At 33.1% G+C, this 72089-nt stretch overlaps 2 long non-coding RNA genes across 2 annotated transcripts; one reads left to right on the forward strand and one right to left on the reverse strand.

Annotated features, from left to right (window-relative positions):
• Positions 1 to 16055: 16055 nt before the first annotated feature.
• On the reverse strand, positions 16056 to 19512 carry LOC127858774 (uncharacterized). The gene is made up of 2 exons (XR_008039048.1): positions 19413 to 19512; positions 16056 to 17120 (listed from the first exon to the last, which is right to left on the reverse strand). It is a non-coding gene; the product is annotated as an uncharacterized LOC127858774 (long non-coding RNA).
• A 7489-nt stretch (positions 19513 to 27001) lies between these two features.
• Positions 27002 to 40448, forward strand: LOC127858909 (uncharacterized). The gene is made up of 3 exons (XR_008039190.1): positions 27002 to 27311; positions 33757 to 34386; positions 35047 to 40448. It is a non-coding gene; the product is annotated as an uncharacterized LOC127858909 (long non-coding RNA).
• Positions 40449 to 72089: the final 31641 nt, after the last annotated feature.

The raw sequence follows: 72089 nt of genomic DNA on the forward strand, positions 1-72089 counted from the left end.
TGTCATAGCCAGACTAATCGCGTCGTCGTGTCTTTTCGCCGTCCGCGTCCGCCATGCTAAAACCCTTAACATTGACCCATTGTACCCACAATTTTCGTACCCCCATTTTTTTCGTAAAACCAAATTTTCGTACCCACATTTGTTTAGTACCCAAAAATTTGTGTTCCCACATTTTCTTACCAAAATTTTTGAATCCAATTATGTTTTTAGTTCCCACTCATTCCCATCCCGCGAAACCCTTAACCCCTAAGGTGTCGCAACTCTAGTATTTTGAAATATGATATGAGCTGATGTATTGGACGTCATCATTGATGACGTCATTCGGAACGAATGATAAAGGGGGCTAAGTTTCGTTAAGTTGAGGCATATAGCCGCGATTTGAGCGCCTTGAAAACTGGCCGAACACGTTTGCTGAAATTTGACATGTATATGGACAAGAATGCGATCTACCTGTTGGCATAGGCGTTATACCTGGCAAAAATCAAGTTTTCGAGTATTTTGCGTTTAAATATTTTTATGGGAAAGAGCACGCGCGCATGACGTCATGAAAAGCGCTTAGGCTAGCTTCCATCTTGCTACGAAACAAAGAAACTGACGTTACGCGTTATTAATTTAATATAAAGTTAGGCGTTTAATCGATAAACAAAGACGTAATAATTGTGTTTGAATATCAATCGGAAGTACACAAGTGTGTTTTTTTAATAAACATCACATAAATCAATGTGTTATTCAACGTATTGTGAATTTGTGTGCTACGAGTTGAAGAAAGGTTTACACGGCTAGGCTTTCCGAGATAAATGTAAGTACACACTGGTATTAGAATGGTATTCTATTTATCCGATAATATCTATTACATTATTAGGGTTTAATATTTTATTATTAAATCAATAAATAAACGTGAGCAGCAAATCAATTAATTTCGTTTGCAGTAGAAACCGAAAGTAAACAAACCAACCGTCAAAATGGCTGACGACATAGCAACGTAGGAATGAACGCTCACACAATATTTACAAAATAAGATCATCATCAATGATGTAAAGTGAACGCTAGTTAGCTATTTTGTAGATAAGTATACGATCCAACGAAAAAACAATAAAATTGACATACAAAAAACACCAGTGGATATGGAAATCATCGGCGTTTGAAATAGCAGACGGCGTCGACCAATGGCTGCCAATACAGGTTCAATAAGAACGCTCGAAAGTATAAACAAATAACATAGATGATGTAAAGTGAACGCTAATTCGCTGTTTTGTAGATAAGTATACGATCTATTGAAAAACCATAACATTTGACACAAAAACTCCCGTGGATATGGAAATCTTCAGCGTAACGAAATAGCAGACATCAGACGGCGTCTCATCTGGGTCTACGCTGTTTGCCAAGGCCGATAATATAATGAATGGAAATGCACAAACTCAGTAACTGGCAAGCATATATGCATTAGTAGGTTGTTTCGTGATTATTCAGAACGACTACATAATTCTTTTGGTTCTGCCAGTGCAACCTTAACAGAAATAAGTATAAAAAGTTTCTACACCTGACAACAATGTGCCAACTTAATACAAGGTAAGTTGTTTACATTATTTAAAATATTGCAAGCTTACAGTACTCAACAATAAACAGCTGGTACAATGAAATGTCATCGTTTTAATTTTAATAAGCCCTTGGTTAATTACCCTTTTTAATGTTATGGATCAATGCATCTCTAACACCTTCAATTGACTTGTTCATGAAAAATATACACCCTCAGTGCATGCTATCCCATACACCATTACTCACTTACTAAGGCTCGATTGGTCATTCTCAGCTCGGGTACTACTTACCGGTACATGTACCCCGGGTACTCTTAACTTTACTTACATGTTCCCCGGGTACGGTAAATAAACTTAAACATACCCGCAAATATTAGATTGTATTCGAGTTGTATATCCGCCAAAAATCCAATGTCGTTAAACATGCTACCGATAACGTAAAACAATATTGTTTACCTTAAACAACCTTCTGTTTTAAAAAATCTGCATCAACATGCTTTTAGTTTGAGTGTTGAGAGGACGCCGTAGGAATAAGCAAGTAATCAAGAATACGTCTCTGTTGCTGCTTTTATTTCCTTCATGAATAATGACGATAAGGATTGACGACTATCATTGACGACAATGATCACGAGCATTTACGACTAACACTGACAACAAGCATTGGCGACTAGATGTAACATTGACGATTCTTTACAATAAATGAAATTAACAATAAAAAATGAATAATAAGATTATAGTACAACAGATATGCTTTTCAAAGTATAATATAATAGCATACACTCATTAGAATAAGAGGTTTCATAAATAACAATTTGAAACATTTTCAATCAATATCGAAATATCTTATACAATATTTATTACACAGCATGAATTAATTGTTAAAACATAAAATAAATACCGAATATGGTGTTCCCCATTTCACGGACCTTGCAAACCAAATAATGTTTTTTTTTAAAAATCTATGACGGTAAAAAGTGAACGTGCGATGTCGTGGAAAATAATATACTTGACGACGTCATACAATGACGTGACTTTAAACAATTTAAGATTTAAAATTAAATCACATTATTGATTTTAACAATGAGTTTTGATTATATAAATGCCATTGAACAGAAAATTGACATAAATGTAAACATAATTAATTTTTTACAAAATACCCGACAACAACCGATTTAGTGTTAAAATTCCCGGGTACGTTTTAGTATATTTACCGTACCCAGGGTACGAGCCTTACTAACTGTATTATTATTATATCTCACTGACTACAAGTTACCTTTTCCTTGTTGTGTTTATCAACCTGGAATTTATGTAAAATCCGGCTTTCTTTACTTTTATTTTTCATTCATTTGATTATGCAATTGTTGACGTACCTCGTGGAAAATTATTTGAATCTTTGGATTTTAATTGCGACAAGCTGGAAGTGTCAATTTATTTTAAAAACGAATCTAAGATTTTAAGTATTGTGTGTTTGTCATGCATAATTCAGTGTTTTCCAGAAAAAATTGAGAAGCCAGTTATACATTTTATGGCCGGCAACTATGCAGTAAAACAAAAGCATTTATTACATTTACTTGATATATTTGGGAAAAGTAGCCGTCATGTAAATGTAAGAGTAAATGTAACCGGCAGAATCGCTGGCTGCCGGTATTTAAAGAGAACACTGATAAAAGTAAACTAAATCTTTACGACACGATTACAGCATTGTAAAATTGTGTTTTGGGTGATAATGGTTAGTAATTCATACAAATGTTATTAAAAAATATTGTGCTTTATAATTAATTTTGAGAATGGGATGGAAGAACAGAAAATGAAGAGCATACAGGGATGGAAATAAGTGGTTTCCCATTAGCCCGGGGCAAGTAGATTTTGGCCTGGGCAACTCAATTTCAAAAGTTGGTAAACTTGTTGTTTTTTTTTAATCTTAAAACAATTCAGTGCAATAAAAATTGAAAACAATTGATCACCATGGATCAATACTAGTTAAATAATATTCATTATTTAGGAATAGGACATGATTCAATTCAGGCTCATAATAATACATCATGCATTGAACATGTGTTTTGTCAGCAAATGTATATAATTATCTATTATTTTATTAAAAAATGTATAATAATATTCACATGTTCATATTTCTGGGCTCATTATTCTTTATCTGGGCAACCAAAATAATAAAGATGGTTGCCCACAATAGTAAAAAGTTAGTTTCAATCCCTGGCATATCATTGTAACTTTATTGTTTAACTGCATTGCATTAAAATTGTGATTGAGGTAAGCTATTTGTTTATAGTATATTTACTTTTTAGCTCGACTATTATATATAAAATATATATAGTGGACCTATCCTACTCACCCCGGCGTAGGTGCGCGCATTGGAATGTTTGCGTACCACCTCGAATATATTTCCTATGTCCCTTGACATATTGCTTTCATACATGTATTTTGCTTCTTAACCAACATGACCCCAATGTATAAACAAAAGCAGATAACTGTATCAAGCATTTTGTAACAATTATGGCCTTTTTTTTCACTAAGAATAAGCATATAATTGATAAATCTATTTTAAAGTTTGCGTACCACCTTTAAATTGCCACAACTTCTTTATTATGCTCTCCCCAAATTTTTTAAGGGGGGAGCATATAGTCGCCGCTTCGTCTGTCCGTCCGTGCACAATTTTTGTCTGGGCTATTTTTCAGCAACTAATGACTGGAATTCAATTAAACTTAATGGGAAGCTTCACTACCAAGAGGAGACATGCATATTATCAGCCGGTTCTGGTCAGATGATTTTTCACAGAGTTACAATGTATGGCCCTATGAAATTTTCCATTAACTGTACATATAACGCGATCTACCTGTTGGCGTATTCGTTATAACTGGGAAAAATCTAGTTTTTGATTAAATCACGAAAAAGTGGTGTTTTTTATTGCGCAATCGCTATAAACACGTGGCTTGGCCGGAAGTACATGTAGCTTTAATAGCAACACCAAGACAATTCACCCTCAGGAGACAATTAACGGGCTAGACAATTCAAATTAGATTTTTCATACCCCAATTTTTCGATTTTCGTAATCATTTTTGTCGTACCCAAATGTTTTTCGTACCCAAATTTGTTCGTACCTAAAAAAAAATGTGTACACATTATTTTCGTACCCAAATGTTTTTCGTACCCAAATTTTTCGTATCCAATTTTTTTGGTACCCAATTTTTTTGGTATCCCTTTTTTTTCGTGCCCATTTTTTTTTGTACCCATTTTTTTCGTACCTAAATTTTTTTTTCGTACCAAATTTTTTTCGTAACAATTTTTTTTTCGTACCCATTTTTTTCGTACCCAAATGTTTTTTGTTCCCAATTGTTTTCGTACCCAATTTTTTTTCGTACCCATTTTTTTCGTACTCATATGTTTTTCAAACCCAAATTTGTTTGTACCCATTTTTTTTTTTCGTACCAATCTTTTTCGTACCCAAATTTGTTCGTACCCATTTTTTTTCATACCCATTTTTTTCGTACCAAAATAAAAAAATTCGTACCCATTTTTTTAGTACCCAAATTTGTTTCGTACCCAGATTTTTTTGTACCCAAATTTTTATTTGTACCCATTTTTTTCGTACCCAAATAGTTTTCGTACCCTAAGTTTTTTGGGTTCCTTTATTTTTTCGTACTCTAATTTGTTTTCGTAACCAAAATAGTTTTTTTTCCTGCCCATATTATGTTCGTAACCATTATTTTTTCGTACACAAATTTGTACGTACCCAAATTTTTTCGTACCCATTTGTTCGTACTCAAATTTTTTTCGTACACAAATTTGTTCGTACCTAATTTTTTATTCGTACCCAAATAGTTTTTTGTACCTTTATTTTGTTTGTACCCTTTTTTTTTCGTACTCAAATTTGTTTTTGTACCCATTTTTTTTTTTTTCGTACCCACTGCCCACATATTTTTTCGTACCAATTTTTTATTTTGAAATAATCGATTTTCAATTTGATATGAACTCTCCACTCATTCCATCCCGCGAAACCCTTAAGGTGTCGCAACTCTAGTATGGAATGAGTGATGTATTGGACGTCATCATTGATGACGTTCATTCGAACGAATGATTAAGGGGGCTAAGTTTCGTTAAGCTGGCGCATATAGCCGCGATTTGGGAGTCTTGAAAACTGGCCGAACACGTTTGCTGAAATTTGACATGTATATGGACCAGAATGCGATCTACCTGTTGGCGTAGGCGTTATACCTGGCAAAAATCAAGTTTTCGAGTATTTTGTGTTTAAACTTTTTTTGTGGGAACGGGCACGCGCTCAAATAAACATTGTGACGTCACTTCACAAACAGCGCTAGAGATCCGCCATCTTGTAACGCAACAAAGAAACTCAGTGTCATTAATTCAATAAACACAGAAAAATATGATTGTGTTTAATAATCATTAATACAAATGTCTATATTTTGTGCAGCGGATGTTTATTCAGACAGATACGGCAGAATTATGTAAGTATCTTTGTGTACTTTACAGTAGATTTGATAGTGGTAAACAACTCCGTACCGGTAAAGTTCAATCTAGCCGATTTTACTACGCAAGTAATTTAAGTATCTCACTGGCAAAATGAGCTTGACACATAAACAACAACCGGATCCGATTACATCCACATAATATTGTGGGAATCCGATGCAATGCAAATTACTCATGTTTGATAACGTTTGATGAATTCGTTATATCAATATGCATTAACTTTCAAGGGGAATAATTTTAAATTGAAATGTGCGATTCAATGACAGTGTTATATTGGGATAATAAGTCGTTTAGCCGTTATCATGATAAGTATATTGTTTGTTGTGTTTCATTTTCATTAAAAACATACTTTTACTGTTTTTTCCTTAAAGTAAAACAGTTCAGTAGTCATTATATCTTGAATTTTAAATATTGTAATAGATGTCGGATATTTCATATTTTCGGACGTTGCTACGTAAGCTAGTTGTCAACATAATTATTAATATACTGATTTACCTTTTACGCATACAGTTGTGCAACTGTTGTCTACGTAATGATACGCTGTTTAATGTCTATAATGTCTTCCTGCCCCTGATGATAATAAGTATTTATCTCAACAAACCCCAGCAATGTCAATGGTCTGTCAACATAAGAAAAATATTAGCTAAAGAAACTTCAGCGTACAATTTATATAGCAGTGTCCGACAAATCCATTGCCCGGAGCCCGGGGGCTACAGAATTTTTTTATCGGGCTACTGAAATGTTCCAGCTGACGCCCGCCGGGCTACTATAAATCTATAAGAGCGGTAGCCCGTTTTATTGACAGACATACGTAGAATAAACACGCTGACCATGTGTTTCTACACCGTGTCTTGTTTATAATCCGATAACAAAGTGCAATCAATTATCTTATCAGTCACCGATCACTTGCGGTAATGTCGTAAACAGTAAGAGTGAATTTTAATCATTCAATCAGAATCAACATTTGTCGTCTGCTAATAATATAATGAGAGCCGGTTGAATAGTTGGCGCACATGATGCAACATCATTTCGCAGTTTGGAATTCTTTGTTAACCGCAACTATGAGTAAGAGCGACTACGTTTTTGATGTCGTTAAATATCCAAGGATGCCGAACATTAAATAAATCAAAACAATAGCGGATTCTTCAAAACGGTAACGAAACCGAAAATGAATATTAATAACAACGCGGTTAACACCTGCTAATTAGTTTGCATTGTCAATTAATAATTGGATTGATCGACTGTTAATCAATAATTCCATATATGCCCAATTTAATTTTTTTTAAACCAAATTATGGGAGGGTAATATAGACATTGAGAGTCATAAACACAAACGTTTGAAATTTTCTAAAGTGTCAATTGAATTTCGGCATATGATTCTATTTAAAGATATGATGAAATAAGCTCCCAATCAGGACCGTTCAATTGCAACTTGCGTAAATCACCTGCGACGGTTTGCACACGTTGTGTACAGTTATTTTAGGTTACAAAATTCTACATTTAATAAATGAATTTCTTTGTCCAGACAGGGACCTATACAAACGTATAGGCCCCTGGTCCAGATAAAAAGCGCGCACAAATTGGCATGGGTGTATTTATTTGTAAATAAAAATTTCGTAGCGGGTACATCATTGAGATCATTTAATTTCCATTAAAAGTTTCGTTGTGAATTTCAACTAAAGTACCGGGGTATCTCGCGAATTATTTGGCATTGACATTTCCTCTTAATAAAATATAATGTAAACACGCTGTATCGTTACCGTTACACTGTATCAGTTCCTTCATTATTGAAACAATTATTGTATTGTATACTGACTGCACACTAGTGTCGTAACATACGGATGCAATACGTAAATTCGGACAGAACTTAAAGTCGGACACAAGTAAATAAATGATTTAATACTCTTGATTTCTTGAAACTCGGTATTTGTTGTTAAAAAGAGCTATTGCATTGATTAACACCATACGAGTCAGTCGTATTGATCATCTAAACGCTTTATTTACGTTTCCAACTTAACGTGCTGTCCGAATTTAAGTACACATACATGTAATATCTACATGTAGTATATGATTTTCTTTGGTACATTTACATTTAAGTACAAGGTGCCTGTACTGTAACATTAATTAACAATATTGACTGTGTACATCAGACTACTTGCTGTATTATGTATATGTATGTATACATATTATGTATATATGTAAATGAAGAAATAAAATAAAGATGAAAACCTGCATCTTATCATTTTGTAGGAAAATTATATGGGCTACCAAATATTTTTATTGGTAGCCCAGTGGGCTCCCTGAAAAATAAGAAATTTGTCGGACACTGATATAGTATTGACATACCTGTATGATGAAGCCAACCCCGTATCGAAATTCAACCAGAGTCGTAACATATTTAATTTATGTCACGCTATAAATCAAAGAATACTCATTTTCTTGGATACATTTCTACATATATTGGTGAATGAATATAAATTACTGCACCGAGGAATATTTTAAGGTTCAAATGTTTCAACTGCATCTTACAATAGATGAAAATAACTCTCATCAGTCTGAAATTCACAATTTTGACGCCATTGTCGCTTTGTCCAAGACTAGTTTTAATTTGGATACTTTCGAACGACCTTGACATTTTTTGCTGAAATTGTAAACATTACTTTCGTTTTCTGAAATCTATTATTTGTGATTAACAACAAGTTTGGTGGATTATAAAAATGATTTCAGTGTGAATCGGGTAGTTTTAAATATTTACTTTGAGTTTGTATTTACACTACAATTTGTTCACAAAACAAGCCAGAATATTCTTAAATACCGGGAAATGTCATTCTGAATTTGAAAACACTTGAGCACATGGTATGTTACTAAAAGTAGAAATACCATCATATGACCGTGAAATCTCGGGAGATTCGCATTTCAAGAAAGTCTGTCACATCGCTGTTTTTCTCGATATGTAAGAGCAGAATAGATAAATTTTAAATGTTTAAGATAGTATTTTGTGAAAGAATGTATCAGTTAAATGTGAAAAATGTCAATCTTTCCAATCAAGTGATTGATATGGGCCAATAACTGCATTTAAAAGCTGTTTTGGACCGGTATTTGTTAACTGTCGACTTTCGGCATTTTCTGGTTGACTTTCCTAATGGGGTTGGTCCATAACTATAAAGTCGCGCCAGTCAAAAATCATAAAAAGCGACATTTAAAGTTATGGTAGCCAGAATTAGAAAAATATGTACAACTGAGCAATCAATCATGACACTCTGATGCCTCAGGTTACATGTAGTGCAGTGATTTTTCCACCAGATTCTCACCAAGGTGATCCCGGTTGATTTCACCACAATTGAATATATGTCAGTACACAAATAAATTATACAGCAGGTAATGACAATCGATAAATGTCTTAGTTTTAATTTAATTGTTTGCACAAATTGGGACACTCTTTGTGTCTGAGATATGTTGGGTTAAATGACCTTTACAACAAAACATACATCTCTGAATCTGCGATACATTACAGTTTAAGTTTAACACATGTAAAATACCAGTATTCAGATCTTAAAATATCCTAAAAAACTCGTATGGTATGAAGTACATATATCTTGTGACGTATTTTCATTTTAAATCTTGAATTTAATGACGACTTGAATTTAATGACGACAAGTCGGACATGCAGTTAAATATTTTTATATGTATATCGTGTGACATAATTTCATTTAAACTCTAGATTTTAACGACATTAGTCTGACGCGTGCGGCGTTATTTTATTTAACAGTAAAACAAAAATTAAGTAGACTATCAAAAAAATACAAAAAGTGTACTTGTAAATAAAAACTCCTTCATTCCGTATAAAGATTGTACGTTACAGCAGAGCTCCAGATAACTTTTCTGAGTAATTGGGTTAATACTCACTACTTTTGAGTTCAATTGGGTATTTTCATATTCAATTGGGTACAAAAAAGTCGGTACCCACTACCGGGTACTTTAATTGACAATTGGGTACCTTTGTTTTAAAATTGGGTATGTTCATTGTCTTAAATTCTCACCTGCTTACCTGAATAAGCTGGTTGTAGTTCCACTCTTAATTGATTAGTTTCAGAGATTTTGTGTCATTATGTAGATGTATCCATAATATACAGTCTTGATTTTAAAAAAAAGTTCAACGATTTTTTCCACCAGTTTTCTTACAATGTAAGCACTGACAGCGATTGCCTCCGACATAATATTGTCAAGAATTAGTTTCACTATATTTTCCGCTTCTGATTTTGTGTTGCCTGCGGTTAAATATCTTAAAATTGAGTTTCTTTGTGCCTAGGATACGATGTTTCCATTTTTAAGGCCTCACGATTTCGACATTTTCACAACAATAACACGTAGTCACAAAGACACTTTTTTCCGTACATATTATTGTGCTGAAGGTTATACTGAAAGCGCTTGGACAAAGCGGAAAGAATCCGGGTATTTCGGACCAGGGTATTTCCGGGACAAATTTACTCGTTATGCAAAGGAAAAATATGATATGCGTAATCGGCAATTTCAATGGGGTTTCGGAACGCATGGTTTTATTTTTCTATGCGTAATCGGCAATTTTACATTGGATATTTGCACAAATGCCCACCTTATCTGTAGCTCTGTTACAGTAATCTGTGAAACAACGTCATTAATAAAACAAAAAAATATGTTTGACCACAACGGTGGCTAATAATGTTTACGAAAAAATACAAACAATATAGATTTATCTATTACATAACATGTTAGAATTTTATCATGCATTTATAATCACTCATAAAGAGATTTCAATATACAGTTACATGCATAGACATTTTTTTTTAAGCCAGTGCCTTTTGAATTCAGAAAATAATCAAGATAAACCATAAAATTGGGAAAAATAGATAGTAAACCATAAACTTGAGAAAAATGAGGCATTATTAATATGATTATAAATAACAGAATTACAATAATATTGTTTGGAAGTGCATGATTGAGTGCATTTTAAAATTTATATTATAAAATGCTGCTTGAATTTCTTTTTACCTTTCATATGTAAAAAAAGAAATATCATCTGCTAGTGCAAAATATGACTTGGAAAGCTGGTTTATGGTCATTTCGTAGCAAAAGAGAAGAAAATAAGTGCATTAAATAAATGAATTCATATTTTTGTATCTGGAATAGTTGTATTTTAAATAGTTCCTCCACCCTATTATGGCCGAATAAGGGCTAAATTGCTTTCCGACTTGAAATGAAAAGGCATATTGGTTGATCGTGTAGCGTTTATGTGCAAAATTTGAGGGCCTATTGATAAAGCTTGTTGATGCCAAAACAGGTAATAATAATAATTTATTATCAGGTACATGTACACAAGCAAATAAGTATATTTAACCCTTTCAGTGCGGGAACCGAATTTTAAAGGCCTTTGAAAACAGTTTGGATCCAGATGAGACGCCACAGAACATGGCGTCTCATCAGGATCCAAACTGTTTGCTATTCTGATAGTATTCTTTGAAATTTTTTTGAAGAAAATGCTTATTTTAGAAATTCAGCAGACAACATTTTAGCAGACGACAAATTTCCCAGCATGCAAAGGGTTATTAAGATGCTTAAGGTGTGGAAGACTCATAATCAGGTTTGGTGTCCCTCAAACCCTAAGCGTCTTGTAATTCCTTATGCAGTTTGTATAGATAGTGCCGCATCCTGACACGTAAAGCTTGTGCTTTGTTGGCAGCGTTAGTTGGCTGTTAACAGGTTCATTGTGGTTATCTCCACCATCAGTCTGTCCGTCTGTCCTAGCCACTATCTCCTACACCATAAGCACTAGAACCTTGAAACTTAAACACATGGTAGCTATGAGCATTATGTGCGACCCTGCACTATTTGGAATTTTGATCTGACCCCTGGGTCAAAAGTTAAAGGGGATGGGGTGGAGACGGGTCAGAGATTTTCACTCATTTTTAGCTTGACTAATATATATGAAATATATATAATGGAGCTATCCTGATCACGTCGGCGTTACTGTTAGCGTGCACATGTTAAAGTTTGTGTACTACCCCATATATTTTCTTTGTCCTTTAACAAATTACTTTTATACTTTGCATACATGTACTTCTTTACCAACATGACCCTTATCTATAAACAAGAGCAGACAACTGTATCAAGCATTTTGACAGAATTATTGCCCCTTTTATACTTAGAATATGCCTATTATTGATGAATCTATGTTAAAGTTTGCATACCACCTCAAATATTTTCTATGTCCTTTGCCATATTGCTTTGACTTATTGTTTTCATATTTTGCATACTTCATTACCAACATGATCCCAATCTATAAACAAGAGCAGACAACTGTATCAAGCATTTTGACAGAATTATTAACCTTTTATACTAAGAATATGCATATTATTGATAAATCTATGTTAAAGTTTGCATACCACCTCAAATATTTTCTATGTCCTTTGCCATATTGCTTTCATATTTTGCATACTTCTTTACCAACATGATCCCAATCTATAAACAAGAGAAGAAAACTGTATCAAGCATTTGACAGAATTATTGCCCCTTTTATACTTAGATAATTGAACATTTTGCTTAAATTGCCATAACTTCTTTATTTATGATCACATTTGATTCATACTTTGACAATACAACACTAACCTGACATACCACAATGCACTGCACCCAAACTATCCCCCATGCCCCACCACAGAATCCCCCCCCCCCCCAAATTTTATTTTTATAATTATTTTTGAAACTTCATCTTTTAAATTACCACCAGCCCACATAAACCACCTGTCTCCATGATGGCTTACATTAACCTGTCAAGCACTCGAAATCTCTTAAGACAATAGTTACGGTCAATCTCAACCATGCATGGCCGCATTACCAACCCTGGGGCGCCCCCTGGGTCAAACATGCGGCATGGGAATACGCGTCGGCCTCTGCCGCACCATTTTTCACCAATTGACTTCAAATTAACACTAAAGATTTCTTATGACAACACAGTGTCTCGACCATCCATGTTCACATTACCCACCCCAGGGCCCCGCCCACTTTGGTGGTAAAGATCCCAAGCTATTTCAGCATAATTAAAATCCAAGCCATTTTTGTGGTCAAGACCCGAGCTTTCTCACCATAATTAAAATCCAAGCCAGTTTGGTGGCAGAGACCCTGAGCTATTTCATCATAATTAAAATCCAAGTCAGGTTAGTGGTCAAGATCCTGAACTATTTCGGTATAATTAAAATTCAAGCCAGTTTGGTGGTCAATTTTTGTGGTAAAGACCCCGAGCTTTCTAACCATAATTAAAATCCAAGCCAGTTTGGTGGCGGAGACCCCGAGCTATTTCAGCATAATAAAAATCCAAGTCAGTTTAGTGGTCAAGATCCTGAACTAATTCGGTATAATTAAAATCCAGGCCAGTTTGGTGATCAAGACCCCGAGCTTTTTCAGCATAATTAAAATCCTAGCCAGTTTCATGGCCGAGACCTCGAGCTGTTTCAGCATATTTAAAATCCAAGTCAGTTTAGTGGTCAAGATCCTGAACTATTTCGGTATTATTAAAATCAAGGCCAGTTTGATGGTCAAGATCCTGAGCTATTTCAGCATAATTAAAATGCAAGCCAGTTTGGTGGTCAAGAACCCGAACTATGAGCATAATTCAAATCCAAGCCAGTTTGGTGGTAAAGATCCCGAGCTTTTTCAGCATAATAAAAATCCAAGCCAGGTTGGTGGTCAAGATCCTGAGCTATTTCAGCATAATTTAATTCTAAGCCAGTTTGGTGGTCATGACCCCGAGTTATTTCAGCATAATTAAAATCCAAGCTGTTTTGGTGGTCAAGACCCCAAGCTATTTTAGCATATATTTATGGCATAATTTTTTCTTACCCAATTGTTTTCGTACACACATTTTTTTCGTACCCATTTTGTTCTGTTTTTTGACAGAATAATGCCCCCTTTTATAGTTAGAAAATTGAAAATTTGGGTAAATTTTGTGTTCAGGTCTACTCTTATCCTATTTGTGTTAAGGTCTACTCGTATCCTAAAGTATCAAAGCTATATCGTCTACTTAATGTTATAAGTCATGTAACTGACATTTTTAAACATTTTATTTCTTTCCCATTTTTGTTTTTTTTATTAAGGTGACATACATCAACTGTTAAATAATATTAAGTCTACCTTTTTGGTAAAATTAATGTTTTTACCAAATTTTCAAAATTGACATTACGGACACATGTAATTTGCTGAATGAAAAAGTAGCATAACTGACATTTAGTTAAATTTTCAGGAGAAGGAAAAACTTCTTTATTGAAATAAAATAGGGATACTTACAGAGTGAAACAAACACATGGGATATTTTCAGATTTGAATACTGGTATTTTACGCATCTTTAGGCAGTTCTGTGTACCAAGGATAAATACAATATTTAAACATTCATGTACAATGCACAATACTAAAAACCTGAATTGTAACTGTAATGTATTTCAGATTCAGAGATGTCTGTGTTGTTTCTAAGGTCATGTGAAAAATTAAGTTTATATGTTTATAGGTTTAAAATTGCAAATTGTCCTCTTACTTGCCCTTGTATTTCAAGATAGAATACTTTCCTTCCCAGAGGAAAGAGATCTGGGTTTGAATCCCAGTGGGGGCTTCAGAGGATGATTCATTTTAAGAAAAATGAATATATTTGCTTTACTTTGTCTCTAACTTAACCAAATAACTCTGACAATGCCTTTACAAGTATGCAGTTTTTGATAATTCAATTATGCAAGAAACATGTATAATTTTAGGGTAGACTTAGACAGCAAACTAAGAATTGGCATCCATTTTAGTTTTTTAAGTCAATACAACAATAAATGCATATAGGAACACATATTTAAATTAAAAATGCAACAATCAGAGGACATAATCAATTAAATAGTAAATGACTACTTTAAATATTTTTTAGCACTGTTTGTTTTTCAGAGATTTGTGAATATGACGTTTTATGTTCTTCCCATTGAACTAATGCAATATGTGCTTTGGAACTGTAATCATTTAGTGCTGGAAAGCTGATGTTTCACGTCCAGAGGGTCCTTGCTTCCGGAAAGCTGAAAATTGTATATGATCTCCCCACTCATTCCATCCCGCGAAACCCTTAAGGTGTCGCAAGTCTAGTATGGAATGAGTGATGTATTGGACGTCATCATTGATGACGTTCATTCGAACGAATGATAAAGGGGGCTAAGTTTCGTTAAGCTGAGGCAAATCACTGCGATTTGGGAGTCTTGAAAACTGGTCGTTAAATTTTGCTGAAATTTGACATGTATATGGAGAAGAATGCGATCTACCTGTTGGCGTAGGCGTTATACCTGGGGAAAATCTAGTTTTTTTATTAAATCACGTAAAGATTTCGCAAGTTCTACATAACCGGATTTACAAAATGCGGTATGTGAATATACCGAAGCCCTACCGAAATCTCCGAAATCAAACTTTGATAAAAACAATGTTTCATTAGTGATTTCAGTGTATTTCGCAACAATCTATATTAAAATACGCAGTTTTTCGATAAATAATAAACATTAATGGGGATTTCGTGGGATCTCGGGGATTCCTGGGGAAATTTTGGTAATTACGGGAAATTCGGTATTTCTTCACACCCGTCAACATGGCCGACTTCGTCAGAATGAACGCTTAGAAAGTATTTACAAAAAAAACATCATCACAAACGATGTTAAGTGAACCTGTTTTGTAGATAAGTATACGATCCATTGGAAAACACTAACATTTGACATAAAAAAACGCCAGTGGATATGGAAATCTTCATCGTTCGAAATAGCAGACGGCGTCAAGACTCAATGGCTGCTAATACATGTTCGAAAAGGATTTCCAGTCGTTACACCCCCTGGACGTTACACCCCTGGTCATTACACCCACCAAGCCTGGTCATTACACCCACTAAGCCTGGACATTACACCCACCAAGATATTGATTAGATTAGAAAGGTGTTATCAACTTATGAACCACTAATTGGATTTGTCATGTAAGATGACACTGATGAGATTAATGGTTGCTCAAATTATTTAATGACTGTAACAATATGCATCTAAATAATAAATACTTTTTTTCAAGAATATACAGACAGAAAAAACTTCAAGAAATAAAAATAAAGATAAATAAAATAAATATTTAGAATAAACAAAACACAATCTTAATTCATATACATTTATTTTTATTTCACCATAATGTAATAATATGCATCTACATCATAAATAATTTTTTCAAGAATATACAGACAGAAAAAACTTTGAAAACAAAATAAAATAATGATAAATACAATAATTATTTAGAATAAACAAAACACAATCTTAATTCATATACATTTATTTTTATTTTACCATAATGTTATAATATGCATCTAAATCATGATATTTTTTTCAAGAATAATCAGACAGAAAAAACTTTGAAAATAAATTTCAAAAAATGATAAATAAAAAAAATATTAAGAATAAACAAAACACAATCTTAAATTTATACATTTCTTTTTATTTCACCAAAATGTAATAATATGCATCTAAATCATTAATACTTTTTTTCAGGAATATACAGACAGAAATAACAAAACTAAAATAATATTGCCAAGAAATCCCATTTCACTTTAAACAGTATATACACTTCCTACTAGTGAGATTTCACAATTCTAGACAATTTCTATACTTTATATTCAGCCGCACCGTACAACCTACTCACTAATCTCAAGAGTCTTTGGCCTCATACTTTCTCCAGGCATAAAAAATCTTCCTGTCACATTCCCTATACTGGTTTCTTTGCCGTCTGCCAACACTATTATCAACCAGCTGGTCAATGTCCAACTCAGCCTCCAGTGCTTTTGGGGGACGCTCCGTGGATTGGCATCATCAAGAGACTCATTCAGATCAACAAGTGAAGGCTCAGGTTCAAGGTCATCATGTAGTTGGACGTCCATGGGCTCCATTTCCTGAGTGTCGTCTCGTGATGCATCATTAATAACATTTTGTTCTTGCAGAAGACAGGGGAGACACTTGAAAGGAATGTCAAGCCCTTGTTCTACAGCCTGCTTATACTCTTTCCTGCTGATTCCTGTACAGAACAAATTTAAAACACCTATGTATTGTGCAACAAGTATTTATGATATATTCAAATTTTTTAATTTTGCATACTGTTATATCAGGGTTGGCATATTGATCGGTCAATTGAGTATTAACCGGGCTGGCGGTAAATACCCGGTTAAATACAAAGTAAGTACTGGTCATTACTGGGTATTACTGATCAATACTGGTCGTTTGAAAATTATAGCATGTAAACATCACAAAAGAAGATTTTAATCAAATACGATATTAAATCAATCATTATTCTGAAATTGATACGTTTTTTTTGTAAGTAATTTATTGTAAAAAAAATCTTTAAAGCTATAAAAAATAATTCTTTATTATTTTTGGAAACGGCCTCAAATATATAAGGACTAAGGCAATATCTTTATCTCAGTGTATCACATCTGTTTTAGATAGAACATCAATAGTTTTATTACTATTGTAGTAACCATAGTATTTCACTTATCTTTTGATATATCTATTTGATTAGCAGTGCATAAAATGCATGCAGTGTTATGTCTCTGATATTGACAATGAAGCAAATATGCCCTTAGGCTATTTCATATCACTCAAACAAAAGGAGGTAACTTGCTATTAATTTAAAGCAAGTATTAATAAAGTAAAAATATCCTATATCTGTTGGTTTCAGTTAGTTTGTTAGATATTGAAATAGAAGTAACATATTGTCACAGTATGATATATAAAATTTTACTGCATACTTTAAAGTGACAGTTGTTTTATTAATTATAATATCATTAAACTTTAAAGTCAGAATTGATAATGAGGGATCATTGAAGAAATCCTTTTTTATATTGAAACACAATTAACAGGAATCTGTCACTTACTGTAGCAATCAAAGCATGTTTTTACAGTTTATGGGAGGGCCCTAATTGGCAATAGTCTGTGTATCTTTTATGGCCCCTAATAAACAGTTAGAGGGTCTTTGTCTGGCCCTAATGTGGCCCAAATAGGTACAATGTTTATCTAAGTGGCCCAGTGTTTGGCCCAGTATTACTGTTAGTTTTACAAACTGTGTTTCATAAATGATGACACAAAACTGTGTCAATGATTTAAAACACTAAATTGGGGCATGAGTCTTAATGCAACATAAGATAAACTTAATTATTTGTATGACAACAAAAATATATATTACATGTATAATCCCTCATGTCTCTACCCATTTCCTTTTTCCTGCATAAATACCATTCTGTTACATATCATATCATATTTTTAGAAAAATTATATTTTTGTTAATAAAATGTAAATCATAAGACAATTAAATTGAATTTTATTTATGTAAAAATAAGAAAGTATTAAATTAGGATTCCAAACTTTCCACATGATGTAGTTGATTAAAATGTAACAAATAGTTATCTAATTATTAAAAATTAATGGATATGTTTTTATAGAGACTAATAATTATATAAGTTATATAATTGTGTAGGTTAAAGTTTATAAATGAGTATTTACAAAAATAAATTGGTCAAGAATGGGGCAGCTAATAAGCTTAAACCAAGTTGGTGTTTTAAATTATTTATCAGTTACAAGACCATTTGATAAAAACGGAAAATGCCCTAAGGTCCAAAATCGCATGATGTCATGGAGCTCAAATGATCTAGAATGTTTATAATAGGAAGAAGAAAATGACTTACCAGTATCACCACATCTAATATGCTGCCATAATCCACAATTATCACATGAAACAGCAAAATCAGAACTATTAACACGCTTTTTTTTACAATTTGAATCAATACACCAAAATATTTGTTTTGGGGGCATTTTGACAGAGTAACAATATATACCTATAGTATGATATTCTCTAAAATTGTTCTGGTATATATGGGGACAATGAGTAAAAACAATTTGCATTGAGTATTTGTCTTATTAACTTTGTTACGTTTGATGTTTTGATATTCTTTTGCCACGACATAAAGATGCAATATTCTTTAGTATTCATAAAATCAAACAACAACATCTTCAAATGAATTTTAATAATAATGGTGTGAACAAACTCCTTTAATTTTAGGTGTTATTATTACACTTTGATTATTAACAAATTATTTGAAAAGATTAAAGAAAAATGTTTTTCACACCAAAAAATTGTTATTTCCCAATTAACACTGCACATCAATAAGACAGACATTCAGACAAACAAACAATAAAAAAACACTTGGACAGACCCCCATTGGACACACACTAAAGCAGAAACATCATTAATCAAGTGAAGTGTGCCCCATGGTAGGTGTGATCACACCTTAGGAACCTAATCAATTATGTTTACATCTTGGTGGGTGTAATGTCCAGGCTTGGTGGGTGTAATGACCAGGCTTGGTGGGTGTAATGACCAGGGGTGTAACGTCCAGGGGGTGTAATGACTGGACACCTTCGAAAAGAACTCGAGAAAGTATTAACAAAATAACATTATTAAAAATGATGTAAAGTGAACGCTAATTCTCTGTTTTGTAGATAAGTATACGATCTATTGAAAAACCATAACATTTGACACAAAAACACCCATGGATATGGAAATCTTCAGCGTAACGAAATAGCAGACAACACACGGCGTCTCATCTGGGTCTACGCTGTTTGCCAAGGCCGATAATATAATGAATGGAAATGCACAAACTCAGTAACTGGCAAGCATATATGCATTAGTAGGTTGTTTCGTGATTATTCAGAAACGACTACATAATTCTTTTGGTTCAGCCAGTGCAACTTAACAGAAATAAGTATAAAAAGTTTCTTCACCTGACAACAATGTGCCAACTTAATACAAGGTAAGTTGTTTACATTATTTAAAATATTGCAAGCTTACAGTACTGAACAATAAACAGCTGGTACAATGAAATGTCATCGTTTTAATTTTAATAAGCCCGTGGTAAATTACCCTTTTTAATGTTATGGATCAATGCATCTCTAACACCTTCAATAGACTTGTTCATGAAAAATATACACCCTCAGTGCATGTTATCCCATACACCATCAACCACTTACTAAGGCTCGATTGGTCATTCTCGGCTCGGGTACTACTTACCGGTACATGTACCCCGGGTACTCTTAACTTTACTTACATGTTCCCAGGGTACGGTAAATAAACTTAAACATACCCGCAAATATTAGATTATATCCGAGTTGTATATCCGCCCAAAATCCGATGTCGTTAAACATGCTACAGATAACGTAAAACAATATTGTTTACCTTAAACAACCTTCTCTTTTAAAAAATCTACATCAACATGCTTTTTAGTTTGAGTGTTGAGAGGACGCCGTAGGAATAAGCAAGTAATCAAGAATACGTCTCTGTTTCTGCTTTTATTTCCTTCATGTATAACGACGATAAGGATTGACGACTAACATTGACGACAATCATCACAAGCATTTACGACTAACACTGACGACAAGCATTGGCGACTAGATGTAACATTGACGATTCTCTACAATAAATGAAATTAACAATAAAAAATGAATAATAAGATTATAGTACAACAGATATGCTTTTCAAAGTATAATATAATGGCATACACTAATTAGAATAAGAGGTTTCATAAATAACAATTTGAAACATTTTCAATCAATATCGAAATATCTTATACAATATTTATTACACAGCATGAATTAATTGTTAAAACATAATATAAATTCCAAATATGGTGTTCCCCATTTAACGGACCTTGCAAACCAAATAATGTTTCTTTTAAATAATCTATGACGGTAAAAAGTGAACGTGCGATGTCACGGAAAATATTATTCTTAACGACGTCATACAATGACGCGACTTTAAACAATTTAAGATTTAAAATTAAATCACATTATTGATTTTAACAATGAGTTTTGATAATATAAATGCCATTGAACAGAAAATTGACATAAATGTAAACATAATTAATTTTTACAAAATACCCGACAACAACCGATTTAGTGTTAAAATTCCCGGGTACGTTTTAGTATATTTACCGTACCCAGGGTACGAGCCTTACTTACTGTATTATTATTATATCTCACCGACTACAAGGTACCTTTACCTTGTTGTGTTTATCAACCTGGAATTTATGTAAAATCCGGCTTTCTTTACTTTTATTTTTCATTCATTTGATTACGCAATTGTTGACGTACCTCGTGGGAAATTATTTGAATCTTTGGATTTTAATGTTGACAAGCTGGAAGTGTCAATTTATTTTAAAAACGAATCTAAGATTTTAAGTATTGTGTGTTTGTCATGCATAATTCAGTGTTTTCCAAAAAAAAAATGGAGTAGCCAGTTATATGGCCGGCAACTATGCAGTAAAACAAAAGTATTTATGACATTTACTTGATATATATTGGGAAAAGTAGCCGTCATGTAAATGTAAGAGTAAATGTAACCGGCAGAATCGCTGGCTGCCGGTATTTAAAGAGAACACTGATAATAGTAAACTAAATCTCTACGACACGATTACAGCGTTGTAAAATTGTGTTTTGGGTGATAATGGTTAGTAATTCATACAAATGTTATTAAAAAATATTGTGCTTTAAAATTAATTTTGAGAATGGGATGGAAGAACAGAAAATGAAGAGCATACAGGGATGGAAATAAGTGGTTTCCCATGAGCCCGGGGCAAGTAGATTTTGGCCTGGGCAACTCGATTTCAAAAGTTGGTAAACTTGTTTTTTTTAAATCTTAAAACAATTCAGTGCAATAAAAATTGAAAAACAATTGTTCACCATGGATCAATACTAGTTAAATAACATTTATTATTTAGGAATAGGACATGATTCAATTCAGGCTCATAATAATACATCATGCATTGAACATGTGTATTGTCAGCAAATGTATATAATTATTTATTATTTTATTAAAAAAATGTATAATAATATTCACATGTTCATATTTCTGGGCTCGTTATTCTTTATCTGGGCAACCAAAATACTAAAGATGGTTGCCCACAATAGTAAAAAGTTAGTTTCAATCCCTGGCATATCATTGTAAATTTATTGTTTAACTGCATTGCATTAAAATTGTGATTGAGGTAAGCTTGTTGTTTATAGTATATTTACTTTTTAGCTCGACTATTATATATGAAATATATATAGTGGACCTATCCTACTCACCCGGCGTAGGTGCGCGCATTGGAATGTTTGCGTACCACCTCGAATATATTTCCTATGTCCATTGACATATTGCTTTCATACATGTATTTTGCTTCTTAACCAACATGACCCCAATGTATAAACAAAAGCAGATAACTGTATCAAGCATTTTGTAACAATTATGGCCTTTTTTTCACTAAGAATAAGCATATAATTGATAAATCTATTTTAAAGTTTGCGTACCACCTTTAAATTCATTTTTTATTGCCACAACTTCTTTATTATGTTCTCCCCAAATTTTTTAAGGGGGGAGCATATAGTCGCCGCTTCGTCTGTCCGTCCGTGCACAATTTTTGTCCGGGCTATTTCTCAGCAACTAATGACTGGAATTCAATTAAACTTAATGGGAAGCTTCACTACCAAGAGGAGACATGCATATTATCAGCCGGTTCTGGTCAAATGATTTTTCACAGAGTTACAATGTATGGCCCTATGAAATTTTCCATTAACAGTACATATAACGCGATCTACCTGTTGGCTGTTCGTTATAACTGGGAAAAATCTAGTTTTTGATTAAATCACGAAAAAGTGGTGTTTTTTATTGCGCAATCGCTATAAACACGTGGCTTGGCCGAAAGTACATGTAGCTTTAATAGCAACCCCAAGACAATTCACCCCCAGGAGACAATTCACGGGCTAGACTATTCAAATTAGATTTTTCATACCCCAATTTTTCGATTTTCGTAATCATTTTTGTCGTACCCAAATGTTTTTCATACCCAAATTTGTTCGTACCTAAAAAAAAATTCGTACCCATTATTTTCGTACCCAAATGTTTTTCGTACCCAAATTTTTCGTACCCAATTTTTTTGGTACCCTTTTTTTTTCGTACCCATTTTTTTCGTACCTAAATTTTTTTCGTACCAAATTTTTTTCGTAACAATTTTTTTTTTCGTACCCATTTTTTCCGTACCCAAATGTTTTTTGTTCCCAATTGTTTTCGTACCCAATTTTTTTTTCGTACCCATTTTTTTCGTACCCAAATGTTTTTCATACCCAAATTTGTTCGTACCCAATTTTTTTTTCGTACCAATCTTTTTTGTACCCAAATTTGTTCGTACCCAATTTTTTTTTCATACCCATTTTTTTCGTACCCAAATAAAAAAATTCGTACCCATTTTTTTAGTACCCATATTTATTTCGTACCCAGATTTTTTTGTACCCAAATTTTTATTTGTACCCATTTTTTTCGTACCCAAATAGTTTTCGTATCCTAATTTTTTTCGTTTCCTTTATTTTTTCGTACTCTAATTTGTTTTCGTAACCAAATTAGTTTTTTTTCCTGCCCATATTATGTTCGTACCCATTATTTCTTCGTACACAAATTTGTTCGTACCCAAATTTTTTCGTACCCATTTGTTCGTACTAAATTTTTTTTCGTACACAAATTTGTTCGTACCTAATTTTTTATTCATACCCATTTTTTTCGTACCCAAATAGTTTTTCGTACCTTTATTTTGTTCGTACCCTTTTTTTTTCGTACTCAAATTTGTTTTCGTACCCAAATTTTTTATTTTTTTAGTACCCACTGCCCACATATTTTTTCGTACCAATTTTTTATTTTGAAATAATCGATTTTCAATTTGATATGAACTCTCCACTCATTCCATCACGCGAAACCCTTAAGGTGTCGCAACTCTAGTAATAGAATATAAATCATTAAAATGATATTTCACTTATAAACGACATAGTTAACGGTGTATAATAACATGGAAAATTATTGATAATTAAACTATTTTACTAGATAATGATTTAGTGACTTTACGTCATAGCGAAAGCAATCAGGCGTTATTCTAGGTGGGAACGGAGTTCAATAAAAAGAAGAATTTTTTTTCCGTCGAATGTCGCGTTGCATTTACTCATGCGGAAAGAAAATTAATGTTTTCACGGTTTCTCTGCCACACGTGAAAATATAAATGTCTGTATTGAATTGGGATTTCATATATTAAATATATATAGAACAAGTATCGTCTATACATATATGTATATCTATATTTTTGTATTAGTCATCAGTGTTATTTTGCTTGTTTTAATACAACGCATTCATTCTGTTTTAATGCAGAATGCTCCGCATTCCATCCCAATCCGCTGTACTGAACAACATATCCATAACCAAAACACATATTTAAAGATGTAAAACCACGTCGGACATCTATAATTTCCTTTATTGTGAACGGAATCGCCATATTTTGTTAAAACCGATTCAAAAGAAAAACAATGAAATCATAGAGATTAATTAAGAGAAATAAATATCCGACACAATTGACGATCTCTGTAAACAATGTTAAAAATGTACGAAAAATGTGTTTGGGGTTTTTAAATTTCAAGAGCATTTATTTCAACGTTTAGCATATGAGCGTTTCTTTAAATATATTAAAGTTATACCTGAATTGTTATTTAATTTGAATTTTAAATATCAAATCTTCCAGGGTTTTGCTTATTTGATAACACACGAACAACGTCGACGTGTTTTGTATCTGTTTGTGTTAATCTTAAAGTCAATGTAACATTCAATTTAATTTGAAATAATATTCACAGTTTTCTCGTAATTTTGAGCTGGTTCCTGTTACTTGATAAAGCTTCATTTTATGTGTTCGCGCGCTAAAGAATACAACGTAAGAAAGCGAAACACACTTGTAGCAAAGAAAAATAATTTTCTGCATTTATATCGCGATAAAATAACTGTTTGCAGTTCTTTCTAGTAATCTAATGATTTATATCGCACTATAATAAGTTGAAGTTTTTAATTGTTGTCTTTATTAATTAAAATTTAATGCTTATAGTGCATTATTTAGTAACTTTTCTCAGTGATTAAACATGACAATACATTTTGTATAAAGCACAATAACTATTATTGTTTATATTTTATTCATACACTAATAAAAATATGTGCAAGGATAACACACATAATCCATTAATATGCACGGGCATAATATCCTTTTCCATCGTGTGTTTTGACTCATGTGTTTATAGTGACGAGTATATTTGGATTGTATATAATAATAAAATGAATTACAATAAATTAGGCGTAAAATATAAACACAATTCAGTTCAGTAATATATAGATTTACTTTCAAATTGTTAGTTTTCCTAAATGTGTCCTTCATTAAGCATTATTTGAGGTCTGTCGTAAATATAAGTCTCGTTCTCTGAAAACTGTGAAATGTGCACAGGCTAACCAGGGACGACGCCGTCAGCTTATTTGGTATTTAATGTTAATATTACGTATGTGTCAAACGAAAATCCACAGCCGTTGGCAGTTGTGGACCCTATGTTATATTAGAGGACTGCATATAAGTCTTGTTATGAGAAAACTTTGCATAATGCATGTGCTAAAGTGTCGTCCCAGATTAGCCTGCGCAGTTCGCACAGGCTAATCAGGGGCGACACTTTCCGCCTTAATTGGATTTTTGCTAAGAAGAGACTATATTTAAACGAAAAATATTATAAGAGCGGAATGTGTTGTCCCTGATTAGCCTGTGCGGACTGCACAGGTCTGAACTTAGTGAACCTATATTGGACATCAGGATATAATTATTACGTTTTCGACAAAGAATATGTATACTAAATAGTTGTTATTATTGCATATATGTCCTGTTGATAAATGACATAGCCCTGTGTGCAGTGGCAAATAAGATGTTCGGTAGCGTCTTCAGTTGGTGCTTCATTCAAGCGATTGTTTGAATGTTGACCAACATAGCCGCCGGCATTATCATATGTGTTTGCCGCAGCTTCAGCATTTTGTCTGCCGACGACGTTCAGCCGTGAAACATGCACTTTTGTGATAAATAAATTACCGAATGTACCTATGCTCTTGAATGGGGCAAGTTTGACTTTGCTTAGCATTGTGCTACGAAAAGCAATAAGACGTGTTAATCCATAGTTTATAATCTGAGGACAAACATATACAAACTGACAATATTATCGATAACTGAGACTACTTCATTCACGCCCATCAAAACTGAAACTTTACAATATAATCATCATACATGTTGGCCATTTGACTTACTTTGAAAACGTCTGTTTTCTATTAAAACATTACGCTCTACACATATCGATGTAAATGTCCCATCACTATGGCTTAGCGAACAAAGACACGGAGAAGTGTTGAATTATCGGATCTTATCATCAACGACTAGAAGTGGGCTAAAACATAAAACAAATATTGGCATTCTATAAACCAAGTGTTATCATATCCCTGCCCTTAATATGTTCTCCTCGGGTTTACATAAATCAAAGACATATGTGGATCCGTGGAAGATTAACAGTCCCACGCACATAATTTAAATGATTTGCTTGTGGGTTCGATATCGCTCAGAACTTGAAAGTAAGTAAATGAAATGAGTGCGAGTGCAAGGGTTTGTTTGACGAAAGTGATGAAGACAAGTGAGACAAGTGAGATGCAATGAGTGAAACGATTAATGGAAATTCGACGCAAGCCTTTACCAATTACAATATAATAATGAAATCGCACAAGTGAGATGACTAGAGTGTTTGATGGTGAAGTGTGAGTGCGAGGCAGATATATGAAAAAGGAAACTAAACGAGTGCATGAATGATAGTGACAAGACAATAAAGCGACATGCGGTACGTGAGGAGTCAGAGTTAGTAACTGAGATTATTTGAACGACATTAGTGGGAAGTGACCAGTTACACGAGTGATGTCAGTGAGACTTGATTAGTGATATCAATGCGACCCGACAAGTGACACGACAGGCCGAGACACAAGCCCAGTAAGACGATATGAAAGATGGATAACACGACTTGCAAGAGTGTTTGAGGCAAGTAAATGAAAGACGATGATATTAAGTGATGCGACTTAAACGAGTGAATAAGTACGCTTAATGGCATATTTTAATTATTTGGCTGAGTGAAACGAGTAAGGGATACTAGCGAGTGAAACAAGAACAAAAAAGTTAGTGACTTAAGTCACTGATACGCTTTAGTAACACACATATGTTGAGAGATTCGTGATTGCGACGCGACTAGATAAAAGAAACATGTGGGCAAGGATTGCAGACATAACATCAGACATGTGAATACTTCAAACAAAGTAAGTATGTATTTTTATATTTAGACAAGCATATGTGATCTGTGTTCCCGAATTCCTTAAATGCGAAATGTACCAAAAGCGTTTCGGCACTTACTGTACTTGCATTTCTTATGACAGTTGACAATGATGACTTCGTGTGTGAGCAAATTGCACTATTTTATTACAATCTGCAGTACTTGAAATACATAACGCTTTATAACGAACCTAACAAATCTAAAGCTGTGATGAAACTATTGATATCCAATGAAATCTTCAAAAAACAAAGATTTATCTCATATAAGGGCGATGTATGCTATCAAATGACCATGGTTTAACCATTTGAACATGCTAGGGTAATGCTTGGAACTGTAGCAAAAAATGGAATTGGCGTTGACAACTTACACAACGTCTTTACATATGAAGGCTCAATGAAACATGTCTCTCCTGCATATAATACAACTTCTGAGGTAAGTTGTTCAAGGTCTTAAGATTAAGGTACATTTAAACTACAATCTCAACGTGTCAAAACGAAAATGGCTTATCTTGTTTCTTCCCATCCTTTTGTGACAAAAACAAGAGTTATAACTGAGCGTAAATTTGATGATAAGTGTTGTTATTTTTCACTTTCGTTTTCAGCATGTGATAAAACATGGTGGAACTTGTATTATTATGTTTAAACTTTATTTAAAGAAGTGTTAGTGAAATCCACAATTAAACATGAACAGAGATTCGTTTCATTCTTAGTATTATTGGTATTACTAATAATATTATTTGGAATTTTTTTCTATGAGAACACATTGACTAACAATTACGTTTGATGTAAACAAACCACCTATGCACTTGTGTTTTGCGCTTTCAAAGTTTAGCATGACAGTTGCCTTTATGATAAACACAATACAGTGTATGGCCTTAAGGTTGATACCTCATTTATTTATCTAAGCATCAAGTGCGCATTGAATGCATGTCCTTTTTTGTTTAATTTGCATAAATCAACTAACAAATCCTGCAAATATATGAATAGCAATACCGTATACCGTTTACCTTCATGTTGAAAGCAATTCAGTTGATGTTAAAATCCTAAGTGACACAAACACACCGACTTTCTTTCGAAAGTTCACACTGCTTTCGTATCAAACCCCATTACATGTTAATGTTTATTGAAAGCTATTTATAACTGTAAATGTATGACACACATGTCAATAACTGAACAAAATAAATAGCCGATAGTAAACATACAAATGACAAGAGGAAGTCGATGTTTAGATACGCCGATCTTCCATAAATGTTAATTCATATATTGATAATACACGTTACTGTCTGTCCCTGTACTAAGCACGTCGTTTTAACTATAAAAAAGTATAGATACAAAGAGGTTATTACGAATCACTTAAACAAAGTTACGTTTTACGATCATACTTGCCGAATTTTAATCATAATAACAACTTTATGTTTGCTACACAATGTAAGATCTTTTGTTGTTTATGGTTAAACAAAATAGTGTTCTAAAGAGCAAAGCTTTTCTTTAATTGGTTAAAAAATCACGTATTAAAACGATAACGAAATATTGATTGGAATGTATATAACACAAAATGGCGATATATTTGATTCTAACGTAATCTTACAAATATGCGAATTATATGTTTTAGCTCAATACGAAGGATTGTGGTTTCGTCAAGTGCGGTTTATTATTTATCAATTTTAGAACAATAAGAACATGTTCTACATAGAATATGTTTAAGATTAAGAATGTACGGGTTATTTTTCATTTGTCGGCTGTTTTTCAGTTGATCTTCAAGTTTTTATGACGTAAGTCCTTGGTGTTTTGAATGCACGAATCCGAACGAACATTCGTTGTTAATTTATAGATAAAGAACGATACTGTAAACGTTAATTCTTATCGGGTTTTGCATAACAATAATCCGATTAAAGACCGTTTTGTAGTAATACACGTTTTCTTTAAAAGTAAAAAGCTACTCAATTAAAGCCTAAAGATAATATACACGTTTTTTTTATTAGGAATAATATAAAACAAATCGAACATTATTTCGTCTTCGATTTTGTATTTATTGTTAATTCATGATTGATATAATATAACAATCGTTCTCGTATAGTATTACAAGAAACATGTTTTGTTTTAGTGTTAAGCAAAATATTAATCAATTCCAATCATTAGACAAAAGAAAAACATAAACAAACAAATCTCTCAAACAGCGATGAACTGTCAGTAATTTATCATTCTCTTGAGTATCCACAATTCGTTCGCTTGACTGGAAAGTTTTAATTACAGCAGCTCGATGATTATTTTTATGTAATGTTGGGTTTTAACGAACACCATGATATTGTTTATAGATAAGAGTATGTATAAAACTTATCAGTAGCAACAACACCTACAACTAAATACTTGTCATTAAACTATATAAATGTGTAATGCCGATCTGTCTGGTTGCCTCATAGAAACAGAACAGAACATTTTTTTTATTATGGTTCAAAGGTCACATAATATAGTGAACAAACGTGTATCGTGACAACAGGTGAGCATATATGAATTATATATTTACACAGTTTCATGAAACATTGGGAAATCCGTTAGAGAAAAACTATAAGGAATTGGTGAGGGGGTTGGATGAAGGGTACACCACTAACACGTAAACGCCGAACATAACAAATATACGATTTAACAATAATTATTCACAATACTATATAATATTCTTGGTCGTTATCGTATCTTACTTATCGTAACCTATATCCTTTTCTGTACCCATTCTTATCCATTGAGTGTCCTAGGTCAACTGATAACCCACTGACGTCATTATAACATCTAAATGACTTATTGGTCGCTGATCGTTGTCGGCTCATATTATTTAAATTTACCCCGGCTACGGAAGCATTAAAGTGCGGCCATACTCCGGTGTACTTTTTAGTATACCTTCAGAGTACCTGGAGTATTTTTAAGTTGTACCCCAACATATAATGTGTGATTGTGGTTATCTCAATAGATCATCGTGAATCAGGTACTACTTAAAAGAAACCCGGGTACTTTTAAGTATAATACAAAGTATCCCTTGCGCTTAAAGGCACACGGTTGTACGGCAAGGAACATTTTACTATATGTGCCGTACCCCGGGTACTTTGCAGAATACCTAAGAGTACTCGTGGTACTTTTAATTAGTACCGGAGCCGACGATGAAAAATCCAGGCTAAAAATTACGGACGTTATAAATGATAAAGATATCCGAAATGGAGAAAAAAGTAAAGAACCGCAACATTTATGAGGATTTATATTTGTTCTATTAAAGTTAATTATTATAACATGTTACATTTATAAAATATAAGCTTAAAAGCTTAAAATTATATTACAAGTAATGATTATCATAACCTGGCATTTAAATAACAAAATAATGAACACCGGTGTATATTCTACATATATTGATGTGTACTAAATAAACATTATGGCAAAACAATTATATTGATAAATAGAAAAAAAACAGGTAATGCCATAGCATTGCTTCCTTCTTTACTTTGACGTTATAATTTTTTGGTAGTGTGTAACCGAACTTTTTCTTAAGACATTTATATTTCCGCGCATTTAAACGTCATTTCAATTTGTAGTTTCGTTTTCAAATTCCATTTAATGGCGAGAGCTTTGTCAGATGTCAACTATTTGAATGGGAATATGATCATCTAAAAATTAAAATTGTCAACATATAGTTCGATTTAAAAAGGTAAGTGTCTATTGTTGATACAATTTGCATGAACACACAATCTTACTAGTTCCTCATCGGTCTAGAACTTGCAATCGGTCCGTGAATTTAATGAGTCGGCTTTAAATAACCATCGATAAGTTGTGGACAGTTACTGTTTTGCGTTTTTAAAGTGTTTATTTATTTGCTGTTTACTACCGATTTATAAAACGCGCATTTTCAAAAAAAGTTATAAAATTATTTGAATAATAATATGCACACATGTGTCTAATATCTATTCAAAAACTATTTATTGAACAATCACTTGAGTAACAATTTTACACATAATAATACTATTCGTTTGGCACACAGGTGGTTAACGTGTTGGTATGATATTAATTAGTGAAAACATCATTTTGAATCATAAATAATCATATTATAACGAAAAATTATCTTTTCTGAAAAATAAATTCACTATCAAATATATATATATAACACGGTATGCAACTCAAAATCACCCCAAAACGGGGTGCATCGCTTTGAACAGCCATATCTTCATCAATTGTGCAGCGATTTTCACGATCTCGGTCTTTTTCAACGCAGAAATGAATTTCCTTTCTGGAAATGTACATGTCTTGCAATATTTTTACAAATGCTGTGTCAACTTTTAAGAAAAAACACGATACACAACTCGCATGGCTCAGTTGACAATGATCATGCAGTCTTTATGAATGAAATCTCCAGTTGTAAAGACACACCTCCGCATTGGACCAATGAAATCACTTGTTTGTTTAAAATGTCAGTTAGTTGAAATGTATGTAAACAAAGGTTTCAAACGGCGCTGGACAGTTAGTCTTGATGCATAATGTAACGACAAGAACGGTAATAATATTTTTTCATACGTTTTATTGAATTATGGTATCGAGGTACATGAACTTTGTAGGGAAGATGCCCTTTACTCCGTGAAGATTTCAGTCTTAAAGACTGCATGATCATTGTCAACTGGGTCATGCGAGTTGTGTATCGTGTTATTTCTTAAAAGTTGACCCAGCATTTGTAAGACATATACATTTCCAGATAGTGAATTATTTTCTTTTAATAAAATTAAATTTTTCGTTATAATATGATTATTTATCATTCAAAATGATGTTTTCACTAAGTAATATCATAGCCACACGCTAACCACCTGTGGTTTGGCATACATCATACAATACAGAAATGAAACATTGCACTATACATTATTTGTACCGCAAAGTTTTCAGGTTAAAATTAATGATATACAACGTATGTATTCACTTGAATTCATGTACTCAGATTCATTCTTTATATTTCAAGTTAAAACATAATAAGAACTAATTCGTATTAAGCGTACACAAAGGTAAAAATGTTAACACTCACTCTACATGTACGATTGTAATTTAATTGGAACGACGTGAAAGTTAACTGTACGTAGTTACCCACTGACGATTCAACTCTAATTTAATGTATGGCGAATTGTACCAAGGTTTATCGATCGTAACTTATTAACAGGTAAAAAACAAATATAATAGACTTGCCGAAACAGAGAAGACTTAAACAGTTCAATTTTAGGGCGGTGGGGTGCTGTAGACTTTATCTTCGAGATGACGAAACTTATTTGCATTCTTTGGGATTACGGCATTTTTTGCGTTGCCGTTAAAAGTTATTAAAATACGAATAATGCAACAACATTTTTGCTAATGGTATCGTGTTTTTTATTTATTCATCACAGTATAAATAAATATGTAACTTTGTGAATTCTGTAAATAGACACAATTCTTGACACAATACTATTTTTCATGTATAAACAATATTGGGCAATGTCAAATCACATACAACATTCTATAAATACAAATGCAATATTTACAAAATGATAATAATGGTCTATGCTGTATCACTCTCAACGGAAAACATTAGAAATGACGGGGTAAAGCGCACACATACAGCACTAAAACACATCCAAACAAAATTAAGATCGATTAGCTCGCCTAGATTAAGCACTCGCGACACCAGACAATGCCATGAAATTAGTATCTGAAAGGTGCACACATACTAAGATTTGTATGAACGTTGTTCTGGAAATCTCTTTCCGAAACGAAAGTTGAAAGAAGTTCAACCTATAACTGGTTACATGCTTATTAAACGACAATTGCATATATGGTCATCAATAGTGTGCTTGTTTCTTTTTTTTATTGTGCAGTAGCGTAATATTTAGGTTATGGCTAATATATGTCTAATCAAAAGCTTGCTTTTAAAGTGTATTGTTAAATTGGCATCACATAGTGCATTATTGATATTATTTATATGAGCAACAACTTTACCACCCTTTAAGCAATCGTATTACTTTATACATTAAATATAGTTAAATAAAAACGCGAACGCGCTAATAGGCGTCGGTAAGTGTTATCACATACATTATTTATGAGAGGTTTCGACCGCATAGCCGACGCCCTTGCAAACTAATTGTAATCATTGTGCGACAAAGAAAAGGCATTCAGGCGTTGATTTACAGTTTATCGATCCAAAATTTCCGCTTTAAAACGGTTTTATGTTTGTTACTGAATTTTTTGTTAATCAACGACATTGGATTTACAGTTCGTTACACATTCATTTTAAATAAGGTGAAATGAATTTGGGTTACACTTTTAAAAAGGGGTATGGAGTATAAATGAATTGGAGTTTTTATTTTCTAAAATATGAAGAGTTCAAGTTAGGTAGTATATCATGCTTCTTGTATGACAAATAAAATTACTTTGTTCTCGTTTAAGATGACTCGAACCAAGCGAAACAAGAAGAAACATACAACAAGGAGAGAGAGCAAACAGGCGCAAATTGCTAAAGATGCAGTATACAAGATAACAAATGATGAAGAAATTTTCACTAACGCTCTCAATTGTTCTCGATAAATATGCCATCAGTGAACATTTAATAAACTTTCGAAGAAAGCAATATAAATATGCTGAACTGGAACAATCTTATATACACCAAATGCTTGGATACAAAAGACGCATTTATTACAGGGCTTAACACTAACTTTTTTTTCAACTAGCCCATTTTTGGCTAATAAATGCAGAACCTACTAGCCCTGACCAATCTTTCATGTGCCCTGACCCAAGTATAACAAAACCTTTATATTTATCATTCAACTTGTATTTCCTTGTGCGTGGAGATGCGCAATTATAATTCAATCATTAAGACATCTATTTGTATCTTCACGCCATTTCGGGAGAAATTTCCTTGTTGTTTTTTTCCTCATACTTTCTCTTACTTTCCTCCTTCCCTTTTCTTTTCATTCGCGGAACCCCCATCCCCACCCGTAAAGTCAAACTTAAACAACGACATGAAACGTTAAAACATTTTTTACATAGATTGCCGCGGTTGCCGTCTGACAACAAATGGTAAGTGAATCTTAGGTGTCGCAAAATAACGTGTTACGGTAGTAGTAACAATTGTAAACGGTTAACTATCTACTATAAGCGGGGATCGACCATTAATATTAGTTTTGCTAATTGAATTGCGTAACAAGAATGTAAAAACCCTTCTTATCGGTCAAACAAATTAAAACTATTAATTTTATAGTAACTTTGTGTTAATGTCGAGTTTTATACCTTCATCGATCCTGGACGATCCCGGCTTTTAGTTTAAAACGTATTTTTATCGAGAAAACTTGTCACTACAAAACACGTATCTAGCGGAATTCCTTTTAAAAATAGGTACTGACGTGTTTTACCAGGAAAACCGCCGGGGATTTTCTGAATTGTCGGCCTCTTTTTGATTGCAATCAGGGGGTTCCAAATCTATTTCGAGTTACGATCCGTTTGTTGTCTCCGACTTCACTCTGGGATTTAATTGTCATCTGATCATAGTGTACTAAGATTTTTGCATCTTTAAAAAGCTTATTTAAAACGCAGTTTATTGATATAATACACATAATCCTGCCCAAAATACACACGACCGGTCGGGCATGTTCCTGGAACATTGGCTAGCCCGGACCTAGGTACAGGCAGTGAATGTCGTTCGGACGTGCCTTAGTGTTAAGCCCTGTATTATTTTGGTAGTCAAATCGAGGGAACAACCACCAAAGGAATGAATTCCGACACTGATGAATTATGGTGCTTTAAAATGTTTGTTTTAGTACTGGATTCCGAAGCGCCGACAGTGTCGCTTAACAACAGTGAGAGTGTTGTGATCGTTGTGAGCACCCTGAATTGTGCTCCTCAGTACTGTCAACTAACTTTGACTGAACCAGTCAAACAAGAGAAGAATTTTTGCAATTACAGTTTTCAATGTTGGCAAAGTGAACATTTTCAACGTAATGCTCTTGTATCAGATTTTTTTGATCACCTCAAAAACGAAAATGAAACACTAACTGGTAATATTAACAACAACATATTACACAAGGTTCTACGACAGAAGGAGGATGTTATAAAACAAAGTAAATGGCATGGACCGGCGCAACTTTGTGGAAATAAAGATAATGTTTACGCATTTTATTGTAAAAGTCTACCGCCAGAGTGTAATTTTATTTTTGAATGGCCTCGCCCCGATCACTGGCCTTCCGAAAAGACGTCGAAAAAAGCCAGGAAATATGGAGCCTTTATTGTTCCACAAGGACCACACATAAGTACAAACATTTCCAAGTACGATGATTCTTATTATTATTGGCGAATTTCCACCAATTTAACAGAACGGGAACTTATGTTCAGTTTGGGAACAGTAATCTAAAAGCATGTTCTTGCAAAAATGATCAGAAATGAGAAGTTCGTGCAGAATGACGTCGAGAAGATAAGCACATTTCATGTCAAGACAGCCGTGTTTTTTTGCGGTCGAAAACACACCACCCGATGTGTGGAGAGAGGACAATCTTGCCAATTGTGTTAAGTACATACTTTTTATGTTGAGACGTTTCTTTAATTGTCGTTTTTTTCCCACATTTTACAACAGACAAGGTGAACCTTTTTGATGGGAAAATTTAAAGACACGAGTTCCCGCAAATGCTTAATAAACTCTCAACAATGTTGAAGTCAATTCCTGGAACAATCGAGGAAATAAAAATGGATAATGTCGGGTCAAAACTTAAAGATTATAGGAAGAAATCGATACATGAAACGAGCTTTCATCCTCTAAAAATGTACGCATTGTCCGACTATATGGCTTCACAGTTTTGTTGTTTTCTTCCTCTGTTTGATGGATTTAAACTTAATGACAGGAATGTAATTCTTAAACAAATTCTTTTTGAAAAACAGTATATGGCACTGCAACACCACTTTTGACGCACACTGGAAAAATCTCGTAAACGTAAAGAAAAATTTAGCAACGCTTTGCACAGTGTTATCTCAGTTTTGGCAAGCTTAGGTGCTTCAGCGTATTTAGATCGGGACGCAGTTAACGTTAAACTGCCTGAAAAATTAGCTCCACTCGATAATTTCATAGTTTTCCGGGCAGGCAAGGCAGGCATTGATGGAGCAAGAGAATTGTTTCGTGAGTCATTACAATCAAATATGGTTTCATGCTATATGTGATATGCTTCATTCCTTTACTGCGATAATGAGCTTGATGCAGCGTGTGAACTATTAGAGCAGGTGGAAGATAAAATAAAGGAACTGACCAACAATGTTTCGAACTATTTCGATTCACCATTGGATTCTTTGATATTAGAAAGGGCAGCCGAGCAACCGTACGCAGAGTCTTTCAAACAAATACACTCTATATTTATGACATTTAGAGCTGCAGGGACAATGTGTGTTCCAATATTCCTGCGATATGAATTTAACCGACGGTACATCGGCACAACAACTTCATCGGCCCTTCCACGGCCATTTTACACACACTTTGACTGCTTCTCTACAAACATCGAGCCGTGCCTCTACTATCTTCAATACCTTACATACAGGAAAATGTACCAAAACACTAGAACAAACATATTCGCTCTAAAGGTTAAGAAAGCGTTTAATGCGATCAATTCCTACATAGAAATGGCACAAGGAAAACAAAGCAACATGCGATTTCAAAAGCATTTTGATACATCTTTGAATATGCTTGGACATTGCTTGGAAATGGAGGGGACATCGGTTTTGACCTGGACGACTTATGAAACCTCTTTACATTGGAAACCTAAACAAAATGCGGCCATCCTGCATATGATACGACTTCTTTGTTCAAAGTCTGCGGACGATGAGACATTTTTTTACTCAACATTCAACGTGAATCGAAATCTTCTCCCTTTAAGCTGTTATGAGGCATCTATTAGGATTAACACTTTTTTGTTAAGGTAATTCAAGGTAATAAATATTCCTCATACCTCGCACATACGACATATATACCTGCCATATTGTTTTCGATGTGGGTGGAAATAATGACTTTTATTTTGGCATCAAACTTGTTAACGTTGCATTTTTACTATGCGTTGAATCAGTACAAATTATTTGCCGTGTTTTTACTTTTTAACTAAGACTTGTGATTTGTTAGTGAAGGATAAACATTTGACAAAGTCGTTAAACACATGCAAGTAGAACATTCTAGATATAATGCATTTTATAATCGACAGTTGACTATAACAGCATTCCTAGCTATAAGGATGATGTCTTCGTGTCATTAACAATGAATCACTCTGTTAGTAAGTGCTTTCTGTTTAACAGAAATGGTATTTCATTTTTTATTAAAATACCAAGCCATTCAATGTGTGTGTACTGGCTGTACATTTGATGTACACAATGATGTAAACACATTTAACAGAACTACTTATGAACAATTAAATAGTTTCTTTAAATTAATATGAAAATCATATGAAAGATGGATTGAATCGTCCTTAACTCATTAATTTATGACTTAAATCGCTATATCGATAATCTAAAATCAAAAATAATTTATAAGGACCTTTTTTGTTTTCATAATCATTCTACATTGATCATTTCACGAACTGAATACATGACCTCGACTGTCGATATCTCGCAAATTCAATGACCTACCGAAAACGATGAATTTTGTTACATGAATAAAGGGCTGAATATATGCCATTGAAATTCCATACTATTTCTATACAATCGTTTCAATTTAACGTGATTGTCTATGCGATCAAATATTAAACATATCAACAGCAATAATTCGACCTTTAAGCTCATGCTCGTTAAAGAGTGTTAGTATGATTTGGAATGGAATACAAACGTTAAAATGAAGCTTAGTATACTTTAACTATTGATTTTAATGCTTTATTAATATTGTGGAAATCATGCAAATCACTACCCTACATTTAGACATGTATGCTGAGTGTATGTCATATTGTATTGTGATTAATGTATTTTATATGAGCAATGCTGTTGAGAGTTTGTCATGTTCATACAATAACATTTATCTCTGACAAACAAATGTGTATACGACTCTACAGTTGACTTACGATTTTGATGTGATATTTTAGCAACATTAATGGTTAATTGTATGCACGTTCTTCATTATTGAAATCGAAACAGCATCTGAATGCATGTAACTAACTTGATTTTTACATATATTTAAAACATGTGTTATTTATAGTCTAATGTTATAATGTTTCAAGATTTAAAAATACATTCTGGATATTTTTCTTAAATTCTGAATACAGGAGAAACGTGTGCATGTATTCTAATCATAAACCTATTCATGATAATGTTCATGTTTGTCATGTTCGTTTCAAAGTATACCTTGACATCAATTTTGTATTATTTTTTCAATGAAAATTAATACTCTGATTAGTACCAGTCGTAGACATCAAGTTCGTTCAAGTCTTATATCATTTGTTTGGGTGCTTAAATTATAAATTGTATGTTTGCTTGATCATTGTACTTGTTTTATAACTGATATTGCAGGTAATAATGTTGTGTTTAATTTCCATGTAATTGTGATTTGTCCATATGTGTCAAATATATCATTGTTTTTTTAATATTTTTATTTTTGCATTAAAACGTCTTTGTAAAGAGTCTTTCATATCGTTATTTGACATCAATTAGAATAACAAATAACGAATCATCCCAAACACATAGGCAGTTATAATAGCTTACACCCTGTTTATAAATTGTTTTATTAATTATTTCAAATGATGACAGTTGTAACCTTTTTAATGAACTAACTGTGCATCCTACCTGTCGAATACATTTTTTTTTCCTGTTGTGATTTGGTGTTAGTTAGTGTTATTGAATACAATGAAATGTGTGATCGCCTGGTAAATATTCAACACTTTGTTCCTTGCATATGTTTAACTACGCATAACAATGTCGTTTATGGAATATTGATGTGGTTAATTAATGACATTTGATTATACGGTTAATATTTGCAAATTCACTTACATAAAGAAGTACCTTGAAATCACAATCATAAAAACCTTTTTACAATATAAACATTAGTTGTATTTATATTCTCTGGCAATATATTTGATGTCAGGGGCAAATACAACATACTACAATATTGTAGTGCAAGGCCAAAGTCGTTCACACAATAAGCTCAGTATTCTCATACTGATTTCGCAACACATATTCAATGTTTCCATCGAGTATAGTTTAAAGTGGATTTTTACCCGGCATGACCCAATTTAGATTTTAAAGGTATCATTTACCATTAACCATTATTGTTCTGGGCAAGTGCCCTGGGTTTGAGTAGGTATGTTAATTGTATTTCGTTCAGAAGCCTTTTCTGCATTCGGAGCTAAAGATTAAAAACACCCAGCTGGAAATACAAATAAGTAAATCACACTGATAAATATTATTGCTCCTTCCCACGAAGCATTTGTTGAACACGACTATATGTAAGTCATATATATATATATATATATATATATATATATATATATATGTATATCAACTGTATATCCATGGACAATGCTCTTTTCAACATAAACCCCGAGTAACTTGTAACCAGTAGCTTTATGACTCTTGTTCAGTGTCAAAGTATCTGATGATCTTTTAATATTTGATTTGAATACCTGCAGAATATAAATGCGTTCATGCACTATATTTGAACAAACTGATTATACTTTCTTAAAACGGTTTGTAACACTATATCTTTTATTTATTTTTCTTAGGGTCTATGGAATTTGCTCATTTATAAAATAAGCAGATAAGCACACAATTTCTCCCCCCCCTCCCCTCAAAGCAAGATTAAAGTACTTAATTGGTTGAGATCGAACATGCGTTGGATAGACTTAATTAGTTATGACGCCAACAACATAAAGCAATTGTAGGTGAAATACTTTGGAGGCCATCTGCCGAGAAAGAGGCAACTTTCGCAAACGTACACCTAAATAAAAAGGAAATACATAAGTGGCAAACATACATATATTAATGGTCGTATGCACTGTGAAAAGCTCGAACGCTAATGTACAGGTACTCAAACGGCAACCATTATTCACCAGTACGTCCTTGGGGAGTGTTATCATACAACACCCTTGAATTTGCAATCATTTAATTATCGTATCTTCGGGGATCGAGGTTCTTTACATTACTACCATTGTGTGCGTGGATTGTCTTGATTCAGAATATTGCTTTTAGTGACATATGACAAATGTTTGGTTTCTCTGTATAATATAGAAGCACCATATTAAAACATTTTGTAAGTTATATTATTGTAACTTGCTTTTGCTACTTGTTGTTTTCTACATATGAATACCTCTTTAAAGGTGATTGACCTCAATATATAAATTATATAGACATCAAAAATTCTGCGTTTTGATCGCCCTCTGTTGTAGGTAGTGCTTGCCAAAATAAGTCCACCAAATGATAACGCTCGATTAGGATCTGCTAATTTTTATGTTCTGTGAATATTACTATTGTTTTTCATTCGGTCTTCATTTATGTTAGACGATTATTTGTCCATTCAGGTAAACAATCGGAACGAACGACTATGAGTATGCAAACCATAAATGTATCAACTAAACAAATAAACCAAAATTAGTAACTCGAAGGAGTTTACTGGCGGTGATAAAAACAATTGTTTTGTAAATCTGACTATTGTGTCCTGTATACATGAAATCAAGCACCCTTACATAATATAAGTATCTACCACATGGCTCATCCGCAAAGACAAGTAGATTCTCTTAGTGTTCACTGTAAAAACACGTTCATATTTTCTCGTAAAAGATACATAGACTAATTCATTATTTAATATTTTACAATTTAGCAATGTCCAATGTAAGAACCGATATTTCATTAAATTACGTTGTTACATTCGGACCTGATATTCCCCAAGTATGTTATTAGAGTTCACATACAATCCAATTGTGGAGCGATAACCTTTATAAGTGTAGCCTCTCAAGAACAAATTAATGCCATTATCCTAAAATCACGAAAGCGTATTTTTCCCGATAACAGTTAAAGGAATGATATTTTTAAATTACGTTGCTTCTGCCGCTAAATGTAGGCGAAATGTTGGGAAATATGGTCTTGTTTAGCAAAGCCTTTTTTTCTGTGAAGTAACTAAGTTTGAAAAAACAACGTTAACATATTACTCTTAATGTAACAGAAATGCATTATGAGTATTTATCATATCATTAATTTGACTAGATGTGGATGGTTTGAATGTGATTGTAAATGTATGTTTGGATTTTGTGGAAATGAATATCAGTGAGTGAATATACTTACACATCGGTACGGTTTAAAACTGTTAATACAAATGAAAAAAGTTCCTGCTCCGAGGTCTTAGCGCGGGATCTCTGGAAGCAAAAGCTTTCAATGCACCACACATGATTTAAAGTATCTTTATGCTAAACTACGAATATAAAGCCATTTTTGGTAGATTTCGATTGATTACTATCGAAAAACAAATATTTAATTATATAAAAATGCTTTTAACTTACGATATTCACAATAGCTCGTCAAAGAAAACATATCGACTAGCTGTGGAATGGCGTATTTCTTAGCCGCAATCTAAATTGAGATGCATCGAATTAATAGTGAGATTAAATGCCTTCTAATGCAACTTTGGTTAAGGTTATTCCTTAAGGTTAACATAAGAATAATATGCGTTACACTATTGCAAACACTGAGTTTATTCAAAGTCAAAACACTGCGGCCACTAGTATCATAATGAATTTATTTTCGAATAGACAATGACATTATTTATATTGTATGTTATAAACTAGTCTTCTTATAATTTTGTTGGAATCATCTAATGTTCATCAACGATATTTTAACCCAGGTTAGTTAACAGTTAACTTGTATGCAACATTAGTTTTAAGCGGTTAGCTGAAGTAACTATTCTTCGATTGACAATACAAATATTATGCGGTCTTTATTGTTGCAGCAAGTTTGCAGGCTGCGTTAGCAAATTTTAAATATTATTGCTATTGGGCTTCAACGTAATTTTTTAACAGGAACATAATTAAAAGCATTGGATGCTTTCTTATTTTTCAATGAGTTCAATTCCTTGTTATATGTTTAACCACGTCAACTGTCCAACAGGCATTGACACTCTGTTAGTTGCTGCCAGACCATGGGCTGAATTTTCGAACTTTCAACGAAAAATCCACTGAAGTTAAATGTAAACGATAGTCGGTTAAAACGTATATAATTGAAAAAGCGGGAGTACATAAAGCATTAAAATAACACGCATGGATACAAACATGAACACAAGGTAGTGATATCGTACCAACAACAAAAACAACAACAACCAGATTGAAAAGACCTTCAATAGGCAAACACTTTTCAGATAGAAACAAAACACAATACCCCAATGCAAAATTTCGAAATAACGAAAGAATGATTACAGTTCAAGAGATTAATTATTTTTTTTCTTAAAGCATGTAATACAGTAAATTTCTAACTTCCGAAGGGTACCTTTATTATTACAATTTAAGAGTTTCAAAAATGTAAGCATACTTGGTCTCATTGAATAGTGTTTCGATATATATTCGGATCTTTCTTCTAAATTAAATGGACATCTAATAGTAAAGTGATATTCGTCTTCTTCATCATTATTACTACATAAAGTACAAGTGTTATTTATGATAACGTTATAATGTCTATCAGCAAGTTTCAATCAACATAATTTGTGACGAAAGACGTATTTTAGCAGTGATGTTTCTATGATTTTTATTGTAAATGTTCATCTTAATGCATAGACCTTTCAAATATAGGTTTACACACATATACAAGGATAATGCCCAATATAATTATAGCATTTAAATAGTTATTTACATAGTGTCAATAACAGTTCGAATAAAGAACACCGACGGCCATATTACTTTGAAGAAAACTTTTACTGTTATTCAGTTAATCATTTCATTTGTGTTTGACGTTTTGACGACTTGGCTATTATAGTGACACATATTTATAGATGTTAAAAGTTGTACAAACACGTGCTTAGGGTATTTTAATCAGAACTATGTTAGTCTTAGATCTAATAATACGAGAAAAACAAATGCTATTCGGACTCAATAAGTATAAATATATAAGTTTTCACGAATATTGGTTCTTCTTATTTTGCAGGAAGTATCCCAATAATTGTAGGGACTTGAATCTTAAGCAATCATTTTTACAGTTTTCTTGCCGAACCGCACATATATTGTATATTTGTATATGATATATCAAAATATGTGAATGTCTACAGAACGAAAGATCGGTAATATTGTATAAGTTCAGTTTAAAGGATTGTTTACACGTTTTAAATAAGTTCTGATTAATGTGAGTTCTGACTCATTGTTGTTTTTTGGTAATTACCTCACAAATATGTGGAGTAGCATCAAGGTAGTACACATGGATAACATTCCATACGACATATCATGCCATTTTAAGATTTCTTTCCAGTACATTAAATGAGATTTTGTACCATTGGTAAAGGCTGTACTCCTGTCTTAGCAACATTAATTAACAAAATACATGTAACTAGTAAAAAGACGGTATCTGAAAAAATACTACGTTTTGCATAAATGCTTCCCGTTCTATACCGCGGCTAAATGTTTTAGAGATGCCACACACTCTGGTCTGGTAACCATTGTGTTGTTGGGATGAACATGATGTTAATTGAGTACTAGAAAACGAACAAAGACCCTTAATATTAATTGATAAAAAACATCAACACAATTGTTAATCACATTATTGATGATCGTGCTGTGACTTAACTTTTGGCGTTGTTCAATATTCAAAAGTCTATCAAAACATGTTTCAAAACAATACATCACAAAATATCGCCCACATCTATTAAGATCAAGCCATGATAAAACAACAGAGCTTATTAAAAGCTATTCTCGTTCTTGTCGAAAGTCGATTTGCGTAGAACGCAAAATTTATTTTTACTTAACTAAATTATGTTTTTTGGAAACGTTATCGCCAATTAAAGGAGTTATGTAATTCGTGCTTGGGTACAAGAAAATAGGTATAAATATATATTTAAACATATATAGATCAATGGGTATTTAAGTCTCTTTGAGTGGGACCATGTGCTCAATCGACGAAAACACATGTACACAAGTCACGTTAACATTACTGGCTTTGCAATAGTAAACTCATGGAATTGAGCTGGACGGAGCACTTGAAATGACCGTTTGGGGTCTGTAACTATCCAGTCAGGGCAGTGGTTCAGTCCCGCGCTTCTCACCTGGGCGACCCTGGTGTATTGCCTGTTCCCGATGCATGTAACGTGGTTGATTGTAACCGCAACGGACATGTGGGGAGTCCTCCGGGTACAGGTACGAAAACGAAAGAACGAACGCATGCACGCATACATGTTGGACATTCCTAAATATCTGAATACAACATTTAAATTTATATCATTCTTGCATTACGAAGCATGACTTATAATAACATAATGTCGTAACACCTCATCATATTATATGCTGCTGAACATTGTTTGTTTATTATGTTTAATCTCAAAAGAAATATTCAATATGCAATATTAAAGAAGTATTATTACGGCAAGGTTATGGCCATGTTTGATTCTGACTTTCTGAGTTTTTGATATTATTATTCCACGGAGATTGGAAGCTACGTAGCTTCCGCTAGTTGTTTTTATCCGATTATGTGACTGATCTTACATTGATGATTAACAAAGTACATAACACTGTACACTGATTTTGTTTACCAGGGCTCGAATTTAATTTTTCTTTCTACTAGCAAAACATTGCGAGCAGCTTAAATACCAGCTCGCAAAATCCAAAACATTCTCGCAAATTTTGCTGGAAACATAAATAAAATAAAGTTTGGATATTAGTTAAGTACTATTAAAACTAAATAAAATATGACATGAACCACAAGTTTTGGTGTTATGTATGAAGTTCTTTTTCCCACTTTTTCACTTTTTTCTTGGAAGAATTTAATTTCCGTTTTTTGTCTCTCAACTCAACGGTTGACTTTGCTTTATATTTCGTATTGTTATTTCAATCTGTGGGAAAAAAAAGTTATTTTTCGCTTCGACGACATGACTGTTCAGGATTTTTATCTTTTATAGTGAACATGTGTGGATAATCGACTGTTTCATGGTCTTTGTACCAATACCATCCGCATATATGTACTATAAGTATACCAGTCTACATACAAGGTGCGAGCTTCCGCATATGGGTATTCCGACGTTCTATTAATTGACCTGCGGTTAAGCGTTCACAACGTCGAGCGAATTTAGCAATATAACTTTTTTTTCACTAATTCTTCACTCGCAAAAAAATTCAAGTGGCTTAAAACTTAACTCGCAATCGGTATTTTTCACTCGCATTTTGCGAGTGTGCGAGTGTTAATTTCGAGCTCTGCAAAGTTTGCATTAAACATGATATAAAATTTGATACCAAAATGATAAGACCGGCTTTATGCCAGTAATTGCTTGAGATATAATACATATATACAATTTTATTATTTATTCAAAGTAAAATATTAATTAAAAGTCAGAATATTCACCATCAAGCAAAGTAAGTTGTAAGTTGCAGTTAAATTTGTTAAACAATACTGTTTTTCTTGAAAAAGTTTAAACAAAAGCGGAAACTTGATATTCCAAGCAGATGTTCTAAAACAACATTCTTAAAAAATTATGATTCTTTTTGTAAAAGCATAATTTGCTGGCATTTTTGTCATATACACATTTAAATGGCAAACATTTGAAGCATTTTATCAAAACCATACACATTAGTCATAAAACTCTAATGTATCCATTGCTGATACGACATCAACAGCTGACAAGCCCATATGCATACCTTGAGCCGCCATCTTTTCCGTTTGCCGTGTAGTGAATGTGCTATTAAAAAGGAAGTTTATTAACACATATTATTTGAAGCACACAAATATGAAACACAACAAAGTATTGCGATATTTTCTAAAGAGCTTTTCAGTTCAGAACCGATATAAAGTTTACAATGTAGCTAGCTTAGCAACCATTTTTATAGTAAAAGCTCTGATCGGATCATTTTAATAACATTATAAAAACGATATTCTACATGCATGTAAACTATACTTTTTTACGTAAATTGTTATCGAAATAAATGTTTACACTTGGGGTTTCTTTTATAATGTGGATTGTAAGTTTGTGATAGTAACAAACGGATCAAGTAGTTGCATAAAAACACAATCACTGTTGAATGTAATAGTCACACACACACAAAGCGTGAAATTTTTACAAAATGAAAAACGATTAACATAAACGTTAAACTACGAACATACAAAATAACAAAAACTCATTTTTAGAATCACGTATTAATAAACACTTCTTGGTTGCAATTACCATTAAAAGTAGTTGTTAGTAAACGTATCTTGTGGATTTTGCTAAACTTCGATGCAAATTAATCAACATGAACTACCGTGAATATATTTAATTTTAATACATGATTTTTTTTTCTTTCAAACTAGGGTCTGATTTATATTAATATATTTACTGGTTCCTTGTAGTTTTAAAAACAGTGATTTAAATGAAGGCAAAACATATATCACGAGATATCATAAATACGACACTGTGTTTTATGTATTACGTAAACTGTTGCAATAGTCTGATGGCCACGGACATATGAAGCTTTTCACAAGTATACCCATGGGATTTAGCAGCAAACGCGAGCGGATATTGAATTAATCAAGAAGTATTGTCAGGGCATTGGGTTTCCGGAATACAAGGAAATAACTACACAACAGAATGAAGCACGTACAGAAAGGGTAAGACGTATGGGAACGTAATGTCATAGCTCACGAACAGCGGTCAAAGCCACTTGCGTGTTATTCATTAACAACAATTGCTTTACTGAATATTATTTAACGCTGTTCACTATTTTAAAAGTTTGGGTTGGTTTGTGTTCGTCATAATTTATACCTTCAATTTTAGATGCACTCTAGCGTCTATATTGTTAAGGTATTATTTGTCGTGTGGTGTTTACTGTTGAACCCATGATTGAACTGAAGGAAACGTTATTTCAAACGGTTGATGCAAATGAGTGACATTTGCCTTTTGATACTAATGTTTGTACAATTATATTATTATTTTTGACACAACATCAACAACATTAGCAAAAACAACAAAGGCAACATAAAGTGGAAAGTAAAAGTGTTTGAAAGCGTGCAACAGTTCATTAAGAATTCCATTTCCGCTTTGTAAACTCTGTATCAAGTTTCGATAAGTTATGCTTAACGAATGTAAACAACCAAAAGACATATTAGAAAAGATCGCACTACCTCTATTGATCATATGACTTTGTGTTTGATATTGAATAATAGTGACGAACATTTCAATCTTTATATATTTATACACAACTAGTATTAAACTTATGCTTATATTTCATGCATGCATAAATAAGGAATTGTTTATATCTTTATTGATTCCAATTTATATTGACTCGTAAGCAACTTAGTATTACATAACTTGGTAGAATCATCATACTTAAATATAACGATTTGTATAAAATTCCTAATATATATGTACTATGTGTCGCTTTCATAAATATGAAACTACTAGTACCATTACTAATTATACAACACTTAAGTATAGGAATATGTGTTCGGACAACCTTAGTAAAAGTAATACAAAACGATGGTTTTAATTGAAATATTTAAGTGTTCTCGCAAAGACAATGAATGTCGATTTTTCCATGAAGGCAAATCTTTAGTATAATGCATTTATGTTGAAATCGCCTCGTTCCTTTTCAACAAGAGGGCCCGGGTTTTTCCTCGGCAAACATACTAGTATGCACTGTTGTCGTTATAGACCCAATACGTAAGATGCAATACAGAAGTTTGAACTTGAAACTAAATAAGCAATACATGCAATTGTCAACACAATAGGAGGATACTGTAAACATGGTTGTACGTTTCTGTAGCTTACATTTCTTTTATATAAAAATTGTATCTGGTGTGAACATATAATAGAAGCATATGGCAACCATTACATCATCAAGCAGTATTGGTTTGGCGACCTGTTTGGATATGTTATTGTTCCGAGTAATCTTTAGATCCATTTGCTAATAAGTATTGATCATATTTATAATAAAATGTCAGTAAATTGGCTGCTATCGTAAAGAAACTATATTTCCAACAATATGTCACCATTCAATCGCTAAAGATACAATAATCTTCATAGACGAGCTAAGGCCAGTTCGTTCAAAATGATCCAGTCAATGTGGTCTAAAATATGCAGTAGTGCAACACAAATGCAAAGTTTTTTATATTCGTGTTTTTCTTCGGATACATCTACTATTGAAAATTAATTTTCAACATGTTTAGTAATATAAAACTTGATCCCAATCAAACATTAACATATCTATCTTGAATTGTAGGCCAGATCATTTCATCGACTTGCAAATAAAGATCTTATTTCATGTATTTATTGTATACGCATTCGGGAAAGAAATTGACGGATGCATGCCATTGCATAGATAAATCCCCTTGTATAGATGTGCCTGACAAATTTCTATTGCGCACTTGTTTTGGTCATGACTTACAATAAATTGAACTGTGTAAACATATTTTCTTATTGTTATGTAGTGTATGTGCGTTTTTGCGCTAATTTTCCCACGTATGCTGGTACCGGTATTTTTACTAATTAGTATAAACATCGCTCAAGCTATATAATGATTATTTATATATTATTATGAACCCGTAAATGTGCTGGCTAGATAAGTGTCTGAAGAAGTTATATACTCTGCAAAAGATGAATGAACAAGAAAGGATTACAGGTACATGTTTTATAACAAATATTTTTATATTGTCTTTGAAATAACTGCAGCAGTTCATATTTATTTGTTATTGCTTGCTATGCTATTAGTGCCTCCTAAAGGCAGTTGACTTAGGCGAAGCATATTTATTGCACGTTGTTGTTCATTTACAAAACAGATTAAATGCATATTAGGAAGGACAATCAACGGCTTAAGACTTGTCAATATGATATTTACACCACACACCGTAAAATCATTGAAACCAGCTTAACACGGAAATTGTGTCACCTATGTACGAGTATTTTATACACTATATGGTTTAATAATTAACTCTTATTTGTGTAGATGTTTGATTTCAGCGGATGGATTCATTTTGCTGTCGGGTTCTGTCTCAATAACTTAATAAGCATATGTTATCCTATTACTATAACTTTCTCATGAAATTGATTTACTTGATGACTTGATGCCACATTTTTTAATTGCAAACAAATACGTGCCAGGTTCGTTGTATTAAGCCATGTCTTTATTTTAAAGTCTGTAAGTATGAAGTTCCAAAACTTATACGGACTGGTAATTGATGCATTTTAAAACAGCGCGCTAAACGTGAGTACGATATTGATACATCGTTTCTTCAACAGGTCTGCTTCTGCTTGAAAGGTAAAGCTTACCATTAAACATGTACTCTTTTTCAAATAGAAACATAGAAGCAAATGCGATAATTGCAATTGACGTGTGAACAAAACATATGAATTTGCTTATCATATATTTGTCAAACCAAAATAATAATGTTGAATAAGAAAATATGCAGCATCTAAATCGGAGAAGTAATAAAGCGTCATTATCATCGATAATTTAGCAAAACATGTTCTGCTGACAAAGCTTAAAACTACCGGTACAATTTTAATGCCGGGTGGTTTAGTTGTAACGAGGTTGCTTGCTTCTTGATAACTGGGGTTCAAACCTTAGATCACGTACTAATTTTATTGAATCTCTTTCCTGGTTATTATACTTATTTATACATATTCCAAGAACTACAGTTTTGTAAGAATATTCATTTAATGACATTTTTCAAGAAACGTAGGAAACAAATGTCTTGAATGTAACACGCTTATTTTTCTTTGAATTACATAATGGTCTTTCGATCAGAAAGATACCCAGCAAACACAGCCAATCCTTTATTACTTATCTTATATCACTACAAGCGTAGAGCACTACTAAGAACGATTCTGATGGCATGGCGAGCCGCGAGGCATTCAACGAGAGTAATCTAAGAAGATAGAGATGTAATTATTGATTCATATATTTGAAACGGAAAAAGCATACTGTGCTTTTCTTTTTGTATATCTTGTTATGTCCCCATTGTTGATTATTGATAGGTTGTTTTTCGTCATGCACTTTAACATATCAAGCAAACGGAACGATTAAGAACAATCTGTGACTTTAATGTCAGTGTATATCGTTATTGAGATGTATTTGCATATGACTAATATGATCCGCAGAAATACGATTAAACAACAAATGCATTGTTTTCTGATTGGTTATTCACACCGAAGAAAACACATAAATATCGCTTACAATGTCGACGGGTCTAATGAAATACAAACAAAGGGGTAATAAAAAAAAACGCTTTCCCGAGAAGATTGGTGAAACAGTTACAAATAAACAGATGTCATCGGATCTTTTCGGTCATTCAATACATCCAGATATTACAGAGACCGCAAATTACAAATGTTTAAGAATATATTTTTTTTTTACAAAAGTCCGCGGTTTCGAAAGAGAATTTAATTGTAAGTCAAACACGCACACACTTATCTATATATTTCTTTAACCAAACTTAAATTTGTACATACACATTCAATTTGTCTAATGCGTTATTACGGAATAGGTATTTATGTCCATACGTTTGAATAAAACACACGTTATTGGTTGCGAGACTAAAAATACCTGCAATTTCCATAAAACATTTAAAATCACAATTATGATTAAATCCATTGTTTCCGTATTTGAACTGACGATGGGATGCACTGTGGTTGAAACATTTCGTACCTGATTCTTAGCCCCACAAAGACACGCGAACGGCTATTAGGATTTAAAAGAACGATTGGTTCCTACAATGGATTATGGCATCATACAACTTATACTATTGGTATGATGCATTTTAACAGTATTAACACAATACCAAATGTAACTGATGAACGAAAAAAAATATATTTAAATTATTGTGATTCGCTTTATTGTTAACTTAAATTATGTGTATAATAAATCGCGTCGATACAAAATATAAGGTGTTTATTTGAAAATAAATACTGATTGGTGTTATTGGTATATGACATAAACAAGCTTTTTGACTTGATACAAAAAACAACAATCTAACAGAACATTAAAATGGTCATGTCAGGCCGTTTGTTTCTTGAGATTGATATATCATATTATCCCATCACCGTAATTGAATTAGATTATCGACCCGTCGGTTTTGTCCTTCCATTGCTGTCCTGAGAAACGGTGTTTGTGTTGCGTACCTTAGATATTCAGTGCGTAAATTTAGTCGAATAAAAAAATATTAAGTACAAAAAAACACTTACACTACACTAGACTGTTATGTTTTTGCGTTTTTGCTTAAGGATTGACATGTTTAAATATTTGCAAGACGAATATTAAATAAACGATTTTTAGACGCTCTTTTCCACTGTTTATTCTCTATTTGCATGTGTCAAGTTATACATTACCTTTAATTGCAAAACAAACGCATGTTATAAACATGATATTTTATAAAAAGTAATAATGGCAACGCCGAAGAGAACATCTGTAATTCCATAGGATATAATAAAGAAAGCTAATATTATAACAATAAATCAGGCCAATTTAAAGGATGTTAACCGTGAAAAATAGATTTTTTTAATTAGCTATTTGAAGTTATGATTAAACATGTTATTTCGAAAAGCAAATACCCTACCGAAAACATGTTAAGAATAAAACATAATAGATAGCAGAAAAACACAAAAACATCATAACTTTTCAACGCATGTTCTTACAAGTTGATGTTGACTTTGGGTTATATTACCCGTTATAAGGCATTTATACGTCGTCAGAGACACTCGGCATATTGGGCATAAACTATTCGAATCAATTTAGGGACATATTATTGAAATCGTTATACGGCCAATACATGTACCAAATGTTCCAATCAGCGATTCATGGTTTATGACGCAGTAAAGATTCCTATAATTGAGATTTCCGGCAGAATCGCCTCGTCATCTACATCGTATCTTTCAAGCCTATTACAGGGGTGATTTCATTTTCTCCAAAAGACAATAATCTTATCATGTCCTATATATGTCAGACAAACGTATATGATTGACGGCGCATTCATTTTGTCAGACATACATTGCAAATAGGGTTTTAACTGAATGAACGTTGCGAAACAGCAGTTACTGGTTGTACATTAATGTGTTGCTGGAGACAGAATTGAAAGTTTGATATCGATGAAAATCCTCTTCTCCAAATAGCTAGCAACATACAGGTTTTTTATAAACCTATTACACGTAATGAACAAATTGGTTACACAAGGACATAAGTGATATATATAACTAATTATGCTTTTAAACTCAACACAACTTATTTAGCAACGAAGTAAATGACAATACGTGTAAAATATATAAATGAAAGTTGTTTCATGCTTTTCTTAAGGCAATACCAAACATACCATTACAGAAGGCGAGACGTCGAATTAAAACGAATAATGTGTATCACAAAACGTGAACTGAAGAACCGACCACAACTTAGTTTTCAATTGCATGCTTTAAATCAACATTTTCGCGGTATTTTTTTTTTCGTTATTATAATTATTTTCAGCATTATTACACCAATCGGGATTCCACGTTGTTATAAATGCCTTTTGACATTTCCAAATACTGCAATGACTGACGGGCGTATCGGTTTCCCAGACAGTAAACAATACAATACATCTCAACCGTCGTTACCGTCGATTGCGCAATATAAAAAACCATTTAACATGTTCTTTATCTCTACGTGGAACACGTTCTTTAAATAAACAGCGTTTGCACTGACGCAACTCTCCAGTCGTGAGAAAGGTTGCGTAGTATTATTCATATCGTAATGCCGTATTCACGTTACGAGGCCAACCGCTTGGTTTGTTTTTGAATTGAATTAAACATTTATTTTATTGAAAATGTCTTGACCATAATGTTCTACATAACACAGTAATGTTTAATGTGTGTACATCAGATAACATCTGCTCTTTCGCAACCTTTAAGCGAATTTCAACCGTGATTGACGAAACAAGAAAAGGTTTAAAATACCGTATTTTTACAATTATTAGTTTATATTGATAAAAATATCATGACTGGTCAATTAAATTACTTGAACAAATCATATTTTCAGTATTTTCGGTTATATTATTTCGCAATTTGAAATTGATAGTACATCGCGACAATTGGTCCCATATCTATATACACGCTATAAATAACGCAAGTTGATTGATCATTATATATAGGTATATACATATATATATATATAGGATCTGGCACGAGTCGTCATACCATATTTTATTAAACGAGTTCAGAAATTTCCTGGACGAGTTTAATAAACTATGGTATAAAATGACAATGAGTGTCAGATCTTTTTTATCACATCCTTTTTAAATGAGCAAAATTAAATAAATATTTACGCAAACATAATGATACATCCCGAATGTGGTTTACATTTCGTGACGTCATTTGACGTTGCAACGCCATTGCAACAAAATAACAAAATGTGATTGGTTAATCGAACGAAAACTAAGCTAATGAAAACGCTTTAAAAGTATATTGCGCATGTGTAAGATAAAAATATTCGTAATGGTTATATTACATGGGAAAGAGGGTATGGAATGTGATAAATAAATATATACAATTCACTACGCATGCACAATTTGCATTCCACATGACGATGATGATCATGACATATACTGACAATTCTTAAAACTCCAACTTTCTTTTTAATAATTAAAATATTTTTTATTTATTTATTTACTTTACACATTTTTTATGTTCGTTTATTCATTTGTATTTCGCAACCGGACATACACATGTTAAGGAAAACAATACACATAACACATCATACCTAATTTGAGAAACACGTTTATCAGCAATATTTAATTTACTGGAATAATGATATTCCCGATACAAATATTTTTGTTTATAAATACTAGTTAGTAGCTCTTTAAAGCAGATAACCGAATAAATTAGACGCGCCATGTGTTTGCCAAATAAATACAGCGTTGCTTCAAACACGCCTACGCAATCTCGTCAGAAGCATTATAAAGGCAAGATATTGTTGTCTCATTAGCGGACATTGTAGATTATGGCCAGACTGCACGGCTGGTAAGTCTGGGAATGGGGTTTAAGGGTCGCATATTGCACAAGACCCATTTGCGCATGACGTTATGCACTCTTCCGAGACATTAATACTTATCGAGTATGCTCTGTTTGATCAAAAGTCACCTCAGTCCGGAGGCAGGGCTCATAAGTGTAGAACGATTTGCTGTGTTGCGTGACCACAAAATGGCGGTGTCACACAAAAAAGACCATTCCGAAGGTGACGATTTCTTGCTACATTGTACTATACCAGTGCTAAATGCACATGCAAATGTCAGTGACTGATAACTTCCCATTATAGGCGTGGGAATTATTTAAGTGTACTGACAACACTATTTTTACAATTTTATTGCAATGAATCTTTTGATTAGGTTTTAATGGCATCGTGCAAAGATACTATCAGCTTTATGGGTAATTGGTGTAATTCAGATCTCCAAAAACAGTTGAAACCAATTTAGGCCTTAAGTACAAACTTTATTGACCCATTGTACGTACCAATATAATTATCATCTAGGTAATTACATTTTCTATTATGTAGGATTTTCAAAACAATTTTTAAATGGGTCAAGGCACATCTATTCAAACGTATTGTGGTAAAGCTTAATCTAGAAATTAAGTCTAGTGTATGCCGACAATGTCTCGTAAAAGCATGTGAGTGCCGCAAATGTAGCTGTATAACTGAGTCACAAGTAGTGCCTAAAATGCTCATAGTGTATCTTTTCCTAAGGACACATGTAGTCAATTAGGTGGTTTAATATCAAATTAATTATAGCTATTTATGTCAATGACCGAGGGGCTTGAACTATCAACAATAATTCCAAAGCTGGCGGTTGTGGACAAAAAAGTCATTCGTTCGTTCTCGACGTTACATAAAGCAGTTTGTGGCGCATAAGAAATTCAGAAAAGCGTTACGATCATACGACGTCAAACACGTAAACGAGAAATATTCCGCAGGTCATGTGGGAATGCTTAACAGGTTGAAGAGTCTTCAGAATAGATTACCTAGTTTGTTTCGATGAACTTAGTCTAATCATTTAACATTCTGATTATAACTGGCAATTGCATGGCGGAGACTGATTTATTTAAATGACCCACAAATGTGTTGCTACATGTATCGGTTTTAGACGTCGACCATTGTGTATTCCTAAACATGTATTGATGTTTTGTGTATTGTAGCTTGTCGTTTGCCGTGTTGTGATTCAGGTACAGCTGTCGTTCATAGACATGCTTATAGGCTCTGTCATTGCATTTCCATGAACCCAACATATATATAGTTTTGAAAGTTTATTCGTTGGTGTTTTATTATATTTCTGAACTATATATATATATATATATAGTCAGGATCAGATTTATTCGGATTGCGATAATTTGCATAATGTTAAGCGCACTTGCTTGTTCTTTCTGTTAGGCCCGCACACCTTTATAACAGATTACGGGCACTTTCAACAACATTGGAAAATTGAGCATTTTTCCTTGTCGCAGTTCCATTCAGTTATGTTTTCTTCCCACATACACTTTCAATTTTGCACGATCTATTTTTTACGCTGTCCCACTTAGAGCAAAACGTCCTTAATTGAGCTCCGCCAATAAAATAAATAATGATAATTCATGCGAACTACGTCATACTTTTAACTCTGCCCGCCGCCAATCTCGCGTTCGCTCGTAAATGTTTGGATATCTTCGCGTAAAAATCAAATGAAATATATTCTCCTACACACTATTAAAATGAGCATTTTCTATGCCCCCGGTTCGAATGATCGGGGGTATATTGATTTTGGCCTGTTTGTCATTCTGTCATTCTGCCACTCGGTCACTCTGTTATTCTGTCACTCTCTTCTGTCCCAAAACTTTAACCTCGGTCATCTAGTGTTAACAATTTGGCAATTGCATGAGTATTTATTACTATGCGTGTTTTCTTTATTTTACGAAGTATTTGTTAATTTTGAGTGTTGGATCTTTAATGTTCAATAAGCTATTGCATATTAACACTTTTGCTATTTAGTGTGTATTAATTGCTAAAAACAACAACATATAACGTTCGTAATCCTAGAAATAATTAGGTCCAACATGCAACTGCTACAAACATCACAAATTCTGTTATCGATGTAAACATTGTTAGCATCTGTATAGATGTAACCATTTTTCTTTATACTATGCTGTTTCTGTTACAAATGTTTTTGTGTTATATACAAATAATATTGTTTTGTTAATATCATTGTATTTGTACATTTCGCTTTCGAGTTTGAATATATATTCTCATGGTATTTATTTCAGTGTGATCAATGAAATAAATTTAACATACGCAGTTTAACGGGAAAATGTATAGTGTATATATGTCTTGATACAGTATTGTTATGAGCTGGGTTTTAAGTACAAAAAAACTATTTTCCTTTTGAAGACATACGGAATATTACGCTAGTCAATTGTTCCAAGAGTTTGTATCACTCGATAGGCTTGTGTGATGACGATTCACACGAGAGGCGGAGCCTCGAGTGTGATGCGAAATAGCACAAGCCAAGAGAGTGATACAAACTCTTGGAACAATTTACTAGCGTAATATTCCTTTTATTATATACAACAACTAACGAAAACAGTTAACAAATGTATTTTTTATTTTAACAAAACTTACAAAACAATGACTAAAATGGTACGCCATAGTTTATTTAAGACGCGTATGAATACAGTTTATGTAAATTAACGTGTAAACATTCGAACCGGAAAAAAACAGGTTTCCGACACGCTTACCTTAATGCCATCGTTAATCCAATTTTTATAACAATTAAGTTGACAACTTTAATCCGATGTTTATAACAAAAACGTCTTTCGTCCATGTCTTTATCGAAACTTAGTTTAAACCACACTATTTTATTGTACTGTATTCCTATCGAAGTATACATTTATGAATGATAAACACACACTCCTTAATACGTTTTTAACACATAGTTAACTGTTAAAAAACACACGTCCGACATGTCCTTACAGAGTTTAGAAAAAACTATTGTGTTTTGTCACAGAAATGACGTTACACGATGAACTACGTAATATATTTCGTAATATAAAATATTTCTATTTTCGGTGCGTGTTATATGACGTCATTAAATGGGTCGAAGTAGTCCGGCTAGTATGGTAATACGGAATTGGAAACAGCGAGTAGCGTAATACGGGATTTTTTATTTGGACGATTGATACAACCTGTATTTTGTTAAAAGCATTAAACAGGTATATAATAAATGTGTTTACAGTGACGTTCTTTTGGTCTGGTGTTTTAACAAACATAATAAGCAGAATATGCATATGAAAAACATGTAAAGCGCATTTGAACGCACACGCGAGTATGAACAGGGCGCTTTATAAATGTGGTATAAAAAAAATCTGATAAAATCGCAGATCCACTTACATATAAATCAAACCATGTTTGTTATTTATCTTATTGCTTACCAAGAATCCTGCAATTGTTTCTGTCTTGTAAAATTGGCTTAAAAACGCTCTGCTCAAAAACATACTTTCAATAAATTATTTATGATGAACACTGATTGTAAATGGCTTAAAATAACTCTCAAATACAGTTGAGTACATATATTTCACTTATCCATGCACTTCATATGAATATGTTCACTGGTTTAATTGTTATTTGTAATTTTCACTGAAAATTGTGTACACCATTCTGCATTGTCCGCAATCTTGAATATTGACCTATTGGTAATTTGTGCATGGCAACACACTACCGTGTTTTCATTTTCTTCCATGTCTATTTTAGGTATTTGTAAGAACTTGGGTTATAATTAGCAGGAAGGGTGTACATTTGACTAATTGTATAGTCTGTTCTATGAATTATTGAGTAAGTGGTTAGTATTGACAATTTCATTGTTAATGTTGATATCTAAAGGGTGTTCTAGAATTGTCAACACTCAGTTGTTTAGACCAATGAGATTGCAGGACTTGGTGGACAGTTTTTGTCCACAGTGGTTGACATTTTTGTCCACCAGTGTACAGAATCTGTCCACCGGTGGACAGGTTTTGTCCACAGTGGACAGATTTTTGCCACCAGTAGAACACCGTTTATATAAAGTTGGACAGTTTTTGGCCACCATGCTCATTCTAGTTAAAATCTTAATACAGTCAACATCTACGTCTATTTTATCTTTGAAAAGTACTTAAAAATTGCTTTTCTTTTCGTGAGTAAAATAAGTAAATTGAAATGACAATAATAATTTTGTCAACAGATAAGAAAACGAATATTAAACATTTTGTATTAAACCTACGTATCATTTTAAGTACTAGATCTAATTTAGTTGTGATCGCTTGCAAGTATCATTGGTCCTTTAATTCGGCCAATTCTCGCTAACGAGTGTACTGTAGATTGTGAAATATACTTGATTTTGACGCGCAGTCTTCTCTCGTAAGACAGAAGTATTATGAAGTTTCAATGAATGTTGCATGTCTCTTTGTTGCTTGAACTATTAATTTATGTTGTGTTATTCATGAAATTGAATAAAAAATGTTGAAATTGAATCCTGTGATTTGCGTTAAACATTAAGTACCTAGAAGAAGCGAACAAACGGAGCGTAACAGTATACATTGTGTGTGCGCGCACTTAAAATACAACATTTATTAATACCATACGTCCGGAAATGGTATAATTATTCTGAAACGGAAACCATAGTTCATCAGAATACGTTCGGTGAGTTAAAGCGTTTAACACCATTGAATAAACACCAATTAAACTAGGTTGCCGTGTCTTCAGAGATTAATAATAGTTGAACTACTACCAGATTGTGAGTGAAATATTGCGTTTAAGACAAATTAAGTTTGTTCAAGTTAAATGTGACCGCATTGTTGATTTCAACGTCTTTTACAGAAGCTCCATAGAATAACAATAACTATAGTGATAATGATGTAAGGATTTTTCTTCTATTATAATATGAACTATTATTCACAGTAGATTAAATGTAGAAGTGGAACACCCTACATGATAAAACCCAAACTATGCGTATGATTGTAAACGCCTCCTGTTTAAGGTAGTGCCTGCCAACATAAGTCCATCAAATCGTTTGATTAAGATCTTGGGATTATGTAACATGCTTAAGGTTGGTATTTTTTTGCCTCGCTAATGTAAGGCGATCATAAGTCCTTTTAGGTGAGCGATCAGAATACACTGCAATGGGTATGTAAATCATAAATCTATGTATAAAAAACAACAATAAATCATCCACATCAGTAGGAGTTTGCTGATGCTGGCGCCGGTAATTTTAATTGAAGCATAAAGATTAAATTATCATACTCAAAATTCAAGTTTTATTTGCAATATAATACGTAATTTTATTTTGCTTTCTTGATGGGTTTCTGTCATAAAACTAAGCACCCTTACCAAGTTTAATTTTTGGGAATATGTAATTGCGCAAAGACAAGTAACGCGTTCAATGTGTGTTTCTACAAAAACATTAATAGTGCTTCAATAAAGATATAGTATTGATTTTTTTTCAACTGTAACACTTTAAAATGAATTTCAATGAACGAAAATTGATTTCAGTAAATTGACGTCGTTATATTGGGAACACTTTTCCAAGTATGTAATTTACAGTGAAACACACATTGCAATTGTAAAGCAACACGATACAGTTGTCGCCTCTTAAGAACACATAAAACGTCATTATCATATAATCTTACAAAACGATGGATATAATTTCGCGGAAGCCTTCGTTTGTAATTAAGATAAAGTACATTGTGTAATAACGTGCCATGGTGAATGCATTGACGTAAAACTCTCTATTATTGTAGTTTAGTTTAAAATGTGTGTTATTACATTAAGTTTACGCTTAAAGAGTTGGTATGAACCGGTGTAATCTCCAAAGATGTGAATTGGTCGTTTAAAGGCGGTTATCATCGATTTTCAAATTGTGTGATATGTAGTACGTTGCATCAACTTTCGTGTATTGCACATTTTCATTATACTACGCAGACTATTGGTTGTTATTTTTTTACACAGATGCTCTATCGACCGATGTAAGATTTTACAATAAAAAATTTCATCAAGCAAAAAGTTCGAACACAATTCACTTGAAAAACTTGAAAACAATTACATATAAATTTATTTTTCACGATCTTTTACAATTAATGTCATGATGCTGTAGTATCAATTAATTTAAACATATTGGTAGTTGTCTGGATGAACATTTGTGTTAGTTCCAAATGTTTTTTCAAAGCTTATGGTTTCAAAATACTCTCAAATATTTTGCATCCCATCCACAATCTTCTGATCTCAAAATCATACCAATTACAAAGGGCATGATGCGAAACATATGGCATCATGTGTGTGGGTGTTTTTCTGTCTCATCATTTTTTTTAGATGAAATATCTTCGTTTTCCTTCAATGTTTATCAGATTTCCTGATTTGTCAATAACGACTAAGAACACAAGCGCTGAAATCGAAGAACAGACAACGTTAGAGAAATACATCTATTAAACAAGAGTAAAATAGCATTGTAAGAACAAAACGTGTTTATAAATGTCAATCTTAGCAGAAGTATTTAAACTAAAGGTATTTGGATGTTTCTCGACGAATAAATAACAGTTCAATATGTATAAGTTATAATTTAAATTTAAAAGTTCTATAACATCCAACTCATCACGAGGTTTTATTCTAGGAAGTACTTGTGTTCAGATAAAAGGCATTGCATTATGTCTTTCTGACATATAACATCATTATAATTCATATTCAATAAATAGGTTACTAGATATGTGTAATTAAAAGTAAATTGTAACGAGAGATTCGTTGTTTGTGTAAAAAGTTTCACTGACTGAATTCATTAAGAAAACTATGACAGTTCAAAGAGTTTAAACAAATAGAAAACATCTTGACCTGTGGTTTGAACCCTTGAGTGTTTGAAGCAAAACCTATAATAATTGCAACAAGCAGGAGTTTTAACATTCGTGTTACTTAAAAAATACTATGCGAGTAATACACGCGTTTGCTAAATTAATGATAAAAAAGCCTTTCAGGCGCATTAACATTTTTGTTTCGACTTCAATAGACGATAATTGATTAACGCCCTAAATATTATATATAAAAATAACTGGCAAACTTAGTGCCATGTGTTGCTTTTTATTAACATTATTGACGCTAACACTAACAATGAGGAAATCGAACAGCTGAAATATGACGTATTCTCGAGCCATTATGTAGATGTATTGCGTGAATTGTTTGATTCAATGTCTGCTAACACATTTCTTGTGAAGGCAATTATTTTAAGCTAACACTAGAAAAACAATCTATTACACGGTGCTAGTTCAAAATTAAATAACAACAAAACAAAATGTTATTTTAAATATTTTAACAAGCGTTTCATTCCAACCCAACTTTATTCCGAAGAGAGAAGTAATTGTCCTCGTTCAATGCGTTTATGGAACGATCAAAGCATATAACGCAGGGTACTATCGTCTAATGAAGCAAAGTGTTTGTTCTATGAATGAGTTGCAGAAGCAATATACTTGTGGAAACATGTTCTTTCAATTACCTAAACAAAATATGTGGAACTTTGTTTTTCTCGATTACATTGCAAGCGCCTAAGATTACCCCTTTTAAACAAAAAGAAGAAATAAAACAATTCATATATCAGTGTTATTGACATAATGATAATAATAATAATAATAAATTGTTTCCTCATTGAGAATACCTTTATGTCAACAGTTTTCATAAGGTTGTTCGCCCCTGAGTGGAAAGCGATTTCAGCTCTGTACGAACGCAATCGGACACACATTCTACTAAACATTGCACCTTAGAAATTATTTACTTTGTCTTTTCGTGTTTTACGTCCACTACATACGTTTTATATGATATATGAATTCATTTGTAAAAGCAATTTATACTTAATTTGTAGATTATTCTAGTTTGTCATTAGCTATGTAACTCTAAGATATCTTAATATCAAATAATTGGTGAATGGTTGAATATATATTTTCTTTTCAGATACGAGGATAATGTTCGTCATTTTATTAAGAATAAAATAATCATTTACATGCATGTACCAATAACTTTTCGAACACGGAACTCTGACGACCTTATGTCTTTGAAGGAAACATCGATATTTATTTAAGTGTTCATTTAAGACGTGATAATATTGTGACGACTGGGAAATAATTGCGCCACATATTTGTCGAGTTTCAATGTGTATAGACCTCTTGAATACATAGCGGGAAGTCTTTGATATGCAATAAAACAAAGAATATATTTAACCAAATAATTTTACATTAATATTTGTTATTTTTCTGTTGTTAGATAACTGCTATAACTGCATGGGCACGAACACTGTAATAAATAGACAATATGATGCGACGAAGCCATTTAATTGTACATGTACTTTCTTGTTGTTCTTCAATCCACTCAATTTAACAATATCAGTTTAAAATACGCTGTGTAGTTTATTTCCAGCCTTTTACATGATATGTTGTATCAATTTAAATGCCAAAATCGTATGTTAACCTTCATGCGTAAATACAATCTGCATACAATTTATACATGGATGTTATCAGACAAAGTCTTGCATACACGATTCCAAACGTTCTGTATCGTGGCTTGATGTTTTAGACATGTCACACAATCTGTGAATCAGTGAAAATCTGTGAACACATTTTCAGAACAATAAATCACGAATAATTCCGCACATCTATTTAGGAAATGCCATTGTTGAACAACATATAAAACAACGCTAATGCATGCTCAATTTGCGATGAACGGTAGTGTTGATTTCACTTTACTCCATTAAGTTGAACGGTCACGTTATATCCAAAATCAATAATTCAATAAGATAAGTGATGCTTTGCTAGCCAGTTAGTATTAATGTCAATATATTTTTTGACGACTGGTTTATAATAGCTTTTTAAAGCGTGACCTTGATTTTATACGACGCAAAAACATTTTCCCAAATCTCATTAAGGCTCTAGTATTTGTAATATATTACGAGAAAACTCGGTTAGTTGCGGTATTGAAATTACTTAATGATTCTAGCTTTTCATTAGCGACGCATGGAATTAAGCAAGAAAATAGAACTTAAAATGGCATTTTCTTGCCAAAGGAGTCTGACGCGCAGTGTTTGATTCACGCGATTCTCACGTAGGTGAACCGTGTCCTATCCCAGCTCCCGCCGCATGTGACTTTGATGGTGGTCACCCTTACGGACAAGTGGGGCTTGCTCCGGGTACTCCAGCTTCCTAGTAAGTTAATTCGGTTGGAGAGCTGGGATACGTTCCGAAACTTCAAAAATGCAGCCTCTGGCAATTTACGGCATTATACAAATTTAACGTTTTAGATATAACAAAAAGCGTTTAATTGTTTGAAAATGTGTAGTATATATACAATAAACAATTTCATTCGAAAAGCTCAATTTTTAAAACCATTCAGTCTTTAAGATCATAGTATAACAAGTTTTAATTACGATTGCGTTGTCGTTAATTATTTCAAAATTATTTTGTGGATGTAGAATTGATTAATAACGTTTTCTATCTTTGACTTTTGTAAGGTCGTAATTGTAACAATTTAATCAATTATTTGTAGTTAAATTACAATCAATGTTGAAAGATAATATATATATGGAGTGCATTTCACACTAGCCGTAAAGTGCTCATAATGTGTATTTACTGACGGCTTTCATGAATGCCATTCTGGGCATATCCGCATGTTGTACCTTGTTACAGTGGCACTGGTCTGCATTTTGTGAAATGGATCCTTGTAGATCTTGTGACTTGGACAGTAGGATGCTACATCCAGAGAAACAACTGTACAAAGTGTAATAATGGGCTGGATAAAAACGAAAGATTATGTGTTTTTTTTAAGAACACATGGTGTGACATCAACGAATGTATGAAACGTATATCCGTACAATATACCATAGGATCTACTTACTACACACACAACATGCCAAACATTGCTCCTAAAGCAATTAGGGAAGGAAACACGTCTATTTTACCATCCAGTCACTTACTTGTGTTCAGATATGTTTGCTTTAAGGTTGACTATTATATTAAAGTTTATCTTCTTATTTAACCAATCATAACCATCATCATATGTTATCATCATCGATATCACAAAATCATAATCATCAGACCATAAACTGCTGTGAATCGAGATATATGGTTTATGTGGCTTTGTTTTCTAAGGCATCTGTTTATGCCTTCAAAATACCCGCCTTCAACAATTGTACACGAATGAGTTGTTGTCAATTTTTAAATTGTATCAGTCTTTAGGTATTTCACATTTAAACAGTGTATGTAGTGGTGTCACAACATGTGCGTACTTACGTTCATGTGTGCATGGAAATGTATAGTTCTAAAAGAAATTAATGCTCACATATAGGTCGAAATAAGGTCTTTGATATGTTGCGACAAGGACGTCCTGGACTCGAAGATGCATACATCAAGTGATGCTGCGTTAAAAATAAAACCATATTTGATGTTCTTCTAAAACAAAGCCGTTTGATGCAATTTTCAAGTTGGAACTTAAAAGTAAATTTTCATTGGAGACGATGGTCGAATCACTCTTACAACATAATAAAAATAGTAGAAAATGTTGGTTACATACATTCATTTGATATAGAAATCGGCTTTTTCGTGCACACATTCTAGGCACTTCTGTTAATAAATTGCATCGGTCTCGAAGCAGTGTTTTGGCGACCTGTCCGCTTATATTTGAATCACGTTTCATTTGAGAGATTATGTGAGTCCATGTTTTATGTACGCGTAAATCCGATATGCTAACAAAATTGCTCTCATTTCTTTACAAATATGAAAACATATCTTTATCTACACATATTGGTCATTATATTCAAAATTTAATTCTAATCACATACTTATTCTCTGACGATGAGAAATATAGAGAAAGATGGAGTTCGTACACAATTATTACCGCTTGTTGGTTTTTTAACTAAACGGTAATAACGGTAAGCGCCAGTACGCGTAGCAGGAGTAACACGTGCCCCTACAATACCCACACACGTGACACAACAATACCCACACACGTAATACAACAATACCCACACACGCGAATGTCCTTATTTTCGTTTTCGTAGAACTGAAAATTCCTTCAGTAAACATATGTTGACCTTAATCGAATATTTACATAAATCTTGAAAAGTACGCCATTATATTCCTTCGACTTGCAAATTGAGACCTATTACATTCGCATTCGGGATTTGGCGGATGAGTTTCATAACATATACTGATCCCCAGGAATAGCTATAGCACGATGTGGTTCTTTTGACTCTTGTTTTGGTGATGACAATTAGCGAAAGTGTGGGAACATGTCAATACCGACACTATTATTATTAAATTTTTACTAAACGTATAAGCAAAACGGCCATTTGCATTCAATAACGTATAAACGGAAAATAATTTATTTCTCAGAAGTTCTGTCACGCAGAACATTAGGAAGGTTGTAAACATTATGTTTTGAATAAATGTCGGCAAGCTCTTATCTATTTCGTATGGTTGTTTGATTGCAGATCGTGACTAGCTATTTGCGTGCAGACAAACAGACAGACAGACAGACAGACAGACAGACAGACAGACAGACAGACAGACAGACAGACAGACAGACAGACAGACAGACAGACAGACAGACAGACAGACAGACAGACAGACAGACGGACAGACGGACAGACGGACAGACGGACAGACGGACAGAAGAACAGACGGACAGACGAACAGACGGACGGACGGACGGACAGACGGACGGACGGACGGGACGGGACGGGACGGAACGGACGGGACAGGGGAAGGAATGGACGGACGGACGGACGGACGGATGAACGGACGGACGGGCGGGCGGGCGAGCGGACGGACGGACGGACAGACGAACGGACGGACAGACAGACTGACAGACAGACATACAGAAAATTACGTTTTTGTACATAGAGTAAGGCAAAAAATATGAGCTACGAAAAAATTTAATGATGACATCACACTTTTGGACGCCTATCGTTATCAAATTATGGCTTAAAACAACACCAAATGTGTTGATAATGGCAAGCCCTAAAATTATAAAACGAAGCCCCAGAAGTAAATCTCTAATACTCCCAGTAAATTAAACATTAACATGTCTTCAATGGGGAATCTTAATACCAAATTATCACTGAATCCAGTTATTTTTAAAAGTCTCGTGAACGAATATTTAAATGTATGTGTGCAATAACGTACTAAGAACAGCTGTTTTAAGCCCAAATTCCGATTATAAACATCTCATTATGCGAATTTTTTCCAATATCAGGATCCGGACCGATACGTTTCACAATTAGCCAAACATATTGCTGCAGTTAATTTTATATTTTTGTCTACTACAATTTATTTACTACTTATATCGGCAAATGATGAATGAAAAATGAAGGATAACGGTGTCATGTTATAAGTACAAGGATTTTGATATGTACTCTAAAATAATTGCAGCAATCAATATTAATTAAGGTAGCTTCAATGTTGTATGTGCAATCCTTGGACAGAGAGCATAAATAAGACTCAGCATGTATATTTCGCTTTGCTATTTTATTGAACATTTTATTATCATCAGACTCTATATTAACCTATTTATGCCTAGTTGACTCTCCCATCCTTCTAAATTGGATCAATGTATTTCAGAATTAGGTATGAGTAGTATATTTATTTCTATATTTAGAATATTTCCTACAGAAATTCCTTTAAGCAAACAGAGAAAACTCTGATGAGACGCTGCATCATGAGGCGTCACATCAGGGTCCGAGCTGTTTGCCAAAGCATTTTTTCTAGACGCTAGGCATGAATGGTTTAAGTTGTTTTAAGACATATCAATATACTAGTTACAACCCACGTAAAATTATTGTTACCATTTAGAAAATAAATTCTAATTACCCCCTGTTAAAATGTTAAATGCACTGTTCAGTTTAATTTCTAGAAAGAAGTATAACGTTCGATTCGATTCTAGTTTAAAAATGTATTATTATTTCATGCGAATAGTTCATATTGCCAAAATGTACATGCTTACATTAGGCACATGCTGTACCAGTTCTTTAACTTTAACATGTCATTGATTAACTTACTGACGAATTGAAAAAAAATCTACGAAATTAAAGGAATTGAAAAAACAGTACTAGATTAGTTGCATCGAGTAAACCACTTATACGGACGTCTGTGCGTTATTAATTTCTACACATTGTGCGAAGTGTTACTTTGCCAATCATGCCATTATAAAATACCTCATATGAGCACGACATATAGACATCATTTTGTGCGCAACAGCTAAACGGTGATTGTATATATTAAACGTGTATTGTTTTTCAAAAACATACACAGATAAGTATCGGCCTTGACGTGTAAACAAACATAAATTCATGTGATTGTTATGATCTTGTTTTTAACGCTCGATTAAAACGATTATCTAAATAGAATAGCTAGCTAATAAATAAAAAAAAATAATTCAATGGGTTTGTTTTGTGATGTTTAAAAATCGCAATCGTTACAATAATAATGTGTGTAAAGCGCTTTTTTTTATCAACAATTTACACAAAATCGTTTAATCTACCACCCACACGTAAATGCCGATCGGCGAAGTGTAAACACGGTAGCTTTTGCTTTTAGAGTTCTGGGTTCGAAGTTCAGAACACGCACTTTTAATTTTTTATTTTCCCTTGTTCTTATAATTAAATCAATACTATTCCAAATAATACAGTTTTGTTCGCTAAGTAATTAACTGACATTTTTCAAAAATCGAGATGAAGTGACTAGGCAGTAATAATTGGCGTCGCTCTGGAACGCGGCGACTAGTATGTAATGCATTGTTTTCGCTTATGGGAGGAGAAGTTATTTAACGGATCAATGTATATATTTTTGTTTTAAGAATATCTTACATAGTGGTGATTTTTTTGTGTAAATTGGTGTAAATAAGTACTGCATTTGTGCATATTACATTTATGACAACAGTTATTGCCAATAATGCAAAGCTAATTGTTTTAATTGATAACTGATCCACAACTGATCACTGGGGAAAAATCAGACACATGGACTGGGCAAATACGCGAAACTTTCTGGTTTTGTATAAAAAAAACCTAATCAGAATATATTTATTTTGTGGTTTTTCTAATTTGCTTAATTAGCAGAGAATCAATGTAATACGATATTTGACGACCTATCGCGCAAGCAAGTTTATTGGAAGGCGTAGTGGTACGAACACGTACAATGTATAAGTTTATTAATAGACATATAATAACGATAGCTATACACAACTTGACCAAATAGCAGTACATAAATGATGTCTGCCGGAATAGCTCAGTTGGGTGAGTGTTAGACTGAAATTGTTTGAGCAACAATCATCTAAAGGCCCCCGGTTCAATCACGTGTTCCGGCACGAACGGAACAGATCGGCGGCTGATTTTTTTAAGTCAGGTTAATAAATATAATAAAGCTTTTTTTATGTAGACATTTTAAAATCCATTTTACTACAATTGGAAATTTTTAATAAAATTAATGGATGCCGCGTGGTGACAAAGTTAATTTAAATATCTTACATCAATTAAATATCTTATAAAAAATACACGTGTTTTTATATTAACAAATAAATGCAAACAGCACATCTATTAACCATGTATTTTTATGGTTGTCTATCATAGGCCCTAAGTACTATCCCTACCACATATAGAGCGCGAAGCGCGACACGTATTATGGATTGTAACAAATAAAGGATAAAGGAAGCAGCCGCTTATCACGGAGGAGCTGTGTCCCAGCAACCTGTTTTCCTAGAGTAAAGCACTCCTCGGAGTTTTTTTAAGAACCACATATAGAGCGCGAAGCGCGACACTTATTACTATCCAGGTGGTATGGGTCCTTAAGCATTATCCGACCATTACGTACATAGTTATCTATCTTAGAATTTGAGAAATTTTGAAATCGTTGTTCGAAGTCCAAAATTTTCATCCGATTGTTCCCAAACTTGCACAAGGTTTTTTTTATCAATGAGGACCCAACCCAGACTCTATATGAGCAATATCGGACCATAAGTCCAGAATTATGTATCTTTGAATTTAAAAATAAAAGTGAAAAACAGCTTGGTTAGGTTATTATGTCAACATTTTTCATATGATTCTTTCCAAACGTACAGTGTCTTCAGATCAATGAGCATTTTTACCTCATTTAAAATGAGAAACAACGGGACAATACGTCCAGATTTTTTTGTATTAGATTTGACAAAGTTAACAATTTCCACTTGTTTAAAAGATTTCACAACTTTCGTCTGAATCTTTCCAAACTTGTTAAGTCTTTTTATACAGTATTACTCGAACCATATTGCAAATAATGAATATCAAAGCAATAAATATTTTATGATCTTTTACTGAATTTCAAAGTATTGTGAAATGCAGCTTCTTTATGCAATTTACAGTTTTCGTTCAAATTTTTTTCAAACTTTTACAGTGTTTTCATATCAATGAGTACTCAACCCCCATCGTAAATGAGCAACGTAAGAATAAGTTCAGAATCATCTCCCCTTGAAACTGAGAAAAATATGAAATTACGCTTACAAGATGAAGCAGATTTTTTAAAACCTACACAGTTCCGTTCCATCAATGAAATCTGCACACGGATGTCAGTAAAAAGAGGAAACCAATGTAAATAAAATGAACTATGAAATATTTGGGGGTTTCAACACAAAATCATAGATAATGGTTTTTTGGGGGTTATAGCACAACATCATTAACACTTGTTATTTGGGTGTTATAACACAGAATTATAGATAATGGTTATCCCAGTATCTTTTTCTATTTTGTTTAAAATAATCGGCCAATATATTAATATTTAATGTAGAAAAAAAATCGTTCCATGTAACTTCATTGAGTGCCTTTTACACTGAAATTCCCCACGCCCTATGATGCTTTGCATCAATACTTATCTTGTTTTGTCTTGAATTAAATATTTTCTTTCGCGATCGGATATATATACATCAAATACAATGCTGATTATGTACGAACACATAATATATGTGTCATCAGTTAAATTATATAACTGCAAGCGGCAAATTACATTGACTATTATAAATTTATATTTCATAGATTGTTGTGTAAGAAACAATTATGTGTAGTCACATATGCGATATTTATCACATTTAAACGTCGTAAAATTAATGTGCCTGCTGACAAAAAATTGAAGAGTAAAAGATGTATGTATGTGAATTAATATCTCAACGGACGCGATTAGCATTCCGATTAGCAAACGCAGCACAAAACACACGCAAACAAGATTGGTGTTCTCGAGACTATTGTAAACGCTGCGTACCATTATACTTCTTTTTCTGAATGATTTAACGTACATATATGTCTATAATGCGTTGTCAATTTACGACAACATTAAAAAAATATCTACAAATGGATGTCAGAGTAAATTCAATGTTAAAACGACACCTCAGAGTTGTTTTATATGTAGTCATTTTTTGCCAGTTTTAAGTAAGGACCAATTTGACTTTGGAGATATTGCAGTTAATTAACTTTCAGGTTTTTAATATTGCTATTTCTTTTTTGAAAGCAACAGCACCAACAACAAACATTTATATATTTGAGTAAGAACACATGATAACGATTTTGAAGCAAATGTAAGATTTTTATTTAAGTTAATACTATTTTTAATATCTAACTAAAATTATTTAAAAATGTTATTTCTAACAATGATAATACAAATGAATTCTGATTTTGAAAATAAAAGTGAAAAACAAGAGCTTTCACCATAGGATGAAATATGCCCCCAAAAAACGCTTTTTCGAAACCTAAACGGAGATTTTGAAACCTTAACGCGGACCCTCAGTTCAAGGTCAAAGGGGTCAAAATGTGTGTTTGTATTAAAAGGCCTTGTCCATATACACATTCATACCAAATATGAAGGTTACATGTGAAGCGACATAAAAGTTATAAGCATTTTTCGAAACCTAATTGAAATTTGTGACGGACAGACAGACGGACGGACAAACGGACGGACGGACAGACGGAAAGACAGACGGACAGACGGACGGACAGACAGACGGAAATGCGATCACTATATGCCCAACTTCGGGGGCATAAAAATATCACATGAATTAAATACATGCCTTTTTAAATTTTAAGCTGATACTTTCCTATTAAATTGCAATACAAACACATTACAACATAAAGTTTACCTTGATAATCTCAAAAAGCTTGGACATTTATGCGCTCGCAACTTCATAGTTTATCACCTTGCAATGATATGCGGATGTGTGTTCCATGTATGCGACAATTTACACTTGGGCATCCAGCAATAGCTTAGAAGCTTTGCTTTATTCATTCCATATTCGCTGGTGATAGTCACCCATTGAACTCGTGAATTTATTTTATTAGGGCTTCGATAACTTTTCCTCAATACTTCTTACCGTACATTTATGGAACTCAAGAGGGTCAACTTAGACGCAGTTGAACACTTCCGAACCGAAAACAATGTCAACAGTTAAAGGATTTTCTGTTTTGATGTCACCTTCTCTTTCTGTTTTTAACTTTTAAAGTTGAGTGAAAAACATTCTTCAACAGTTATTTCATCAATATTTTGTGTCAATGAGAGTTATATAACGTTCCTCCATGGCAGAACTGGTTCATCTGTCTTTTTGAAACATAACATTATACTGTCTACTTGACTATTAAAGTTAACG

Source organism: Dreissena polymorpha, chromosome 14, assembly GCF_020536995.1.
Source record: "Dreissena polymorpha isolate Duluth1 chromosome 14, UMN_Dpol_1.0, whole genome shotgun sequence".
In the NCBI taxonomy this organism is placed as follows: domain Eukaryota; kingdom Metazoa; phylum Mollusca; class Bivalvia; order Myida; family Dreissenidae; genus Dreissena; species Dreissena polymorpha.